Below are 72,089 nucleotides of genomic sequence, written 5' to 3' on the forward strand. Positions count from 1 at the left end.
GCTGAAACTCCAATACTTTGGCTACCTCATGCGACGAGTTGACTCACTGGAAAAGACTCTGATGCTGGGAGGGATTGGGGGCAGGAGGAGAAGGGGATGACAGAGAATGAGATGGCTGGATGGCATCACCGACTCGATGGACATGAGTTTGAGTGAACTCCGGGAGTTGGTGATGGACAGGGAGGTCTGGCATGCTGTGATTCATGCGGTCACAAAGAGTCGGACACGACTGCGTGACTGAACTGAACTGAACTGAACAGCAAGAAAGCCAAAGAATGTTGAGAAACACTTCCATTAATGGAAGACGCAAGTTGGGATGATGAGAGAATGGAGCCTCTGGAATCAGACTGACCTGTGTTCGAGTTATTACTTCAGCACATACTAATTATGTGACCTCAGACTTGTAACTAGTCAGCTTCATTCAGTCATTTATAAATTGGGGATAATATTATTTCCTCATTGGGAGTCTTTCTGCCATTTGTGTGTGTGTGTTCAGAGAGAGAGAGGGGAAACATTTTTATTAAAATGCAATTTGGGTTGAAAAACTGATGTATGGATGGAACAAAAAATAGAGCATGAAAGTGAAGTCACTCAGTTGTGTCTGACTCTTTGTGACCCCATGGATTGTAGCCTGCCTCTGTCCATAGAATTCTCCAGGCAAGAATACTGGAGTGGGCTTCCATTCCCTTCTCCAGGGTATCTTCCAAACCCAGGGTTTGAATCTAGGTCTTCAGCATAGCAAACTCTTTACCGTCACACCAAATGGTTTGCCAATAAAAAGAAGGCTTTCTCTGACTACACACACCAGATTTCTCCTCAGCAGCAACGGCTCTTGGTTTCCTATATTAACTTTTCACATTTTTGCATACATGTACAACTGGATATGGTTATTATGTTTTTATTAATAAACAGAGAATGTGTCTACACACATACCTCCCTTATTCTCTCCCTCCCTTTATTTCTCCACAGTTGGTGGGGATCATTCCCTTCGATTTTTTCTTGTTTTTTTCCCTCCTTTTCCAGTCCTCTTCTTTCTTCAAATTGCCTAACACCATGCCAAAATGCATTTGCTTAGTTTCTTATTGATGGACACTTGGGTCCATCTGTTAAACCTCTGTGAAATGTATTGAGTCTCATAATTAACAGAAAGCTTTCATATGGTAACTGGAACTGTAAGATAAAATTGCATTTTTTCCCCCTTGGCTGTGCCCACAAGCTGAAGGCTAAACAGATTCTAGATCTATCTGTGCATTTGTGGGTTTTCACTCTGGTGAACTTTAATTCAAAAAGTGAAGAGGACGAGTATGGGAGAGGATAAATTAGGAGTTTGGGATTAAAACATCTATATATAAAATAGATAACCAAGGACCTACTGTATACAGCACAGGGAACTATATTAAATATTTTATAATAACCTATAAGGGAAAAGAATCTGAAAAAGAATATATATAGATAAAACTGAATCACTATGCTGTATTCCTGAAACTAACACAACATTGTAAATCAACGATGGACTGTGTCCTTAGTTGCTCAGTCCTGTCCCACTCTTTGTGAATCCATGGACTGTAGCCTGCCAAGCTCCTCTGTCCATGGGGATTCTCCAGGCAAGAATACTGGAGTGGGTTGCCATGTCTTCCTCCAGGGGATCTTCCCAGACCAAGGATCAAACCCAGGCCTCCCACACTGCAAGCAGATTCTTTACTATCTGAGCCACCAGGGAAGCCCAAGAATACTGGAGTGGGTAGTCTATCCCTTACCCAGGGGATCCTACCAACCCAGAAATTGAACCAGGGTCTCCCGAATTGCAGATTCTTTACCAGCTGAGCTACCAGGGAATTCATAAATCAGCTATACTTCAGGAAAAATAAAGATAAGCAGACATTGATTGGCAATAATTTTATCATATCATACTGTAGTGTAACTGATTGATAACATGATTGATTGATAACATTGATATAATTTAGAAAAAGGAAATCCAGAGAAAAAGGAAAACAGTTTTGAAGTTAGTACACATTGAAACTTCCAAATTCAGTATAAAAACACAGAAGTTGCATTGGAAGACATTAGAATTTTCAGGATAGGATGGGTAGGGAATAAACCTGATATATGGGACCCATATGGGTGAGTAAATTCCACTTATGTCTTTGACTCAGCAAGACATTTTGATTGACCAATGCTGTGTGTTCAAGGGATATATTTATCTAGTCTCACATGAAGGCACATGTGTAGCCCATACGTTAAAGCAGATGAAGAAAACTGCATGAAGTAGGTGGGCTGGTCTAAGTGTAGTTCCTGCTCAACAAAACATAACTTCCTCATTTCTGTTTCCAAATTTTAGGGATCTCAAATATGATAAAAAAAAAAAATAATGCGTAATTCTTTGTCTTTTGTGATTTGAGACCAAAGGAACATAGAATTGGCAGAAGATTATTTGGATGTGTATAATTTATAGATATGGCCTCCAAAATGATGATAGCTTATCATAGGTTCATTTTTCCACCTTCAGAAGAATTAGCTATTATTATTTTTATGAAAAGGGGTGATTACAAATTAGAATTAAACTGAATGAAGAGAAAAGAGAAATCACAGCATCAAATTCTCTGCCAGGGAAGAATTATATTTGCACAAGTAGAAAGTTTTTTTGCAATTCTCACTAAGCTAACTTGTATTTTTAGTTGTGTCTATAGATTTGCATCATTCTGAAAATAGTCGTGTCCTAGATCTGCATTTTCCATACAAAAACAATGTTTACTGGGAGTAAGTTTCTTCCTGAGATTCAATTTCTGAATATTCACAAGGTGAAGCTTGTATTCACACTTATTCAAATGGGGATTCTCTGAACTGCAATTGTGTAGTTATTTCATACATTGAACTTCAGATAGAACATATCACATTTAAATGGTACATTTTAAAAGGACTCAAATTGTGCCTGTGTGTATGTGTAAAGGCTGTGTCAGCATTGCATAGAAGCTATGTGGATGGTTACATAAAAAATACAGAATCATATACCAAATGCATAGATAATGACTTTCCAACAACTAAAAATGAGATCATTTTGAAAATAATACACCAGAACATTTAAAAATCTTTGTTTTTTTAAAGTTCATATGTGTTCATTACTACCGTTATCTGTTTTCTTCACAAGAGCTTCTAAAAACTGTAAGTAAAGGAAAATATATTTGAATTTTTATTTGCATACTAATATTTGAATGTTGCCTAATTTATATATTTCTCAGTAGAACTTATATTAAAGCAATGATTTTGTTTTTTAACAAGGAAAATATTCTTAAAGATATCAAGGTGTTAAATTATCACTATTATTTGTAATATAAACACATTTTAAACAATCTAACTGTATATTGCAAAAAGAATAAATAGGGATATATCTGTGTTATGGAATGATATAATTATATAGATCAATTATATAGATCTATATCATATACAGATCTATATATGTTGACATGAAAAGGGTATTTGATATATTGATAAATTGTTTCTCTGAGTGAAAATTATTCTATTTGTATAAATATAAATTACACATCTGCAGGGCTGTATGTAGCATTGTGCAACCCTAGCAGGTATGTAATTCAGTAGCATCAGTATTATATATGCATGATAGGTGTTTATGCATACAAATGCATAGTTAAAATAAATTATTAGCACTTTAAAAATGTATTTATACTTATGTAGAAAAAGTTATAGTAGTAAACAGTGCAAATTATTAACAGTAGAAACCCTTAATAGGTAGGATGGTGGAAAGGATTGAGATGAGGGTAGTTTTGCTTTTCATTTTTGCTTTACACATCTTTGTACTGCTTGAATTTTCAACTGAGTTTGCATTAACTCCACAATATATTTTTAAATATAACTATAATTGGAATTCTCCTTTGTGAATTGAATGTATGTTTAATTCATGTTCTTTACCTTTAGTCATCAATTTCTACAAGGACTTCACAAAGATGCCATACTTCCACCAATTAAAGAAACCACAAAATTAAAAAGAAGCAAAATAAAGAAGCAAGCAAACTAAAACCAAACCTTCTCTTAGGGACATCACCTTTTGTGTCAAGCTTTGAGATTAGATGGTAAAAGCTATCTTTTGACTTCTTTCATTCCTGAAGTTGTCTGATTTGAATGATCAACTCCAAACTCTTACATGTCCTACAAAATTATCCTTTACTCTACATTCCTTCTAAAAAACTAGCCTGGTTCAGGCTAGTATCATCTTACTTACATTTAGTGGCTTCTTCACTTGTTTCCCTGGCTTCCATTTCTTACCTTGGCAATCACCCCTATACTAGTTTCCTGAATCATAGATTAAATCATGTTATTACACTTATCAATTCTTGACTCTATCATTCACAGAATAAGTTTCAAATTTCTAGGCATAACATCGAGGATATGTCCTGATGCCAAATTGCTTATTAGCATGACTGTTAAACTGCACCCATTCGATAATTTCCAAACTTCCATAAATATAACACATTCATGCTGCTAAGACTCTTTACTATGTAGTTAACTTCTCTTACTCTCTTCATTACCACTCTTTCTAGGAAGCAAATTATTTTAAATGACAATGGAATTAAACACAACAATTCTCCTACAGGACTTTGCTTGACGTATATTAAAGATCTTATTTCACCTGCACTTATCTTGGTTGGTTTTTTGTTTTGTTCTTCATTAAATAATCTGCTTCTTAGGTCCTACAATCAACTGGTCTACGAATTCTCAGGATTCCTAATAAAATTATGCTCTATGAATTTGTTTGCCTTGTATGTTTGCTCAGTTGCTCAGTTGTGTCTGACTCTTTGCAACCCCATGGATTGTTGCCCGCTAGGCTCCTCTGTCCATGGGATTCTCCAGGCAAGAATACTGGAGTGGTTGCCCTTTCCTCCTTCAGGGGATCGTCCCAATCCAGGGATCTACTTGTAACTCCTGGATCTCCTACATTGCCAGGCAGATTCTTTACCACTGAGCCACCTGGGAAGCCACCTGGGAAGTCTCGGGAAGCCCCCAGAATTCCTTTAGATACATACTTGCATAATCGCAGTTGGTAAGGTTGCTACATATGAACAAGGCTCTATTAAAAATCTGTCACCTTAGTTCTATTCCAAAATAGGTTTATATTCTATAAAATCTGTTTTAATAGATTTGATGTTTCCAACTATTTGCGGATTTACATTGTTGTCCTTTTGATCCTCTAAAGGAATGCTATCCAGTAGGTAGTAAATAGACACACATCTATTTACATTTATACTTAAATTAATCAAAATTAAATAAAGAATGCACACCACAGTTTTTCCAGGCACATTTAAAAGGCTGTTTCATTATTATATAAATTTCCATAATCACAGAATTTTCTATTTGACTGTGTTCCTCTAAAGTTTACTTAAATACAAATTATCCCCTCTACTCAGTTGGTGACATCCTGATGGATAAATGGCATGCTTTGCAATTGAATCTAAATATTGCTTTTACTTAGGTTGGATATATATATATATATGTATCTGTACAGCTAGCTTTCTAGGCAACTGATATAAAAACCAATATTTCTCTAATACTTCAAAACTAACTTTCAACAACACAGTTGATGGCATATATTCCTTTGCACACATATCACATACACTGGGAGGAGGGTGTGAGGAACTGACAATGCATATTTGTGAAATGCATGTTGTTAAATGAAAGTCCCTGCTCCCTGTGCCAAGATCTAACTATTCTGAATATTCTCTTGGCCGATTTAGCAGAAATGTCAAAGAAGGAACCAAGAGAGAATGGATGTTTAGAACTCAGAATAAAAAAATATCCACTTGTTTTCACCTCTTGTGTGGAAATGTCCTGTCCCGACAAAAAGTCACCCACAAGGTCATGACTTCAAGCTCTTATACTATAGAATTTACTTCGCTCACTCTCCTCATATTTCAAAGCTCATCTTCAACTCCCCCACCCCCATTTTTCTCCTTGCTGGTTAGGAAGTCTGAAAGTATGGAATGAAATTTTAAAAAAAGAAATACCTCTACTTGGGATGAAGACTGGCCTCTCTTTGATACAATATTTTGGATCCTATGATAACTGCATTTTTTATGTAGACTTAATGTATATTTGATTATCTAACAAAGAAGTTGAGACTTTGGCATCTGCTTGACAACCACCACTTTGCTGCCTCCATTTTTCATCTATAAAGAAACTTGCTGCCCTTTATGCTAACCAGATGAGCTATATTTTTCATTTTGAAAAAGATATACCCCTGATGCTTTGATGCTGAGAGACTGCCCTATGACATTTTTTCTCTGCTATTAAGGTACTGCAGTTTTGATTTCATAGTTTTCAGCTGAGGTTCATTTAACAATGGCGAGAACAAAAATATAACAAAGGAAACAAAGGATCAAATTGTTATTACTGGGGACATAATAACCTCTACCAACTGACCTTCAGTAATGGAAAGACTCCTTGGTGAGAAGAGGGTTTTCATGCTGACATTTTCCTGATAGAGAACTCTTTGCACATATAATTAGTGAAGTGTATCACTTTATATTTAATATGAAGAGTATAAAAACATCTTAGAAAGCTATACAACTAAGTAATACTGTTAGCTTCTTTCAAAAGCAGAAGCAAAAAAGATGTAGGGGAAGGTGATTCCCTCAAAATTTTAGTCTAACCAATTTCTGTAAGATTATTTGAAATCTATTTAACCCACAAAATTAATTTTCACTAATTGCATTTACCAATTCACCTCTGAAATGCTCTTTTTATGTGAATAACGTTTCTTTTAGCACATTACATAAAATATCAGGTATATATAAATTACAGTTGAATTGCCTTGAGAATAAGGCACACTTAAATATATGTATATTAACACTAACCACAGAAAAAAATAGGAAAAAAAACACCCTGTGTTTCTCTACTTAGGCAACTGATCTCTTATGACTAATATTTGCTTTTACATAACTACATAAATATAGTTATATTCTGCAGAATCACAGTACTTAATCAGGGACCCAAATGAACAAATATTTTTCATCATTTTAAACCTCTTTATTTTCTGATCAGTTTTTTCTGCATTCAGGCTTTTGTACCTTAACAATAATGTGAAACCTCGAAAGAGTTCTCTGGGCAAAGTCTAAAGATAATTTTGTTAGGATTGCTAAACAAGTATATTCAAATGCATTTTTATGACTGAATTTTTATTAAGCAAGTTCAGTGTTCATGTTTTCCTTGCCTACATGAAAAATGTTACAGGATTTTTCTGAAAATAACATCATCTAGATAAAAATGTTGAAAATACCCCAAAACACATAAGGCTCATAAAGAGTGAGGCAAGCAAGCGTGCCAGCTAATCTAGTTCACTATTCTCATAAAGGGCAATGGTGGCACTTTAGAGCCAGTACATCTATTCATTTTCATGGTAATAAAACGATTCCTGAAAGTGACTTTGTCCAGAGTGAGTAGCTCTGTGTTATAACATGATGTACTTCAGAGGTGAGTTGTCATAGATCACCAAATAATGTGACCATCTTATATCTTAATAAGTTATCTATTCATTTAAAAATTTTTTACAAACTGAGACTATATTACCATTTTTTCCAAAATTTAGCTACTCTTTCCATGGAAAATGGTCTTATATAAATGCCATAATAGAAAACAAATGGAAAGAAATGCAGAGGAAATAAGTATTTCTCTGTTTTCATAAATATTGCATTTAAATAGCAAAAGAAAGCTAACGTGCAATAAAAGATAGTATGATGTAAAGATTATTTGTTAAAAATGATGATTATGAAAGCAATAGTTATATGCATTCAGTGGATGTGACTTGCTCCTTTTAGGAGAAGTGTATAATTTAATACACTTTCAAAATATATTTATATTGTTAATTACATAACCCTCATTAAGGAGAGTCACTGAAGTACAAAAAAATTTGAATTAATTTTTAACATGTTTACAAATGAATTCCTCATATGGATCACAAATGTTATATATAGACTTATATTTACCCTAAATTTATCAAGTATTTGCATTTTCTGATTATAATTATATAGGATAGTTATACATTTTCATTCTCAAGGATATTTTATTATAAATCATAATCATCCATTCTACCAAAAATAAATGAGAAATAGCAAATAACTACAAAGATAAAAGATTAGAGAGATATTAAACGAAAAAGAATAAAAATGTTCCTAGATTTGTATTAAAACTTTAATTTTGCTCTTACTGCTGATTTAAAACAATGGGAGTCAGTACACCTGCAGTGTGAGTTCAGGGTTACTATGTGTTAACTTGGATTATAAAAGAGGCCAGGATAGGAAAATCATAAACTGGCAACACAATGCTTCTGATTGGGTCATAGTTTTACCACACTGTTTGTGAAATATAATTTTAATGGTTCATTGCAACACAATGCTATTTGAGCTCAGTCTTGATGGGTGGTTCAGAGACTAGACTAGTATAGTTCAGAGAATATTAAGACCAGTCACTCCTCTTCTTCCACCATCAGGCATAGCAAAGCCTAGCGGAAGGCAATTACTATATTTCCCATCGCATTTCTCTTGGTGCATACATTACCTGGCACAAAGACTAGTGGCTCCTATTGACTCACTTTGATAGTCTGTCTAAAAGTGGTTTATATTAAAGAGTTAGAAATGACTTCCATGTTGATCTGGTTTAAATATGCTCCTACATTTCAAAAGTTTATAATACAAAGAATTCTTCACAAATTGACAACCTTGTACCAAGTACATTCTTTAGGGTGGTACTAAAGAATGTGCTAACCATCGGACAATTTCACTGATCTCCCATGTTAGTAAGGTAAAGCGTAAAATCTTGCATAGTAGGCTTTGGAATTATGCAAGCCAAGAACTTTCAGATGTCCAAGCTGGGTTTAGAAAAGGAAGAGGACCCAGAGATCAAATTGCCAACATTTGCAGGATCATTAAGAAAGCTAGGGAATTCCAGAAAAATATGTACCTCTGTTTCACTGACTACATCAAAGCCTTTGACTGTGTGGATCATAACAAACTATGGAAAGCTCTTAAAGAAATGGAAATTCCAGACCATCTTACCTATCTCCTGAGAAATTTGTATGTGGGTCAAGAAGCAACAGGATCGTGTATGGAATGACTGATTGGTTCAAGATGGAGAAAGGAGTATGACATCGCTATCTGCTGTCACCCTGTTTGTTTAACCTATAAGCTGAGCACATCATGAGAATGCCGGGCTGGATGAGTTACAAGCTGGAATCAAGATAGGCAGGAGAAGCACCAACAATCTCAGATATGCAGATAATACCACTCTAATGGCAGAAAGTGAAGAGGAACTAAGGAGCCTCTTGATGAGGGTGAAGGAGGAGAGAGAAAGAACTGGCTTAAAACTAAATATATAGAAAAACTAAGATCATGGCATCCAGCCCCATTACTTTATGGCAAATAGAAGGGGGAAAGGTAGAAATAGTAACAGATTTCCTCTTCCTGGGCTCTGAAACCACTGCAGATGGTGACTGCAGCCAGGAAATCAAAAGAAAATTGCTTCTTGACAGGAAAGCTGTGACAAACCCAGATAGTGTGCTGAAAAGCAGAGATATTACTCTGCTGACAAAGGTCTGTATAGTTAAGGCTATGGGCTTCCCAGTGTTCATATATGGTTGTAAGAGCTGGACTGTAAAGAAGGCAGAGCACCGAAGAATTGATGCCTTGGAACTGTAGTGCTGGAGAAGATTCCTGAGAGTCTCCTAGACAAACTAGTCAATCTCAAGGGAAATCAATTCTGAATATTTGGAAGGATTGATGATGAATCTGAAACTCCAGTATTTTGGTTATCTGATGCAAACAGCTGACTCATTGGAAAATTCCTGATGCTGGGAAAGATTGAGGGCAGAAGGAGAAAAGGGTATCAGAGGATGAGACGACTGGATGGCATCACTGATACAATGAACATGAATGGGAAAATTCTGGGAGATGATGAGGGACATGAAGCCTGGAAGGCTGAAGCCCATGGGGTTGCAAGAATCGGACACAACTGGACAACTGAACAAGAACAACTGAGTACATTCAGTTCTGTAAAGATGCCTAATGTTTTGCTGTTGGAAAGTTCAAATGATTGTAGAATCTTAATATATGCATCATTACAAAATTCAAACATTGTTTCATGCTTGCCTTCTAAAGAAATACGGGGAATTTGCTTCTATAATTGACAAGTCACACAATATTTCAGATTATTTGAAAACAAGTTCTGTGAGTGGGCTTCCCTTGTGGCTCAGCTGGTAAAGAACCCATCTGCAATGTGGGAGACCTGGTTTGGATTCCTGGGTTGAGAAGATGCCCTGACAAAGGGAACATCTACCCACTCCAGTATTGTGGCCTGAAGAGTCCATGGACGGTGTAGTCCATGGAGTCACAAAGAGTTGGACACGACTGAGCAACTTGCACACATGGTAGCTATAGTTTTGCTTCTCCACTTACATCTTCATCTTACATTTCTTTTAACATTTTCCTTGGAGATCATATCTTGATGCTAGGTAGTATAGACCAGGCTTTGTTAAGCTCAGCACTATTGACATTTCAGGCCAGAAATTGCACATTGTTGGACAATGTCCTGTCTATTACAGAATGTTCAGTAGCATCCATGGCCTCTAACCACTAGATTCCAGTACCCCATGCTCCCCTTTGATGACAACCAAACACTTCTCCAGATATTGGCAAATGTCCCCTGACAAGGTAATCACAGAGCATGCTTCCCCACAACCACGCAAAAAGAATCCCTTGTCATCAGGAGAATTCATGGAGAAGTCTATTTGGGTTGATAATGTCTGTGCCTGACATCATCAGCTTTGTCCCCCAAATTATCGTTTTCTATTTATTAAGAGAAGCCTGATTGGTAGGAATATGTTGAAAAAAAATTCCCAATTTCCTAAGCAGATAGGAGAAACAGTTGTGGCAAATGTAAAGCAAATAGGAAGTACTAGGTGATGCTTCTAGGAAAGCCCTTTGAAAGGAAATTGTCCAGCATCATTTGTCCTGTTCCCTGTGTACTTCCTACCTAGGCGATAGGTAGAGTGTTAAGTTTTAGAAGCCATGAAGACTAAGCAAGACTCTAAAATATTGGAGAAAAAAGATTTTAAAAATCTAGGCCCTTGATCGCGTCCTAGGCTTATTCTTGCATCAGCCCAGGACTAGCTATTCCAGATATCTTGCTGGCAGGATGAATACTGGAAGGGAATGTTTGTTTGTTTGTTTTCAATCCACTAGCTTTGTTTTGCCTTCTATAAAGGAATTTAATTTAATACGATCTCAGACTAATAGTGATAGCTTGGCTTAAGGAAAAAGTAAAACACATGTCCATATTATAACTATCCCAAAGCTCTTCTCATGTTTAAATTGTTTTTATATATACTTATTTACAGTCAACTGGAGAGGGGAATGCAAGTCACTTCAGTGTTCTTGCCTTGAGAACCCCATGAACAGTATGAAAAGGCAAAAAAGAAAAGACACTGGAAGATGAACTCCCCAGGTCAGTAGCTGCCCTATAATATTCTACTGGAGATCAGTGGAGAAATAATTCCAGAAAGAATGAAGGGATGGAGACAAAGCAAAAACAACACCCAGTTGTGGATGGGACTGGTGATAAAAGCAACGTTTGATGCTATAAAGAGCAATATAAATATGCATAGGAACCTGGAATGTTAGGTCCATGAATCAAGGCAAATTGGAAGTGGTCAAACAGGAGATGGCAAGAGTGAACATTGACATTCTAGGAATCAGCGAACTCAGATGGACTGGAATGGGTGAAAATAACTCAGATGACCATTATATCTACTACTGTGGACAGGAATCCCTTAGAAGAGATAGAGTAGCCATCATAGTCAACAAGAGTTAGAAATGCAGTACTTAGATGCAGTCTCAAAAACGACAAAATGATATCTGTTCGTTTCCAAGGCAAACTATTCATTATCACAGTAATCCAAGCCTATGCCCCAATCAGTAATGCTGAAGAAGCTGAAGTTGAACGGTTCTATGAAGACCTACAAGACCTTTTAGAACTAACACCCAAAAAAGATGTCCTTTTCATTATAGGGGACTGGAATGCAAAAGTAGGAAGTCAAGAAACACCTGGAGTAACAGGCAAATTTGGCCATGGAGTACAGAATGAAGCAGGTAAAGGCTAACAGAGTTCTCCCAAGAGAACACACTGGTCATAGCAAACACCCTCTTCCAAAAACTCAAGAGAAGACTTTACAAATGGACATCACCAGATGGTCAACACTGAAATCAGATTGATTATATCTTTTGCAGCCAAAGATACAGTCAGCAAAAACAAGACTGGGAGCTGATTGTTGTCAGATCATGAAGTTCTTATTGACAAATTCAGACATAAATTGAAGAAAGAGGGGCAAACCACTAGACCATTCAGATATGACCTAAATCAAATCCCTTATGACTATACAGTGGAAGTGAGAAATAGATTTAAGGGACTAGATCTGATAGATAGAGTTCCTGATGAACTATGGACAGAGGTTTGTGACTTTGTACAGGGGACAGGGACCAAGACCATCCGCATGGACAAGACATGCAAAAAAGCAAAATGGCTGTCTGAAGAGGCCTTACAAATACCTGTGAAAAGAAGAGAGGTGAAAGGCAAACAGAAAAGGAAAGATAAAGCCATTTGAATGCAGAGTTCCAAAGAATAGCAAGGAGAGATAAGAAAGCCTTCCTCAGCGATCAATGCAAAGAAATAGAGGAAAACAGTAGAATGGGAAAGACTACAGATCTCTTCAAGAAAATCAGAGATATCTAGGGAACATTTCATGTAAAGATGGGCTCAATAAAAGACAGAAATGGTATGGACCTAACAGAAACAGAAGATATTAAGAAGAGCTGTCAAGAATACACAGAGGAGCTGTACAAAAAAGATTTTCATGACCCAGATAATCATAAAGGTGTGATCACTCACACTTACCTAGAGCCAAACATCCTGGAAAGTGAACTCAAGTAGGCCTTAGGAGCAATTCCTACAAAAAAACTAGTAGAGGTGATAGAATTCCAGTTGAGCTATTTCAAATCCTAAAAGATGATGCTGTGAAAGTGCTGCACTCAGTATGCAAGCAAATTTGGAAAACTCACAGTGGCCACAGGACTGGAACAGGTCAGTCTTCATTCCAATCCCAAAGAAAGGCAATGCCAAAGGATGCTCAAATATCACACAGTTGCACTCATCTCACACTCTAGTAATGTCATGCTCAAAATTTTCCAAACCAGGCTTAAGCAATATGTGAACCCTGAACTTCCAGATGTTCAAGCTGGTTTTAGAAAAGGCAGAGAAACCAGAGATCAAATCGCCAACATCCACTGGATCACTGAAAAAGCAAGAGAGTTCCAGAAAATATCTATTTCTGCTTTATTGACTATGCCAAAGCCTTTGACTGTGTGGATCACAATAAACTGTGGAAAACTCTGAAAGAGATGGGAATACCAGACCACCTGACCTGCCTCGTGAGAAACCTATATGCAGGTCAGGAACAAACACTTAGAACTGGACATGGAACAACAGACTGGGTCCAAATAGGAAAAGGAGTACGTCAAGGTTGTATATTGTCACCCTGCTTATTTAACTTATATGCATAGTACATCATGAGAAATACCAGGCTGGATGAGGCACAAGCTGGAATCAAGATTGCTGGAGAAATATCAATAACCTTAGACATTCATGACACCACCATTATGGCAGAAAGCAAAGAAGAACTAAAGAGCCTCTTGATGAAAGTGAAAGAGGAGAGTGAAAAAGTGGACTTAGAATTCAACATTCAAAATACTAAGATCATGGCATCTGGTCCCATCACTTCATGGCAAATAGATGGGGAAGGGTGGAAACAGTGGCTGACTTTACTTTTCTGGGCTCCAAAATCACTGCAGATGGTGACTACAGCCATGAAGTTAAAAGATGCTTACTTCTTGGAAAGAAAGTTATGACCAACCTAGCTGCTGCTGCTGCTGCTGCTAAGTCACTTCAGTCGTGTCCGACTCTGTGTGACCCCATAGACGGAAGCCCACCAGGCTCCCCCGTCCCTGGGATTCTCCAGGCAAGAACACTGGAGTGGGTTGCCATTTTCTTCTCCAATGTGTGAAAGTGAAAAGTGAAAGTGAAGTCGCTCAGTCGTGTCCGACTCTTAGCGACCCCACGGACTGCAGCCTACCAGGCTCCTCCACCCATGGGATTTTCTAGGTGAGTAGACAGCATATTAAAAAGCAGAGACATTGCTTTGCTATCGAAGGTCAAGTCTATGGTTTTTCCAGTGGTCATGTATGGATGTGAGAGTTGGACTTTGAAGAAAGTTAGGGCCGAAGAATTGATGCTTTTGAACTGTGGTGTTGGAGAAGAATCTTGAGAGTCCCTTGGACTGCAAGGAGATCCAACCGGTCCATTCTAAAGGAGATCAATCCTGGGTGTTCATTGGAAGGACTGATACTAAAGCTGAAATTCCAATACTTTGGCCACCTCATGCAAAGAGTTGACTCATTTGAAAAAACCCTGATGCTGGGAAAGATTGAGGGCAGGAGGAGAAGGGGACAACAGATGGTGAGATGGTTGGATCGCATCACCAACACAATGGACATGGGTTTGGGTGGACTCCGGGAGTTGTTGATGGACTGGGAGGCCTGGCATGCTGCACTTCATGGGGTCAGAAAGAGTCAGACACAACTGAGCTACTGAACTGAACTGAGCTGAACTGATTTTCAGTCATTTCACATTTATCCAGTATCACTTACAAGGAAGGTATTCTACTCAGTCCAAAATAGAAAGATATAAACGAACAATATACTCCTTCAGGGAATTCTAGGTTAAGGAAAACAATTTTATTGGACTGCTTATTGGTATCATTCAGTCACTAAGTCATGTCCAACTGTTTTGCTACCCCATGGACAGCAGCCCTCCAGGCTCCTGTGTCCATGGGATTTCCCAGACAAGAATATTGGAGTGGGTTGTCATTTGCTTCACCAGGGGATCTTCTCAACCCAGGAGTCAAACCCATGTTTCCTGCATTGGCAGAAGGAGTCTTACCATTGAGCCACGAAGAATTGCTAGTGTCTTATTATAATCATGTGCAAATTATCAGGAGAAGAAAAGTATTAGACAGGATAGGTGATGAACTGCAGTAAGAAAGATGAAAAACAGTAATAATAAAACAATAATAAAATGTCAACACTGAATCATTCAAAATGTATGATAAAAACAAGAGTGGCTGTTACCAGAAAATTCATAATTTTTAATCTGTGACCTCACCGTCATATATAAAAGGAAATAAAACAAAATCTAAGTTTAAGTGTTCCCATATTGACTGTTGGCTATACATTTGATTGGTCTTTAACTGTACAGGCATGTATGTCAAAGACCAAAGTATTTTCAAGTGCCATTAAGTTCAATTTGTTGTTGTTGTTTCATGATATTTTATATCTTCACCCCCAAAGACCTTTGCTGAGAAACCCACAAATGCCGAGAAACCAACAGATATGCTATTTGGAAAAAGCTTTCTACTAAAGAATCCCTGACACGTGTGGATGCGCTCCTGACTTCCCTGTGCATATCTTACAGATTGCATTCCACTCACTCCCATCAGCAGATTTGCTTCACGAACACTAACTGTGTCATTAGTTATGACTCATCAGTTGTGGCATAATCATATCAATTCGTGCCCAATGTCTTCTGTCCTCATTTAAATACAAATTTTTCTTCTATTGCCAAGCTATCAAATATGTTTTATTCACTGAGTCTTGTAATAAAATGTGAAACAGCACAGTCTGCACTCAGCAGCAAGATTAAAAAAAAAAAAAAAAGCAACATCCAAATTACTGAATGTAGTTTTCTGACATATTTCACATATTTCTTGTTTGAAAACCTAACAACTATGCCATCATATATGCATATATATATGCACATATATACATATGTATCTGATTATAGTTAGTAACATGAGTAAAAACTTATGAAAAAAATCAGGAAGTTGTCAATCATATCATTTTTTATTTTTGGCCAGATACTCTGGAAGTGATACAGAATGTAATAGGTCCTGATGATTTTCTCAATTAGTAATGCTTTAATTCCCCCCTACTGAGGGAAAAGAAACTCCACTCTTAAAGTCCAATATACTCTAGTAAGTGGAATTTCTTTATTTGTAATGCTGACAAAGGTCCATCTAGTCAAAGCTATGGTTTTACCAGTAGTCATGTAAGGATGTGAAAGCTGGACTATAAAGAAAGCTGAACGCTGAAGAATTGATGCTTTTAGTCTTCTGTGGAAATTAATCTTCTATGGAAAAAGGTAATGTAAACCAGATTTTTTTCACCTTCTTATAAGAATCTTCAGCAGCAATGAGCAGCATTTAAATGTGCATATGTGTATGACCTAAATCAAATCCCTTATGATTATACAGTGGAGTGAGAAATAGATTTAAGGGATTAGATCTGATAGATAGAGTGCCTGATGAACTCTGGACGGAGGTTCGGGACATTGTACAGGAGACAAGGACCAAGACCATCCCCATGGAAAAGAAATGCAAAAAAGCAAAATGGCTGTCTGAAGAGGCCTTACAAATAGCTGTGAAAAGAAGAGGAGCAAAAAGTAAAGGAGAAAAGGAAAGCTATAAGCATCTGAATGCAGAGTTCCAAAGAATAGCAAGGAGAGATAAGAAAGCCTTCCTCAGTGATCAATGCAAAGAAATAGAGGAAAACAACAGAATAGGAAAAACAAGAGATCTTTTCAAGAAAATTAAAGATATCAAGGGAATATTTCATGCAAAGATGGGCTTGATAAAGGACAGAAATGGTATGGACCTAACAGAAGCAGAAGACATTAAGAAGAGGTGGTAAGAATACACAGAAGAACTGTACAAAAAAGATCTTCAAGATGAAGATAATCACAATGGTGTGATCACTCACCTGGAGCCAGACATCTTGGAATGTGAAGTCAGGAGGGCCTGAGAGAGCATCACTACTAACAAAGCTAGTGGAGGTGATGGAATTCCAGTTGAGCTATTTCAAATCTTGAAAGATGATGCTGTGAAAGTGCTGCACTCAATATGCCAGCAAATTTGGAAAACTCAGCAGTGGCCACAGGACTGGAAAAGGTCAGTCTTCATTCAAATCCCAAAGAAAGGCAATGCCAAAGAATGCTCAAACTACCGCACAATTGCACTCATCTCACACACGAGTAAAGTGATGCTCAAAATTCTCCAAGCCAGGCTTCAACAATATGTGAACCGTGAACTCCCAGATGTTCAAGCAGGTTTTAGAAAAGGCAGAGGCACCAGAGATCAAATTGCCAACATCGGCTGGATCATGGAGAAAGCAAGAGAGTTCCAGAAGAGCATCTATTTCTGCTTCATTGACTATGCCAAAGCCTTTGACTGTGTGGATCACAATAGACTGTGGAACATTCTGAATGAGATGGGAATACCAGACCACCTGACCTGCCTCTTCAGAAACCTGTATGCAGGTCAGGAAGCAACAGTTACAACTGGACATGGAACAACAGACTGGTTCCAAATAGGAAAAGGAGTACGTCAAAGTTGTATATTGTCACTTTGCTTATTTAACTTATATACAGAGTACATAATGAGGAACGCTGGGCTGGAAGAAGCACAAGCTGGAATCAAGATTGCTGGGAGAAATATCAATAACTTCAGATATGCAGATGACACTACCCTTATGGCAGAAAGTGAAAAGGAACTAAAAAGCCTCTTGATGAAAGTGAAAGAGGAGAGTGAAAAGGTTGGCTTGAAGCTCAACATTCAGAGAACAAAGATCATGGCATCTGGTCCCATCATTTCATGGGAAATAGACAGGGAAACAGTGGAAACAGTGTCAGACTTTATTTTTGGGGGCTCCAAAATCACTGCAGATGGTGATTGCAGCCATGAAATTAAAAGACGCTTGCTCCTTGGAAGGAAAGTTATGACCAACCTAGATAGCATATTAAAAAGCAGAGACATTACTTTGCCAACCAAGGTCCGTCTAGTCAAGGTTATGGTTTTTCCCGTGGTCATGTATGGATGTGAGAGTCGGGCTGTGAAGAAAGCTGATCGCCAAAGAATTGATGCTTTTGGATTGTGGTGCTGGAGAAGACTCTTGAGAGTCACTTGGACTGCAAGGAGATCCAACCTGGATCTCCTAAACTCTCCTGAACTCTCTAAAGGAGCTCAATCCTGGGTGTTCATTGGAAGGACTGATGCTAAAGCTGAAACTCCAATACTTTGGCCACCTCATGCGACGAGTTGACTCACTGGAAAAGAGTCTGATGCTAGGAGGGATTGGGGGTGGGAGCAGACAGGGACGACAGAGAATGAGATGGCTGGATGGCATCACTGACTCGATGGACATGAGTTTGGGTGAACTCCGGGAGTTGGGGATAGACAGGGAGGCCTGGCGTGCTATGATTCATGGGGTCGCAAAGAGTCGGACACGACTGAGCGACTGAACTGAACTGAATGTGTATGTTTATATGTCTATACAATAAAATACTACAACCTAAAAAATAATTACTGATGATAGGAACAAGCCCAGATCCAAATATGAGGGTTTTCACACTTTAAGTGCTTGTGATTCAATAAAGAAACTTAAGGAAACTCTAAGCATAAAATTGTAATCAAAACTAGGGAATAAATAGGCCAAATAGCACTTATAAGCAGTAACATATGTTTAGAATTAACTAGTAAATGGGCTTCCCTGATAGCTCAGCTGATAAAGAATCCACCTGCAATGCGGGAGATCTGGGTTCGATCCCTGGGTTGGGAAGATCCCCTGGAGAAGGGAAAGGCTTGGAGAACTCCATGGATTGTATAGTCTACGGGGTCACAAAAAGTCAAACGTACTGAGCGACTTTCACTCACTTCACTCACTCACTCAACTAGTAAATAGAGTTCCAGAAGAAAGTAAGAGATATAATGGGTAATAGTCACTTTTAAACAGATAAAGACTTGGAAACTTTAAGTGATGAAAAATTTTAAGTCGTATATTCAGGAAATAATGCAACGAATCAAGACAAATACAGAGATAACCAGATAGCTCCTAATTTAAAACTAAGGAAAACTAATGAAAAAGATTCTATAATAAAAGTAGTTCTAGGACACATTACTTACAAAGGAGTGACAATATGATAGAGATGACTTTTCAAAACTTTGTCACACACATGCAAAAACTGTAGGTCCCGTTGTTTCAATAGAGAATTCTTCAAAACTTTTAAGAAAGAAATAAAACCAAACTTTCACATATTTCCAGAGATAAAAAGAAAAAACTTCTTAATGTGTTTTATGAATCTCTCATAACATTAATTTATAAACTTGAGAAAGATGTTACAAGAAAAGACAGTTAAAGACCAATCCTTGTTATGAACATAGATGCCAAAATTCTAAATTAAATATTGTACAATAAATCCAGCAATATATAAACGATCAACATTGTTGCATTTGCTAAAGAAATGAATATGTTTCCATATCCAAAATTTGACATAATTTATCCCCTTAGTAGTATAAAGTAGAAAAATTATATGTAATTCTCCATAATTAAAAACCAACAAATTCTATTAACAAAACTATGAATGAGGAAACAATCTCTAATTTATTAAAGAAATCCCCAATTTATTATTTAGGGAAAGAATTCCTAATTTATTAAATGTTATTATTGCAAAATGGTCATAAAAATCATGTTTGTAAAATGACATACTGGTCATTTCCCTCTTGAAACTGGGAACAAGAAAATTGTAGCCTCCATTACCAATTTTGTTCAACATTTTACCTGATTATATGAACAGCAGAAAAGGCAAGGAGGAAAAAAATGTAAGAACTTTAAAGGAAGAAATGAAACTATTTTTAATAAAAATCTTAAATAATCACAAATAAACTATATTAGTATATATATATATATACTAATATACAAGTAGTTAGCTATAAGATAGAGCTATCAACTGTATTTCTATGTGCCAAAAAATAAAATGATTGTACTAATATAAGACTCAATTATCTATAAACTAATCTATTATATAGAGCTCAGTTCAGTTCAGTTCAGTTCATTTCAGTTGCTCAGTCGTGTCTGACTCTCCGCGACCCCATGAATCACAGCACGCCAGGCCTCCCTGTCTATCACCAACTCCCGGAGTACACTCAAACTCATGTCCACAGAGTCGGTGATGCCATCCAGCCATCTCACTCTCTGTCGTCCCCTTGTCCTCCCACCCCCAACCTTTCCTAACATCAGAGTCTTTTCCAGTGAGTTATAGAGTATAACACCTCAAAACAGAAACCTTGAAAACATTATGCAGAAATTTTTGTAAATCAAGATATCAGTTACCTAGAACAGGATAGGAAGAACTTATCCTAGGAAGAAGTTGAGAGGGATTCTGGATTGTAGTCACATTTAATTTTGTAATATATGTGATTATTACTTATGTTTACTGTAAAATTCTAGTCTACTTTTCTTTTTAGTTTGTAATAGCTATTGAAATGCTTATGTTCTATTCACCAATATACATAGTTGTTATTTGTGAATATTTTTATATTCATGTGAAATATCAATAGAACATTTATTTTAAAAATAAAATAACAAATTTTATTAAACATTCTAGGATTTGTACATTCTATATCTTTTGACATGCCATCTATATTGATTTTCTTATTTGAATGCTTTCTTCAAAAATATTTTCTGTATGTTTTATATACCAAGCCAGTTCAGGCTGAATGTGTCTGGGAATATTTTTTTAATATTCTCAGTGTTCTATAGCATTTTACTTGGATATAAACTTCTGCATCAGAGTTGTTTTCCCTCAATACTTTAATAATATCCCATTATCTTCTTGCAACCAGGTTGCAGGTATCAAAACTTGATAGAAAGCTAATTTTCAGTCCATTGTAGGTGATCGAATCTTGTTCTTTTGTTGTTAGAATTTTGTTTTGATTTAACTTAATTGAAATAACTATAGAAGGCACATCCTTTTAAGAATACACAGGATGCTTTACAAAATAAAATAACCATATGTTGGCCGTAAAGCAAGTCTAAATAGATTTCAAGGTATTTAAATCACTCAGATATGTCCTCTGGCCAAAACACCTGGAAACAAGCATCATATTTTATTCCTTTGTTTCAAATTCTACAGAGTAGAGATGACTAATTTCTCTTATTTCTGAAAAACGTCATGTAGTGTTAAATCGGTTTAACTCCTTCTGGCCTCTTTGGTCATAGCCTTACAGTTTTTGTTTTTGTTTGCTTTTATTGTTCTTGTTTATTCTTTTGGTAAAAGCCCATTTTTTCCCCCTCAGATATTAATGTTTACTTGTTTCTATTTCTAAAGTACTATTGACATTGATCAAGCTACTATATTTAATGATTACAACCATCTCTCATCATTCCCTCAACCTTAGGTTAAATTTTTTCACAGTTGACACTGATGGTTAGTTTCTTCCAGTGCTTACATTCACTATGCCTTAGAGAATAGTGAGGAAAAAATAAAAAAACACCAAAAGTAGACTAGAATTTTGCAATTCAGAAATCAAACAGTGAGGTTTGGAAAAGACAGTGGCTATAAACGTGGGCTTCCCAGGGGGTGCTAGTGGTAAAGAAGACACCGGCCAATGCAGGAGACATGAGACATGGGTTTGAACACCGGGTCGGAAAGATCCCCTGGAGGAGGGCACAGCACTCCAGTATTCTTGCCTGGAGAATCCTCACAGACAGAGGAGCCTGGCAGGCTACAGTCCATGGGGCCGCAAGAGTCAGACATGAGCAGCTCTTGCAGCTAAACAACAACAAACTTTTCATTGACTTCTACCAATATTATCTAATTATCACTGAGGGGTATTCATATATTTTGATATAATCATCCTCCAGTTTGTGGGTCATCTGCTTGGTGGCTCTAAGTTGGGGCTAATGGTGACTTCTTCCAAGAGGGTTTATGTCACACGCAGCACCTCCTAGGTCTATCGCAGCCAGAGCCTCTGTCCCTGCAGTGGCCACTGCTGATCCGTGCCTCCTCAGGAGACACTCAAACACTCAAAGGCAGGTGTGGCTCAGTCTCTTGTGGGGTCTGGGGCACACAGGGTTTTATCTGAGCCCTCTGAGAGTCTTTGGAGGATATGGGGTTTGATTCTAAAAGTCATTTTACCACTCCTACCATCTTGGTGGGGCTTCTCCTTTGCCCTTGGATGTGGGATATCTTCTTGGTGGGATCCAACATTCTCCTGCCAATGGTTGTTTAGCAGCAGGTTGCAATTTTGGAATTCTCACAGGAGAAGATGAGTGTACTTCTACTCTGCCATCTTGACAATCCACTTCTGCAGAACAATTATATCAAGCCACTAGAATTTGATTACAGAACTTAAACAGGATTGGGGAAAGAGACTCTTGGAGGACATGAACAAAACCTTGTGTGCACCAGGACCCAAGAGAAAGAAGCAGTGACCCCAAAAGAGAATGAACCAGACTTGCCCGTGAATGTCCAGGAGTCTCTGGTGGAGGCATGGGTCACCATGGCCTGCTGCAGGGTCAGGGGAACTGAATACAGTAGTCCTAGGAACCTCGGGGTGTGCTGGCAAAAGTCCTTTTGAGGGAGGTCTCCATTACTGCCATTACCCCACTCCTCACCATAGTATGGCCTCAGGCCAAACTACAGGAAGGGAACACAAACCCACCCATCAACAGAAAATTGGATTAAAGATTTACTGAGCATGGCCCCACCCATCAGAGCAAGACCTAGATTCCCACACAGCAAGTTCCTCCCATCAGGAAGCTTCCACAAGCCTTTTATCGTTATCCATCAGGAGGCATGGATCACAGCCTTGTCTAAAATGAAACTATGAGACATGCCTTGTAGGGCCAACCAAGATGGGTGGGTCACGGTGGAGAGTTCTGACAAAGCATGGTCCACTGGAAAAAGGAATGGCAAACCACTTCAGTATGCTTGCCTTGAGAACCCCATGAACAGTATGAAAAGGCAAAAAATACAGGACACTGAAAGATGAATTCCCAAGTTCAATAGGTGCCCAATATGCTACTGGAGAAGAGTGAATAATTAGCTCAGGAAAGAATGAAAAAGCTGAGCCAAAGCAAAAGCAACACTCAGTTGTGGATGTGACTGGTGATGGAGGTAAAGTCCAATGCTGTAAAGAACAATATTGCATAGGAACCTGGAATGGTATATCCACGAATCAAGGTATATTGGAAGTGGTCAAAAAGGAGATGGCAAGAATGAACATCGACATTTTAGGAATCAGTGAACTAAAATGGACTGGAATGGGTGAATTTAATTCAGATGACCTTACATTTACTACTGTGGACAAGAATCCCTTCCCTTAGAATAAACTGAGTAACCCTCATAGTGAACAAAAGAGTCCTAAATGCAGTACTTGGGTACAATCTCAAAAATGACAGAATGATCTCTGTTCATTTCCAAGGCAAACCATTCAGTATCACTGTAATTCAACTCTATGCCAGAACCACTAATGCTGAAGAAGTTGAAGTTGAATGACTCTATGAAGTCCAACAAGACTTTCTATAGTTAACACCAAAAAAGATGTCCTTTTCATCATAGGTGACTTGATGCAAAAGAAGGAAGTCAAGAGACACCCGGAGTAACAGGCCTTGGATTACAAAATGAAGCAGGGCAAAGGCTAACAGAGTTTTGCTAAGAGAATGCACGGGTCATAGCAAACACCCTCTTCAAACAACACAAGAGAAGATTCTACACATGGCTATCACCAGATGGTCAATACCGAAATCAGACTGATTATATTCTTTGCAGCTGAAGATCGAGAAGCTCTATACAGTCAGCAAAAAAAAAAAAAAAAAAGACTGGGAACTAACTGTGGCTTCAATCATGAACTCCTTATTGCCAAATTCAGACTTAAACTGAAGAAAGTAAGGAAAAACACTAGACCATTCAGGTATGACCTAAATCGAATCCCTTATGATTATATGGTGGAAATGAGAAATAGATTCAAGGGGTTAGATATGACAGACTGCATGAAGAACTATGGGCAGAGGTTCATAACATTGTAAAGGAGGCTGTGATCAAAATAATCCCCAAGAAAAAGAAATGCAAAAAGGCAAAATGGTTGTCTGAGGAAGCCTTACAAACAGCTGAGAAAAGAAGAGAAGCTAAAGGCAAAGGAGAAAAGGAAACATATACCCATCTGAATGCAGAGTTCCAAAGAATAGCAAGGAGAGATAAGAAAGCCTTCTTCAGTGATAAATTCAAAGAAATAGAGAAAAAACTATTAATAGAGTGGGAAAGACTAGAGATCTCTTCAAGAAAATTAGAGATACCAAGGGGATATTTATGCAAAAATAGGCACAATAAAATAAATTGTATGGGCCTAACAGAAACAGAAGATATTAAGAAGAGGTGGCAACAATACACTGAAGAATTATACAGAAAAGATCTTCATGACCCAGATAACCATGATGACATTATCACTCACCTAAAGCTAGACATCTTGGAATGTGAAGTCAAGTGGGTGTTAGGAAGCATCACTACAAACAAAGCTAGTGGAGGTGATGGAATTCCAGTTGAGCTATTTCAAATCCTAAGAGATGATGCTGTCTGTGAAAGTGCTGCACTCAATATGCCAGCAAATTTAGAATACTCAGCAGTGGCCACAGGACTGGAAAACGTCAGTTTTCATTCTAATCCCAAAGAAAGGCAATGGCAAAGAATGTTCAATTACTGCACAATTGTACTCATTTCACATGCTAGAAAAGTAATGCTGAAAATTTTCCAAGCTAGGCTTCAAGAGTATGGGAACTAAGAACTTCCAGATGTTCATGTTGGATATAGAAAAGGAAAAGGAACCAGAGATCAAATTGCCAACATCCGCTGGATATTAGAAAAAGCAAGGGAATTCCAGAAAAACATTTACTTCTGCTTCACAGACTATGCTAAAGCCTTTGACTCTGTGTGTCACAACAAACTGTCAAAAATTCTTAAAGATATGGGACTACCTGACCACCTCACCTGCCTCCTGAGAATTCTGTATGCAGGTCAAGAAGCAATCAGAACCGGACATGGAACAATGCACTGGTTCCTAATTGGGAAAGAGTTCATCAAAGCTGAATATTTTTACCCTGCTTATTTAACTTATGTGCAGAGTACATAATGCCTTAAAACTCTACATTCAAAACACAAAGATAAAGACATCTGGTCCCAGCACTTCATGCCAAATAGATGGGGAAACAATGGGAACAGTGACAAACTTTATTTTCTTGGGCTCCAAAATCACTGCAGATGGTGACCACAGCCATTAAACTAAAAGATGCTTGTTCCTTGGAAGAAAAGCTATGACCAACCTAGACAGCATATTAAAAAGCAGAGACATTACATTGCCGACAAAGGTCTGTCTAGTTAAAGTTATGGTTTTTCCAATAGTCATGTATGAATGTGAGAGTTGGACTATAAAGAAAATTGAGTGCCAAAGAATTGACACTTTTGAGTTGTGGTGTTGGAGAAGATTCTTGAGAGTCCCTTGGACTGCAAGGAGATCTTACCAGTCAAATCTAAAGAAAATAAGTCCTGAACATTCATAGGAAGGACTGATGGTGAAGCTGAAGCTCCAAAACTTTGGCCATCTGACTTGAAGAACTGACTCATTGGAAAAGATCCTGATGCTGGGAAAGACTGAAGGTGGGAAGAGAAGGTGACGACAGAGGATGTGATGGTTAGATGGCATCACAGTCTTGATAGACATGAGTGAGCAAGTTTCAGGAGTTGGTGATGGACAGGGAAGCCTGGTGTGCTGTGGTCCAGGAGGTGGCAAAGTGTTGGACATGACTGAGCAGGTGAACTGAACTGATTCTTATAATATTGATGACCTTATTATAGCTTACCTCTTTTGAAAGTTTGTAAGAATATACTGATGGATGTTTTTTCTTTTTGTTACTGGATCACATCTCTGAAATTATGATTTGTGTACTTGTAAATAACAAAGAAATAGATTAGTAATATTATTAGAAATAAATTTAAGAGTAAATAAGTGTATCTTATATTAATCTGATTGCAGCCATGAAATTAAAAGATGCTTGCTCCTTGGAAGGAAAGTTATGACCAACCTTGATAGTATATTAAAAAGCAGAGACATTACTTTGCCAACAAAGGTCCGTCTAGTCAAGGCAATGGTTTTTCCGGTGGTCAAGTATGGATGTGAGAGTTGGACTGTGAAGAAGGCTGATCGCCGAAGAATCGATGCTTTTGAACTGTGGTGTTGGAGAAGACTCTTGAGAGTCCCTTATACTGCAAGGAGATCCAACCAGTCAATTCTAGAGGAGATCAATCCTGGATGTTCATTGGAGGGACTGATGCTAAAGCTGAAGCTGCAATACTTTGGCCACCTCATGCGACGAGTTGACTCACTGGAAAAGACTCTGATGCTGGGAAAGGTTGGGGGCGGGAGGAGAAGGGGACGACGGAGAATGAGATGGCTGGATGGCATCACCAACTCTGTGGACATGAGTTTGAGTGTACTCCGGGAGTTGGTGATGGACAGGGAGGCCTGGCGTGCTGTGATTCATGGGGTCGCGGAGAGTCGGACACGACTGAGCGACTGATCTGATCTGATCTGATATTAATCTTTACTGAAAGATTATACATGAGATTGATACATGAGTATCAATATAAAAGATCTGATTAGGAGAAGACTGGAATGAAAAAATATTTAAATCTAAAACATAATTTTGAACTAGTTTGTATCACTTTTGAGCTTATATCATTAAAATATAAATTCGAGCTAGTTTATATCACTTTGGCCACCTGATGCAAAAACTGATTCACTGGAAAAGACCCTGATACTGGGAATGATGGAAGGCAGGAGGAGAAGGGGATGACAGAATATGAGATGGTTGGATGGCATTACCGTCCCATGGAGATGAGTTTGAGCAAGCTCTGGGAATTGATGACGGACAGGGAAGCCTGGCATGCTGTAGTCCATGGGGTCACAAAGAGTCGGACATGAATGAACTGATATCAATTTTGGGGGAAGAAAGTTTATTACCAATATTAAACTAAGTGAAGTTTTAATAATTGAATGATGTATCAGAAGAAAAATGTCAATAAAGTGACAGTGAAAATACAGGTGATGAAATATTTATATGATTTAAAGTTAAATAAAACTTGTATATTTATTCAATGTAAGTAGGACAGAATTATATGATTTTGAGAATAGTATACAAGAAAGAAGGGCTTCCCAGGTGGCGTCAGTGATAAAGAACCCGTCTGCCAATGCAAGAGCCATAAGAGATGTGCGTTCAATCCCTGGGTTACGAAGATCTCCTGGAGGAGACCACTGCAACCCATTCCAATATTGTTGCCTGGAGAATCCCAAGGACAGAGGAGACTGATGGGCTATAGTACATTGGGTCGCAAAAAGTCAGACATGACTGAAGTGACTTAGCACAGCACAGCACAGCATACAAGAAAGAACAGATCAAATAGGCACAAATGACTAACTGTTACACCATAATATCAAATAGAATGGATAGTGAAATGAAAGTTGTTCAGTTGTGCCCGACACTTTGCGACCCCGTATACTAAACAGTCCATGGAATTCTCCAGACCAGAATATTGGAGTGGGTAGCCTTTCCCTTCTCCAGGGGATCTTCCCAACCCAGGGATCGAATCCAGGTCTCCTGCATTGCAGGCAGATTCTTTACTAACTGAGCCACCAGGGAAGACCAAGAATACTGGAGTGGATAGCCTATCCTTCCTCCAACAGATCTTCCCAACCCAGAAATCGAACCATGGTCTCCTGCACTGCAGGCGGATTCTTTACCAACTGATCTATGAGGGAAGCCCAGCATGGATAGAGTAGAGGTTAAAAGAAAAGGAGAAATATTCTTATGTGACCTCTTTACAGGCCATATATGGACTAAATATATCATAGAAACATTTGTCCTATGGTTGCTTTAATGTCCCAATCTCAACAAGAACTGTAAAAGAATATTTGCAGCAGTAATGATAATAAGCCACTTAAAATAAAAATTCAATTTATATCTACTGATAGGTTTTAAGTCCATGGTGCTTGCATTTGGCAGGGGCTGACTCCAAGTTCCTATAAAATGTCTGGACGATGTGAAGCTGGAAAGATATGCAACTAAAAAGAAAGGAAAAAAAAGCAAAGCAAAGCAAAATAACTAAAGTGATTTTAATCATTAAAGACAGGTTACGAAAGCAGAAGTGTTTCAACCAGCTGTTCTGCTATCTATTGCACTTCAAGAAAAGCTCAAGAATTTCTGTTAACCATCAGCTTCTCTTAACTCTGGGAGGTGGGGGTCATGGTTTCAATAGTTATACATGGTGTGTAAGTTCTAGAGATCTGCTGTACATAATGTTGCCGATAATGCCAATACTGTACTGTGAACTCAAAATCATGTTTGTTAAAATATTGGATCTTGTCTTAAATGTTCTTACCACACACATACACAAAATTAAACAAAATGATGTAAAGGAAACTATCGAAGGTGATGGCTATGCTCATTACATTTTGATTGTGGCGGTGCTATCTTGGGTATATGCATGCATCCAAAACTCATTAAATTGTATTCAATAAATATGTGCTTTTTATACCAATTATACCTCAAAACTGTTTTGTTAAAAGTGAAGATAAAATAAAGACATTTTCAGACCACAAAAAATAAATAAATAAATTAGACACTTGGGGGTAACTGACATATATGAAAAAGAGTAAAAGAAGTTGACTAAGCTCAGGGGTAATCTGACTTTAAGTAAAGGTGATTTCAGGGTCCAAATGAAAAATATTAGAATTCAACTTATTTCCATCTGTTATCTCTCTTTTCACTGGGTTGGACCTATTTTCACAGAAACCCTCCTCTCATGTACAAGACCCTACAGTATCTAACTTTGAAATTTGTGCTGAGAAAAAGTTTTCCACCTATAACAGTCAAGATAAAAATTCTGCAACAGGTTCTCTTTAGCCCAAAGAGGGTTCTGACACTGGATTCTCCAACTCAGTGAGCACAGGCAAATGAGATAAACAGTAATTGGTGACCCACTTATCAGTGATTTAGAATGCCTCAATTTGGGGGAAGCCCGGGTGCAGATTTGAAGGATTCTGATTGCAAAGTGGAAGAATTTGATATATATAAATAATTATTTCTTTGAGATCACATGCTCTAGAACCTTCCTGAGCAATAACAGCTCATTACTTCTTGGATTAACTCTGACTGAATCAAGATAATTAATAAAACATACTGCTGCTGCTAAGTCACTTCAGTCGTGTCTGACTCTGTGTGACCCCATAGACGGAAGCCCACCAGGCTCCCCTGTCCCTGGGATTCTCCAGGCAAGAACACTGGAGTGGGTTGCCATTTCCTTCTCCAATGTGTGAAAGTGAAAAGTGAAAGTGAAGTCGCCCAGTCGTGTCCGACCCATAGCGACCCCACGGACTGCAGCCTACCAGGCTCCTCCATCCATGGGATTTTCTAGGCAAGAGTACTGGAGTGGCTTGCCAATAAAACATACTACAGTCTATATTATTTTAATTGCTCAACTTTCGTACACTGTTCTCTGCAAGTACCATGATCTAACCTGGAGGAGGAAATGGCAACCCACTCCAGTATTCTTGCCTGGAGAATTCCATGGACAGAGGAGCCTGGCAGGCTGCCCTATATTTATTGTATAGGTTAAAGAATGCAATGGACAAATATAAGTAATTTTTCATTTCCCATTTATGAGAAACCTGACCCATCAGTTACCCAATGTTTTATCATCCTAATGATACTGGAAATATCCCTTCTCTGTAACTCAGAATATGAGATTATATACCCAAAGTACCTTAAGCCCATCTGAACAAAGATACTGTATATATTCACGTATTATTTTATTCCAGGTGGCGTTTAGAAATGTGTTTGTATTTTTGCGTAAAATAAACCAATTTCTATTTACATGGTTGGAAGGAATATATACTCTAGAAGAAAGGAAATATACATTCAAAAATTCCTTCTAGCAAATTTAATTCATCTTTTGCACAGGAGATGTGCAGTATTTTATTATATAGAGAGATGAAGATGCAATTTAAGTCAGATTGCTAATATTTGGGTAGTGTGCCTACAGCAGAAGTGCAGTTTAGAATTTTTTGTTTATTTTTGTTTTTTAAGTCAAAATACTGAGTGAATTGTGCTTAAATTATTTTTTTTCCAAAATACATAAAACTCAAGACACAAAGTTTTCAAAGGTGGGAAATAATTTGTTTCTCTTGTACTGATAATTAAAGGTTGTTGCAATCATTGAGAAAAATGACAGATTAAAAAAAATAATTAGCTATCCTTTATAGCAATGAAAACTTTATTCTGCAACTTGAAAGCAACAGAACAGCAAAGGTCAAGATCGTACCAGTGAGGTTTTATTTAGAATCTAACATTCCAAGTCACTATATGCTTTGTTTTTGTCTGAATTCTAACTCAGTCTTTAGAAACTATGAAGATGGTAAAAAAATCAAATAAGATTTTATTCTATCTTTTTCAAGTGATTTTAAGTATATTTAGCAAAATGTAACATAGCACAGACTTCATAAGCAAAAATCATTTTCATATGTAAAAAGTATTTCATGAAAATGATTCTTCTTTTGTATAAAATCACTACAAAAATGAGAAAGTTCATTTTAATATTCCCCGTTGAATGATACCTCAGTCTCTGATTCCAGTTACAAGTTGAATGAAATTCAGAGAATTATATGACTAAGATTCAACTGAAGGAAAGGAGTTTCTTTTTCCAACATGATCGACACTTAACTCTCAGTCAGTCATACGGGTCAATCTAAGATTTTAACCTGATTGTCATGTCATTTTATATGTGATTTCTTTGGTGATATATTTGGCTTTTATCTCTGAACAGGTTAACTAAATGAAAGCTTTTAAAAACACACTGACAAATAATTTTCGTTTCTCAAATTTTCAATTATCTATTTTTCTAGATGTCATAGATAATGTAACAACTTTTACAAAACTTTCCCTAAAGAGAGGATAAAATAATTCTTTTGCCACTTTATCTCCTTTTTATTTTGGGTTAATTTTCTATCTAGGTACTGTATTGATATGAATACTATGAAAGAACAATAACTTCTATAAACCATAGATTGCTCCATGTATCTGCAATGAAACCACATTTCTTTTCCAGGAAAAACCTCAATGCTTAAAAGATCAGTAAAGAAACTTACATGGATTTGGCATGCAATAAAGCATGCTTTTCTTAAACAAGTGTTTGTCTAGTATATAAACTCACTAACGTTCTTCATAGGAACATCAGCAAAAGTAAATCACAAACTGGGAGCTTTGAGCATAACAGACCTTAGGGCCATGTTCTACTCAATCACTTATGAGTTTCGACTTCTTGTTAATGACACTGAGTAGTGCATTGGAGAAGGAAATGGCAACCCACTCCAGTAGTCTTGCCTGGAGAATCCCAGGGACAGAGGAGCCTGGTGGGTTGCTGTCTATGGGGTCGCACAGTCGGACACGACTGAAGTGACAGCAGCAGCAGCAGCAGCAGTGCATATTCAATTTGTAGCCATTTCATCAATAGATTTGACTTGTGGTTAAAGGTTCCATTTCCTGTTCTTACCCCATGATATTCCATTGGCTCGATAGTAATCATTTCTAAGAGACAATGTAAATACCTTATAAAAGTGAATTAGACACATTTAAGTGCCTAAAGATTTAGGGTGTCATTGTTTGTTTGTTTTAACCCATAAATCCATCAGTTTATTACTTAGAAATACAAAGCAATTCTGTTATTTCTATAATATTATTTATGTTACAAAAGAAGATTTCATCCTGATGAAATGCACATAATGATTTAGGACAGAATAGCAAGTAGGTTTCAAAACTGCTGCATTTGCATTAACTTCTTTCATATTTTAAAACATATCTCTCTTATTTCAACTATCCCTCATCTTCTCTCACATAAATTTCTCATTCCTCATTTAAGCATTTACTTAATAATAAAAAAAAAGAGCAGAAAGGAACCAATTGTCCAGTTTTATTAGCATTATAGTCTCTCAAACCTTGCTCAATAAGTAAATCTCTTGTTAAGTAAATAAATTAGGTCTCACTTGATCGAGAAACCATGGATTGATATAGAACTTTGGGAAAATGTAAAAAGAATATTCAGTTCTTCTAGGAGACAGAAAGTATAAGCATACATTATAGAATCTCATTTTAAACAATTAAAGTTCCTTAAAATTTATGCTATTTACTAATTTTCTCTAGAATTTCATGTAAAATAACAGACAAAATTGGGTATGTAGTAATTTGGGGGATAAAGTTTACTTTTACCTCAAAATTAATATTTTTACATTTTCTTCAATTCCATGTATGTCATGGAATCTCAGTAGGGAAGTGACTGTTCAAAGTAAGCTCTGGGCAGGTAGCAACAAGGGAGACTATAGTAGCACAGATAATGAAAGTGAAAGTGTTACTCGCTCAGTCATGACCCATGCACTGTAGCCCACCAGGCTCCTCTGTCCATGGAGTTCTCCAGGCAAGATACTGGAGTGGGTTGCCATCCTCTTATCTAGGGGACCATCCTGACCCAGGGATCAAACCCAGGTCTCCCACATTGCAGATGGATTCTCCATTGTTTGAGCCACCAGGGAAGCATAATGCTGTGCTTCTAAATGTGGAAGATCAGTTCTATGGTACTGTGGGATGTTTGATTCAAATGTCAACAGACTATGTAAGACAACACATGTTCGTCAATATGAGTTTTTATTCTAACTTTGGGAATTAGATGTGAAATAATGTTCAGGTTTATTAAATAAATAAAAGGAAAGCTATCAACTAGATATTGGGCTTCTTTAATCTTTACTCATTCTGACAATATCTGTCTTTTAGTTGATGTATTAAGACACAGTTCAGTTCAGTTTAGTTCAGTCACTCAGTCGTGTCTGACTCTTTACAATCCCATGGACTGCAGCACGCGAGGCCTCCCTGTCCATCACCAACTCCTGTAGTTTACTCAAACTCATGTCCATTGATCGGTGATGCCATTCAACCATCTCATCCTCTGTCGTCCCCTTCTCCTTCTGCCTTCATCTTTCCCAGCATCAGGGTATTTTACAATGTGTCAGTTCTTCGCATCAGGTGGCCAAAGTATTGGAGTTTCAGCTTCAGCATCAGTCCTTCCAATGAATGTTCAAGATGGACATTCCTTATTTCCTTTAAGATGGACTTTAAAATGGACTGGAATGGGTGAATTTAACTCAGATGACCATTATATCTACTACTGTCTGCAAGAATGCTTTAGAAGAAATAGAGTAGCCCTCAAAGTCAACAAAAGGGTCCAAAATGCAGTACTTGGATGCAATCTCAAAAATGACAAAATGATCTCTGTTCATTTCCAAGGCAAACCATTCAATATCACAGTAATCCAAGTCCATGCCCCAACGAGTAATGCTGGAGAAGCTGAAGTTGAATGGTTCTATGAAGACCTACAAGACCTCCTAGAACTATCATCCAAAAAAGATGTCCTTTTCATTATAGGGGATTAGAATGCAAACATAAGAAGATAAGAAATAGTTGCAGTAACAGGTAAATTTGGCCTTGGAGGACAGAATGAAGCAGGGCAAAGGCTAATAGAGTTTTGCCAAGAGAACACATTGGTCATAGCAAACACCCTCTTCCAACAACACAAGAGAAAACTCTACAAATGGACATCACTAGATGGTCAATACTGAAATCAGAGATTGATTATATTCTTTGTAGCCAAATGAAAGGTTGTTGCTGAACCATGAAAGATGCCAGAATACTTGGCCTCCGGAGGAGAAGAATTCAATCCAGGGCCAGAAATGAGGTTTGATCGTTGAGCTTTTGTGCTATAGAGTATTAAAGAATAGGAGATAGAGAAAGCTTCTGACATAGACATCAGAAGGAGGCAGAAAGAGTACCCCCTCTCTAGTGTTATCAATGGAGTTATATATTTCTTAATTATTTATTACAGTGAATCAAGAGAATGTCTGGAGGTTGTAAAGACCTTACTGGACCCACTACAATAATTTACATTTTAAGATTACAGGATTAGCCAGAAGGTCTTAAGGAAGGAGAAACTGTCCTCAATCAGGATACATTGTTCTTATATAATCCTAAAGAATGTAGAGGGAAAAAAAAAGTTTGTCCTTTCCTCCTACTTGAGAATTCCAGACTCCTGTCTCCACTTCAAGAGCCCCAGACCCCTTTCTCCTCCTTTGGGACCCTGGACTTCTTATCTATCTGCCTAGGAATTGACTTTCTCACAAAGATGGAAAAGTTCTATACAGTCAGCAAAACAAGACCAGGAGCTGACTGTGGCATAGACAATAAACTCCTTATTGCCAAATTCAGACTAAATCACTAGACCATTCAGTCAGTTCAGTCGCTCAGTTGTGTCCGACTCTTTGCGACCCCATGAATCACAACATGCCAGGCCTCCCTGTCCATCACCAACTCCCAGAGTTCACTCAAGCTCATGTCCATCGAGTCGGATATGCCATCCAGCCATCTCATTCTCTGTCGTCCCCGTCTCCTCCCACCCCCAATCCTTCCCAGCATCAGACTCTTTTCCAGTGAGTCAACTCGTTGCATGAGGTGGCCAAAGTATTGGAGTTTCGGCCTTAGCATCAGTCCTTCCAATGAACACCCAGGATTGATCTCCTTTAGAATGGACCGGTATGACCTAAAAAAATCCCTTACGATTATACAGTGGAAGTGAGAAATAGATTCAAGGGATTAGATCTGATAGACAGTGACTGAAGAACTATGGATGGAGCTTCGTGACATTGTACATGAGGCAGGGATCAAGACCATCCCCAAGAAAAAGAAATGCAAAAAGGCAAAATGGTTGTATGAGGAGGCCTTACAAATAGCTACGAATAGAAGAGAAATGAAAAGCAAAGGAGAAAACGAGAGATATTTCCATTTGAATGCAGAGTTCCAAAGAATAGCTAGGAGAGCTAGGAAAGCCTTCCTCAGTGATCAATGCAAAGAATAGAGGAAAACAATAGAATGGGAAAGTCTAGAGATCTCTTCAAGAAAATTAGAGATACCAAGGGAACATTTCATTTAAGATAGGCACAAAAAGGGACAGAAATGGTATGGATCTAACAGAGGCAGAAGATATTAAGAACAGGTGGTAAGAATACACAGAAGAACTGTACAAAAAAGATCTTCATGACCCAGATAATCATGATGGTGCAATCACTCACCTAGAGCCAGACATCCTGGAATGTGAAGTCAAGTGGACTTTAGGTAGCATCACTACGAACAAAGCTAGTGGAGGTGATGGAATTCCAGTTGAGCTATTTCAAATCCTAAAAGGTGATGCTGTGAAAGTGCTGCACTCAATATGTCAGCAAATTTGGAAAACTTAGCAGTGGTCACAGGGCTGGAAAAGGTCAGTTTTCATGCCAATTCCACAGAAGGGCAATGCCAAAGAATGTTCAAACTATCACACAATTGCACTCATCTCACATGCTAGTAAAGTAATGCTCAAAATTCTCCAAGCCAGGCTTGAATAGTACTTGAACCATGGATTTCCACATGTTCAAGCCAGATTTAGAAAAGGCAGAGGAACCAGAGATCAAATTGCCAACATCCATTGGATCATCAAAAAATCAAGAGAGTTCCAGAAAAACATCTATTTCTGCTTTATTGACTATGCCAAAGCCTTTGACTGTGTGGACCACAACAAACTCCAGAAGATTCTTAAAGTGATGGGAATACCAGACCACCTGACCTACCTCTTGAGAAATCTGTATGAAGGTCAGGAAGCAACGGAACTGTAAATGGAACAACAGACTGGTTCTGAATAGGGAAAAGATCATGCCAAGGCTGTATATTGTCATCCTGCTTATTTAACTTATATGCAGAGTATGTCATGAAAAATGCTGGACTGAATGAACCACAAGCTGGAATCAAGATTGCCAGGAGAAATATCAATAACCTCAGAGATGCAGATGACACCCATCTTATGGCAGAAAGTGAAGAAGAACTAAAGAGCCTCTTGATGAAAGTGAAAGAAGAGAGTGAAAAAGTTGGCTTAAAACTCAACATTCAGAAAACTAAGATCATGACATCTGGTCCCACCACTTCATAGCAAATAGGTGGGGAAACAGTGGAAACTGTGGCAGATTTCATTTTTGAGGACTCCAAAATCACTGCAGATGATGACCACAGCCATGAAATTAAGAGACACTTGCTCCTTGGAAGAAAAGTTATGACCAACCTAGAAAGCATATATACAGCAGAGATATTACTTTGCCAACAAAGGTCCGTCTAGTCAAGGCTATGGTTTTTCCAGTAGTCATATATGGGTGTGAGAGTTGGATTATAAAGAAAGCTGAGCGCTAAAGAATTGATGCTTTTGAACTGTGGTATAAGACTATGTACATTTAAAGTGATTATTGAGATAGATGAACTGATATATACCATTTGTAACTGATTTCTATGCATATTATTTGTTCTTTGCCCCTACTCTCTTTTTTTTTGCTTTCTTGATTTTGACATTTTATAAGATTTCTCTGTATCTCCTCTCTTAGAATGATAATTACACTTAAAAAAAGTTAAGTGGTGCCCTGGGGTTTGTAATGTACATTTTCAACTAATCTCAATCGACATTTGAATAACACTTAAAAAAATCAAGTAATACAAATATTACTTCATGTTTGGTATGAGTACCTTGTAACAGATTATTTTTAATTCCTCCTTCCCTTCCTTTCATGGACATGGTTTCTATTCATATCACTTATTTACATGCTATAATCACCCAAAGCATTATTACTATTTTAAACAAAGTGTTATTTCTTAGATAAATTCAGCATAACAAAATAAAATATTTTACTTTACCTTTTATTATTCCTTCTATAATATTCTTCCTTTGTTTTATGCAGATCCAGTGTTTGACCCATATAATACTCCTCTCCATGAAGAACTTCTACCACTTCTTGCAAGGCAGGTTTACTGGCCACAGAGGCACAGTTTCCATTTGTTTTAGAAGGTCTTTTTTCCTCCTTCACTATTGGATAATTTCACTGAGTGTAGAAATGTAGATTATGATTTTTGTATAAAAACTTAAAAAAAATTTCACCCCATTGTCTTCTTGCTTGTATGCTAACTTTGGCTCCTTTCAAGATATCACTTCATCTTTGCTTTTTTGTTGTTTAAGTATGATATGCCTAAGTGCAGAATTTGATATTTATCCTACTTGCTATTCTCTTAACTTCTTGGGTGGTATGTGTTGTTTGGTATTTGGTATGTGTTAATACTGGAAAATTCTCAACCAGTATTATTTTAAAGATTTTTTTGCTCTGTCTTCTCTTTTTTCATGTTCTGATATTCCACTTGGCCAATGACTATTCTATGAAAAAATAAAATAGAATATAAAATTAAGTAAAATAAAAAGCATCCTTGAAATGGTTTGAATATGATTTGATCTTAAAGAAAATAATCAATATGCAAAAATATTCACATGGCTTAAGGTTAGTAAGTAATTTAGAATATTTTCAATTAACTAAAGAGTCTTTTTTGTTTGTTTATTGTTTTTCAGTAAAAGTAAATCAAGTTTGAATATAGAGTGTTCCCTAAATATTTTCAAATAATTAGCACTGCTTCATTACAGTCCTTCCCTTAATTTTATTGCCATATCTATGTGTATGAAGATTTTTAGGTCTATAATACTTAATCTAATTCCTGATATGATGTACGTATTCAGTGAACATTAGTTCTCCATTGCCTTTTTGTAATCTGGATGCTGGAACAAGGATACAGTTGCTGACTAGTTTCTCAGTCATATCAAGGAATGGAGAGTAAACTGTAGTACATTAGTATATCAAGGCCAGCAAAGTACATCATTTTACAAAACTGACAGTAAAAGTCTTTTATTTAAGAATTAAAAAGTTTTTTTAAGATTTGAAACCAAAATCAGCAATGCAATGTCAGCTTCTGATTGGTTTATATAGTAGAATTTAAGAACAAAGAAAAGGCATTCAGATCAGTCGCTCAGTCATGTCCGACTCTCCGCGACCCCATGAAATCACAGCACGCCAGGCCTCCCTGTCCAACACCAACTCCCGTAGTTCACTCAAACTCATGTCCACAGAGTCGGTGACGCCATCCAGCCATCTCATTCTCGGTCGTCCTCTTCTCCTCCCGCCCCCAACATTTCCCAGCATCAGAGTACTTTCCAGTGAGTCAACTCATCGCGTGAGGTGGCCAAAGTATTGCAGTTTCAGCTTTAGCATCAGTCCTTCCAGTGAACACCCAGGATTGATCTCCTTTAGAATGGACTGGTTGGATCTCCTTGCAGTACAAGGGACTCTCAAGAGTCTTCTCCAACACCACAGTGCAAAAGCATCAATTCTTCAGCAATCAGCTTTCTTCACAGTCCAACTCTCACATCCATACATGACCACGGGAAAAGCCATAGCCTTGACTAGACGGACCTTTGTTGGCAAAGTAATGTCTCTGCTTTTTAATATACTATCAAGGTTGGTCATAACTTTCCTTTCAAGGAGTAAGTGTCTTTTAATTTCATGGCTGAAATCAGCATCTGCTGTAATTTTGGAGCCCAAAAAATAAAGTCTGACAGTGTTTCCACTGTTTTTCCATCTATTTCTCAAAAGGCAGGTCAGGTGGTCTGGTATTCCCATCTCTTTCAGAATTTTCCACAGTTTATTGTGATCCACACAGTTAAGGCTTTGGCATAGTCAATGAAGCAGAATAGATGGTTTCCTGGAACTCTCTTGCTTTCTCCATGATCCAGCGGATGTTGGCAATTTGATCTCTGGTTCCTCTGACTTTTCTAAAACCTGCTTGAACATCTGGAAGTTCACGGTTCACATATTGCTGAAGCCTGGCTTGGAGAATTTTGAGCATGACTTTACTAGCATGTGAGATGAGTGCAATTGTGTGGTAGTTTGAGCATTCTTTGGCATTGCCTTTCTTTGGGATTGGAATGAAGACTGACCTTTTCCAGCCCTGAGGCCACTGCTGAGTTTTCCAAATTTTGCTGGCATATTGAGTGCAGCACTTTCACAGCATCATCTTTCAAGATTTGAAACAGCTAAACTGGAATTCCATCACCTCCACTAGCTTTGTTCGTCATGATGCTCTCTAAGGCCCATTTGACTTCACATTTCAAGATGTCTGGCTCTAGGTCAGTGATCACATTATCGTGACTATCTTGGTCATGAAGATCTTTTTTGTACAGTTCTTCTGTGTATTCTTGCCACCTCTTCTTAATATCTTCTGTTTCTGTTAGGTCCATACCATTTCTGTCCTTTATCGAGCCCATCTTTGCTTGAAATGTTCCCTTGGAATCTTTAATTTTCTTGAAGAGATCTCTTGTCTTTCTTATTCTGTTGTTTTCCTCTATTTCTTTGCATTGATTGCTGAGGAAGGCTTTCTTATCTCTCCTTGCTATTCTTTGGAACTCTGCATTCAGATGCTTATATCTTTCCTTTTCTCCTTTGCTTTTCGCTTCTCTTCTTTTCACAGCTATTTGTAAGGCCTCCTCAGACAGCCATTTTGCTTTTTTGCATTTCTTTTCCATGGGGATGGTCTGGGTCCCTGTCTCCTGTACAATGTCCCGAACCTCCGTCCAGAGTTCATCAGGCACTCTATCTATCAGATCTAGTCCCTTAAATCTATTTCTCACTTCTACTGTATAATCATAAGGGATTTGATTTAGGTTATATCTGAATGGTCTGAAAGTAGGTTTTCCCTACTTTCTTCAATTTCAGTCTGAATTTGGCAATAAGGAGTTCATGATCTGAGCCACAGTCAGCTCCTGGTCTTGTTTTTGCTAACTGTATACAGTTTCTCCATCTTTGGCTGCAAAGAATATAATCAATCTGATTTCAGTGTTGACCATCTGGTGATGTCCATGTGTAGAGTTCTCTTGTGTTGTTGGAAGAGGGTGTTTGCTATGACCAGTGCGTTCTCTTGACAAAACTCTATTAGCCTTTGCCCTGCTTCACTCCGTGCTCCAAGGCCAAATTTGCCTGTCACTCCAGGTGTTTCTTGACTTCCTACTTCTGCATTCCAGTCCCCTATAATGAAAAGGACATCTTTTTTGGGTGTTAGTTCTAAAAGGTCTTGGAGGTCTTCATAGAACCTTTCAACTTCGGCTTCTTCAGCATTACTGGTTGGGGCATAGGCCTGGATTATTGTAATATTGAATGGTTTGCCTTGGAAATGAACAGAAATCATTCTGTTGTTTTTAAGATTGCATCCAAGTACTGCATTTCAGACTCTTTTGTTGACCATGATGGCTACTCCATTTCCTCTAAGGGATTCCTGCCCACACTAGTAGATATAATGGTCATCTGAGTTAAATTCACCCATTCCAGTCCATTTTAATTCACTGATTCCTAGAATGTCTATGTTCACTCTTGCCATCTCCTGTTTGACCACTTCCAATTTGCCTTGATTCATGGACCTAACATTCCAGGTTCCTATGCAATATTGCTCTTTACAGCACCGGACCTTGCTTCTATCACCGGTCACATCCACAACTGGGTATTGGTTTTGCTTTTGCTCCATCCCTTCATTCCTTCTAGAGTTACTTCTCCACTGATCTCCAGTAGCATACTGGGCACCTACCGACCTGGGGAATTCCTCATTCAGTATCCTGTCATTTTGCCCTTTGTTACTGTTCATGGGGTTCTCAAGGCAAGTATACTGAAGTGGTTTGCCATTCCCTTCTCCAGTGGACCATTTCGGCTGTGGTCCATGTGATCAGATCGACTAGTTTCCTGTGATTATGATTTCAGTGTGTCTGCCCTCTGATGCCCCCTCCCAATACCTACCGTCTTATTTGGGTTTCTCTTACCTTTGGTGTGGGATATCTCTTCACAGCTGCTCCAAGAAAGCGCAGCTGCTGCACCTTACCTTGGACGAGGGGTATGTCCTCAAGGCCGCCCCCCTGACCTTGAACGTAGAGTAGCTCCTCTCGGCCCTCCTGCGCCCGCGCAGCCACCATTGGACGTGGGGTAGCTCCTCTCGGCCGCTGGCCCTGGCCTCAGGCGTGGGGTAGCTCCTCACGGCCGCGCCTCTTTGCGTGGTCGGTTGTGCCGGGGCCGGAGTCTCTCACATATGTGAGAGGCATACTGTACCACAAAAAAATTGCACATGAAAGTTTACTGCAGCTTGATTCATAACTGAAGCAACTGAGTTGTCCTTCAAAAGGTGAATGGAATACAAAGAACAAACCCTGGTATATCCATACAATGGAATATTTTTCAGGAATAAAAAGAAATAAACTACCCAGCCGTAATAAGGCATGAAGGAACCCTGAATAAATATTGCTGAGTGAAAGAAGCCAGTCTGAAAACTCTGCATGTTTTCTGATTCCTACTATTAATATATGAGCTCATGGAAAGAGAAAACTTATAGGGACAAGAAAAAAAAAATCCGTAGTTTCTGGGGATTGGTGTGCAGGAGATTTTCAGGGCAGTGAAACTATTGTGTATGATACTCTCATGGTGGTTACCTACATTATATTAATACATTTTGAAAAACCCATAGAGCTGTATAATACAAAGTGAATTCTAAACTATGGGCTCCAGGTAACAATAATGTATCAATATTGGTTCATCAATTGTAATAAAAGTACCAGATCAATGCAAAATGTTAATTATAGGGAAACTAGCTAGGGGAAAAGGTAAGGGAGAAAGTTATGGGAGCTCTGCACTTTCTGTTCAGTTTTTCTGTAAGATACAGATGCTCTAATATATCAAGTCTAATAATTAATTTAAAACAGCAAAAATACTGTAAGCCAAGCATATTGTCATGGTAACATGCAATTTAGTTTTTAAAGAAAATATATAAATTTCCTAAATTTTTTCTTGCACGTTATTTCTTTTTCAGGATGTATTTTTAATAACCTCTAATTTAGTTTGGCTTTTTTCTACTGGGTAAAGCTGGCAATTAAATATGATTTTATTATTCAGAAGATTTGTTATAATAACAGGGAGTTATTAATCTTTAAGACTATATTACCATATTTATATATTGTAATAGTAAATGAACTTTTGTTTCCAAATGAAACATAACTGACAAGATAAAAGCAAAATTACCCAATCATGAGCATCAAAATGAGAAATATGGATCTATCTCAAACATTTTATCCTCTCAACAATAGACATACTTTGTCTAAAGAAATAAGAACAAAACTTTCTCAAGGCAACTTGAATTACTTACTATGGTTTCAGCTTGTGTAAAGTACTGTGTTAATAAATTATCTCAGAACATTTCTCTATATTAAAAGTTTGGTGGGACATTGTAACAAAAGAATATAGAATTGTAGAGAACAGAAAAATAGTTTATTGTGGTTTATGATAACAGTGAGTTCTTTAGAAGTTATAAATTATTTTATTATTATATTTCAAATATAGAATACACTTTATTTGAATAGTAAGGGTTACTATCACATTATTTCACTTAGAGATACTGACTCTAATAGTGTTATGGGTTGAACTGTATCCTTCATAAATAGATGTTAAAATGTTAACCCTCAGGACTACAGAATGTGACCTTATTTGGGATTTTGATCATTACAGATACAATAAGGATGAGTTCATACAGGAACAGAGTGCTCTCTTAGTCAAGTATGCCTGATTCATATATAAGAAGATGCAACTGGAATGCCAAAGGTTGATTGTTGCCACTAGAATCTAGGAAGAAGTGAGAAAGAATTCTCCCCTGTAAGTTTCAGGGGCAGCATGGTGCTGTAAACAATTTGACTAACAGCCTCCAGAACTGTGATTGTATACATTTCTGTTGTTTAAGAAAGTAAGTCTGTGGTACTTTGCATGACAGGCCTAGGAAACTTAATACAAATAATTACCTACAAAAAATACAACTGCTTTCTTTTTTTTTTTATGATAATATTCCTCATCAATCAAAAACTGAGGTTACATTCTCTATTTCTAAATTATCTTTATTATCTACTAGAATGTAAACTTCTCGATGGCAGGAACTTTGTTCTTTATTTTATTCACAAAACTTACAACATTGCCTGACACTTCAACATTTATTACTAATGATAGGTTTGGTTATTATACAATAATAAGAAATGGCCGCCCAAATATCAGTAATTTATGCAGGTTTATTTTAGTGTATGCTTCATACCGTATACAGAGGCTCTTCCCCTCAAGGTAGTTAGTCAGGGATCCAGGCATCTAGAGAATCCATTTGACACCTGTTTCAATGGTCACAGAAACAGATAAAAGGGAACATGGGAAAGTGTGACCTGATTTAAAGTTTTAATATTTTGTCTTAGTTGGGGTCTGTTCCAAATTATTGGACTTTCAGGTTCAGCATCAGTCCTTCCAATGAATATCCAGGATTGATTTCCTTTAGCATGGACTGATTGGATCTCCTTGCAGTCCAAGTGACTCTCAAGAGTCTTCTACAACACCACAGTTCAAAACCATCAATTCTTCAGTGCTCAGTTTTCTTTATAGTCCAACACTCACATCCATACATGACTCCTGGAAAAACCATAGCCTTGACTAGACGGATCTTTGTTAGCAAAGTAATGTCTCCTCTTTTTAATATGCTGTCTAGGTTGGGTATAACTTTTCTCCCAAAGAGTAAGCATCTTTTAATTTCATGGCTGCAGTCACCATCTGCAGTGATTTTGGAGCCCCCCAAAATAAAGTCTGTCACTGTTTTCACTATTTCCCCATCTATTTCCCATGAAATGATGGGACCAGATGCCATGATCTTAGTTTTCTGAATGTTGAGTTTTAAGCCAACTTTTTCACTTTCCTCTTTCACTTTCAGCAAGAGGCTCTTTAGTTCTTCTTTACTTTATGCTATAAGGGTGGTATCATCTACCTATTTGAGCTTATTGATATTTCTCCTGGCAATCTGGATTCCAGCTTGTGCTTCATCCAGCCAAGCATTCCTCATGATGTACTCTGCATATAAGTTAAATAAGCAGGGTGACAATATACAGCCTTGACGTACTCCTTTCCCTATTTGGAACCAGTCTGCTGTTCCATGTCCAGTTCTAACTGTTGCTTCCTGACCTGCATACAGACTTCTCAATTAAAACCTTCCAGGAAGGTTTTAATGTGCAAATTTCCTTGCTTCTAACTTCACTGTGTGATTCACGCCATGTCTCATTTAGTTTTTAAAAGAAATCACAGAAAATCATACTACACTCCAAATCTTCTGATGGAGATTTGGTGAGAAGGGATCACTACGGAGAAGAGACAACTAAGAGTCTGTGTAAAGATAATTAATATTACTGAAGGAAAAAGGAGAGAACTGGTAAAGGAAAAAAACTTTCAAAAATTTAGTAAAATGTTCTTGAAACACCAGAACACCTGAACATGCAGATATCAGTTACTCAATATATAAGAAAAATGACAGAGCATAATGATTAAGAAGTATCCTGATGAATGTACTATCCTATGTTAATCAGCAAAAGAATTTTATAGGGAGTTATCATGTCCATGGAATTAAAGAAGGAAAACAAAAAATATTACCTATCTAGTTTTGATAGAAAATAACATTACTCATATTATATGACTAAAACATAAGAAATATATTCTCTAATACTCAGGAATTATGAAAATATAGCAAGCATATATTTTTCTGGAAAAAAAACCCACAACACTGTTTTGAACATATAATCCACCCAATGACTTGTTGAATCAAAATTAAGGAATTACAATAAGGTAGTTGCATCATAAAAAACCTGATGGCACTTGTTAAATTTTTTTAACCTCTTATAATTGTGTATGAAGTAAAGTGAAGTGAAGTGGTAGTCACACGGTCGTGTCCAAACCTTTGTGACTCCATGAACTGTAGCCTGCCAGGCTCCTCTGTTCATGGGATTTCCCCGGGAAGAATATTGGAGTGGGTTGACATTTCCTTCTCCAGAGTCCTCCCAACCCAGGGATTGAACCTGGGTCTCCTGCACTGCAGGCAGATTCTTTACTATTTGATCCACCAGGGAAGTCAATTGTATATCAGTCTGTTCATAATATGACCTTTGTGTTTTTTCCATTATATGTGATGAAGCTACAGTAGTCTGCAGAATTTTTCATAAGGATATGTTTTTATTAATTGAACCATATGAAGCTGTCATTTTTATAGGCCAAAAATGGTTGATATAAGCAATTTCATAAGATTCAATTTCCCAGAAAGAATTTTTAGTTACAATGATGGTAAAATAATTTTAAGCATCTTTTTCTTTGATGACTCAGGTCAAAAATTTTTAAAGTTTATGTTTGTAAGTCTATTCATATGCTATCATCTTTCTCTTAAATCCATGAATTTTTATTAATTAGATTTCCTAGTAAGCTCCTTTTTTCAGATTAAAAACTAAATCTTGCCAGAACAGACTAATTAGTTTAATCTTTCTTTGATCAAAAGTTCACTTGTAAAAGTCATTGTGACAATGATATCAGTGTACCTTCTCAATGTTTAACAATAAGTTTATTTTTCCTCATATCGTTACTTTAAAATTTAAACATTTTCATTATTCCAAGAAAAGACTATTGTATGGAATAAATTATCTCCATAGCTAATAATTCAGTCACTTGAAAGTAAACATTTTCAATATAAATGCTTTAAAATTTTGTTTTATTTATAAATTTTTATGAAGAGATAAAAGCCATAGCTCATTTAATCTCAACCTCCTGCTATAACAAAAGATCCTTTCTCAATAAGGCATCTGTAAATATGGCAACCTGAGTATATCATCCTTATTCTCCAATTCCAACTACAATTTACTTGGGTATAGTTAACCACAATCCTGCTAAAATTGGGAAACACTTGGAGTGACAATAACTCTGTTTAATTTTCAAAGGGCTCCCTCAGCAGTCTTGGCAGTGGGTGAGGGAAATCAGTAAAAAGCAGGGCAGAGCCCAGGCAATAGACCTTAGCTAAGGAAGAGCTTAGCTGTCAAAGGTATCAATACTACACTCTAAAGAGAACTTCAACAAGAATGAGTATGTTGATGCCCTTGACATTGAAAAAAACATCAAAAGAAAGTCATTTGCTTTTGTGTTTCACCAAATGTGAGATTCCACTCTTACTGATATTCAAAACACAGGCCTCAAATTCAAGGAGCCATAAAAAACTAGAAAGCTACCATTGAACTTATTTGCAAAGACAGAAAGTAGAAAACAATTAAGAAATGAAATAATGAGAGAGAAAAGGACTTCAACAATATCAGACCTGTCACAGGAGAAAGAAAAAAGAGATTTAAGCTATTTAAAGGTGAGAAATCTTCTTACTGAAGTATTAATATTTAAAGAAAGCTTTACCCCAAATAATAAACTGATACAGAGTACTTAATGTGGGAAAAAATAAACAGCAAAGGAAAGAGTAGTAAGTGATCCTTGATATTTAGGTATTTAATGGCTAAAGATAGCCTCTTTAGGTGGAGAAGGAAATGGCAACCCACTCCAGTGTTCTTGCCTGGAGAATCCCAGGGACGGGGGAGCCTGGGGGGCTTCCGTCTGTGGGGTCACACAGAGTCGGACACGACTGAAGTGACTTACAGCAGCAACCTCTTTAGAATTATGTAAAACCAATATTAAAGAAAGTTTCCCAAATCAGAAAAGTCACAGAGAATTTATATTAGAAACTAATGATCTGAAAAGAAAAGAAAAAAAAAAGCTAGGAAATGAAGGTTGAGAAAGAGGAAGTTATGTACGTGTATTTTGAAAGTATAATGGAAAAATGAGAGGAAAACTCACTGGGAGTTTTCCCATAGTTATTCTCATAGTCAATGATAGAAGAGAAAGTAAAATTATTGTAAAGGTTATATCCTTTTTTTTAGAGGGAAGTAAAATGCCATGGTTTAGGAAAATACATCTCAGTTATGAAAAACAGCTATATATTTAAAAACAAATATTGGCCATTCATATCTAATTAGGAGAATAGGTACCAAAAAAGTAATTATTTAAAGATACGGGAAATTGGAGTAGACAGAAACTAACTGTTAGGTAGTTAGAATAGAAAAAGGAACCCAAAATGGCGGTGATTAAAAGACAAAGAAAGGGAAAAGCCTAGGAAAATGGAGCAAAAGAAAATCTGAGGACCAGAGTGAGAACCTCATGTGAAACAGTCTTCCTGGGTAGCCCAGTTTACACAGGGGAGGCTCAGGAGGAGAATACAAAAACATATAAAAAGAGGAGCCAAGACTAAGCCTCTCATTTGGGGTTGGCCTGCCCTCACACCTCGAGGGTATACTATCCTTTTCTTGCCAAATAAAACTGAGCCGTAACAGAGATGTAACACTGTTCCACCTTTCAAATCTTTGCTGTGGTGAGACAGAACAGAGGAAATTACACACTCCCACGACATACCGATAAACAAAACAAAGTCCCTGCTCTCATGGAGTTTACATTCAGTAGGAGGAGATAAAATGAATTTAGTTTTAGGAGGTGCTATTTCTATATAGAAAAATGAAACAGCATGAATGATAGACAATGATGGATGATCAAGGAAAGTGTTTCTCATGGTATGGAAAATATCAAATCTGGAAGTACATTTTGCTGATTTGGAAAATAAAATGTCCTGATATTAAAACAACAATAATAATAAATAATAAACAGGGGATTCAGAAATAAGAGGTCAGAGAAATAGTACGGGCCAACACGTTATCCATAGTGAAGAATGAATTTTAAGTGACATGGGAGCCACTAGAATTTTATGCACAGGGAAATGAGATGCGATATGTATGCTTTTAATGACTCACCTTTGTTGAAAATAAGAGTAGAAGCAAAAGGGTAAAGACAGGGTGAACATCTCTATAGATTTTTTTTTCTTAATTTGGTAAGTTTCCCATGTATAGAAAAAAGGTGATGACAAACTCTATGCCTAACAATGACCTCTGCAAGAGAATATTTGCTCTCCAATATCAGCTGATCAAATTCCTTAGAAATGCAGCCCGATGCTTTTTGGTAGGATGCATTCCATTTAGCGTAAAAATTGCATTTCCTCCTATACTTAGCAGCCATACATAGAAGGGTGACTATGCTTATAACAGTATGAGGGAAACATAAACTTTATACCTCTTCTTCATGAAATTCATGTGATGCCAGTGCTGGAACTACTACTGTGGACCATGAAATGACCTTGGAAATTAAATACATGCACAGCAAAGCATAGATAAAAGTACCTTAAATAACTACAACAGAAAACTACACCAGCCCTGGACTACTTACAGCTGGCCTTTTATTTAACTGATACAATTTAGCAAACAAATTAAAGCATCTACTGAAACCTTAGCCAGTGAAAATTTCTCCTAGTACACATGAGCTAAGTACATGGATCTACTATTACAAATATTTTGGTCAAAAATATTGTGAGCAATTATAGCAGCAAAACTGCATTAATAACTACAAATGCACATTTTGAAAAGGAGAATTTCCATTTGTTAATAATCTTTGAGTAAGAGAGATTTACTACCAAGGTTCCAATTAGGACCTCAGGAAAGGATTTATAATCTTCCACCTACCAATCAATTTTGGCCACTAGCTAAATAGATTTTCTTCTCAGGGACACTAAAATAAAGGGAAATTAATTTTTTTTTTAACTATAATTAGCATATAATTGATATCCAGTAATGTTTTAAGCATCAGGTTATTGATTCGTTTATTTTTTAAGCATTCAGATAGTTTGAAACTTTTATTTCCATGGAAACATTACAAAAAAGGAATTAGAAAGCACTAACTTATTTTATTTTGACTAACTGCCTAATTTTTATGACTTAGGTATAGGGTTTGCGAGCCAGTGCTTAATTTCATGGCTGTCACAAAACTTAGAGTTTAAAAAAAAAAAGTGTTGTGAAAAATTACAAATAACAAAATTTTCTCAATGACAGTCAATCTTGTGATATTCTTGAACAGGAATTTCATATTTTCTAATTATAGATAAAATGCATAGTTATTAACATATATTTGGAAAATACAAGATATTATAAAAAAAATTGCAGCCATGAAATTAAAAGACACCTACTCCTTGGAAGGAAAGTTATGACCAACCTAGATAGTATATTAAAAAGCAGAGACATTACTTTGCGAACCAAGGTCCGTCTAGTCAAGGCTATGGTTTTTCCCGTGGTCATGTATGGATGTGAGAGTTGGACTGTGAAGAAGGCTGATCGCCGAGGACTTGATGCTTTTGAACTGTGGTGCTGGAGAAGACTCTTGAGAGTCCCTTGCACTGCAAGGAGATCCAACCAGTCCATTCTAAAGGAGATCAATCCTGGGTGTTCATTGGAAGGACTGATGCTAAAGCTGAAACTGCAATACTTTGGCCACCTCATGCAACGAGTTGACTCACTGGAAAAGAGTCTGATGCTGGGAAGGATTGGGAGCGGGAGGAGAAGGGGACGACGGAGAATGAGATGGCTGGATGGCATCACCGACTCTATGGACAAGAGTTTGAGTGAACTCCGGGAGTTGGTGATGGACAGGGAGGCCTGGCGTGCTGTGATTCATGGGGTCTCTAAGAGTTGGACACAACTGAGAGACTGAACTGAACTGATCCTCAAAAAAAAACCTTTGGACATATATACAAAATACTTGCATCTTTTCAGATAAATAGTAATTTTTCATTTGCCATTGTATGAATTTCCTTTACCCATTTGAAATAATTTACTAATAGAATAATTAGAAGATTGCTATTGTTTACTTTTGAAAGATTGTAAGATATTTAGTTTATATTTATAAATGTACATTTTGAAATTAGAAAAGTGTAAAATTGAAAGTGTTACTTGACCCTAGTAAAAATGTCCAGGATGCCTACAAAACACTGGAAAATTTGTTTATAAAGCTACCACTCCTTAGGACAGTCAAATTTGAACTAGAGCACAGCTCTTCTCTTGCTTAAAAAAATGTTAGAAAAGCCCATTGTTCCTACCTTGCCAAAAGAACAGCTCATTGAACTGTGAAGCTTTAAATATAAGACTTTTCCTCATAAACTTACTAACTTTAAGGAAAAATAAAAAGAAAACCTACAAAGGTCTAGAAAAAAAAGACTGCTCACAAAAGGCAAACCAACAAATAACTGGAATTATTTTCAACATACACTCAACAAAACTAGAAGCCAGAAGCCAATAGGTCAACTTTGACAAGTAAGTGTGTGGTAAAAGACATGCTGATGAGCTTTACCCAATTAAGTTTATTTTTATATGCAAAAGAAATAGAAGATATGTTTAAATGATCTAATGATTCAACAATGTAATCATACACCCCTACAGAAAAATTTATTTGAAGATATAATTTTGCAAAATGAAAGAAAAATTAACTCACAAAGAAGGAAGCCATTTCAAGAAAACTATGATATTATCTGCAAAATATAGAATTTATCTAAAAGTATTTTTAAAAGATAGATGTTCATTGATACATGCAATTGCCAATATGATTTCCAATAATGTCAAATTCAGTTCAGTTCAATCATTCAGTCATGTCTGACTCTTTGCAACCCCACAGACTGCAGCATGCCAGGCCTCCCTGTCCATCACCAACTCCCAGAACCTAATCAAACTCATGTCCATGGTGTCGGTGATGTGATCTAACCATCTCATCCTCTGTCATTCCCTTCTTCACCTGCCTTCAATCTTTCCAAGCATCAGGGTCTTTTCTAATGAGTCGGTTCTTTGCATCAGGTGGCCAAAGTATTGGAGTTTCAGCTTCAACATCAGTCCTTCCAATGAATATTCAGGACTGATTTCCTTTAGGATGGACTGGTTGGATCTCCTTGCAGTCCAAGGGACTCTCAAGGTCTTCTCCAACACCACAATTCAAGAGCATCAAGTCTTTGGCGCTCAGATTTCTTTATAGCCCAACTCTCATGTCCATACAGGACTATTGGAAAAACCATAGCTTTGAGTAGATGGATTTTATTGGTTAAATAATGTCTCTGCTTTTTAATATGCTGTCTAGTTTGGTCATAACTTTTCTTCCAAGGAGCAAGCATCTTTTAATTTCATGGCTGCAGTCACCATCTGCAGTGATTTTGGAGCCCAAAAATAAAGTCATTGTTTCCATTGTTCCCCCATCTATTTCCCAAGAAGTGATGGGACTGGATGCCATGATCTTAGTTGTTTGAATGTTGAGTTTTAAACCAACTTATTCTCTCTCCTCTTTCACTTTCATCAAGAGGTTCTTTAGTTCTTCTTCGCTTTCTGCCATAAGGGTGATGTCCTCTGCGTATCTGAGGTTATTGATATTTCTCCCAGAAATCTTGGTTCCAGCTTGTGCTTCATCCAGCCTGGCATTTCGCATGATGCACTCTGCATATAAGTTAAATAAGCAGGGTGACAATATACAACCTTGAAATACTCCTTTCCCAATTTTAAACCAGTCTGTTGTTCCATTTCCAGTTCTAATTGTTGCTTCTTGACCTGCATACAGATTTCTCAACAGGCAGGTCAGGCGGCCTATTATTCCCACCTTTAAGAACTTTCTACAGTTTGTTGTGATCCACACATCAAAGACTTTGGAGTAGTCAATAAAGCAGAAGTAGATGTTTTTCTGGAACTCTCTTGCTTTTTTGATGATCCAGCGGATGTTGGTAATTTGACCTCTGGTTTCTCTGCCTTTTCCAAATCCAGCTTGAACATCTGGAAGTTCATGGTTCACATACTATTGAAGCCTGACTTGGAGAATTTTCAGCATTACTTTGCTAGTGTGTGATATGAGTGCTATTGTGTGGCAGATTGAACATTCTTTGGCATTGCTTTTCTGTGGGATTAGAATGAAAACTGACCTTTACCAGTCCTGTGGCCACTGCTGAGTTTTCCAAATTTGCTGGCATATGAGTGTAGCACTTTCACAGCATCATGTTTAGGATTTGAAATAGCTCGACTGGAATTCCATCACCTCCACTAGCTTTGTTCATAGTGATGCTTCCTAAGGCCCACTTGACTTCGCACTCCAGGATGTTTGGCTCTAGGTGAGTGATCACACCATCGTGGTTAACTGGGTCATGAAGATCGTTTTTGTATAGTTCTTCTGTGTATTGTTGCCACCTCTTCTTCATATCTTCTGCTTCTGTTAGGTCCATGCCATTTTTGTCCTTTATTGAGCCTATCTTTGAAAAGTTCCTTTGGTATCTCTAATTTTCTTGAAGAGATCTCTAGACTTTCCCATTCTATTGTTTTCCTCTATTTCTTTGCATTGATCACTGAGGAAGGCTTTCTTATCTCCCTTGGTATTCTTTGGAACTCTGCATTCAAATGGATATGTCCTTTTCTCTTTTGCTTTTCATTTCTCTTCTATTCATAGCTATTTGTAAGGCCTCCTCATCCAACCATTTTGCCTTTTTGCATTTCTTTTTCTTGGGGATGGTCTTGATCCCTGCCTCCTGTACAATGTCACGAACCTCTGTCCATAGCTCTTCAGGCATTCTGTCTATCAGATCTAATTCCCTGAATCTACTTATCACTTCCACTGTATAATTGTAAGGGGTTTGATTTAGGTCATACCTGAATGGTCTAGTGATTTTCCGAAAATGTTTAATTAATAAACATAAAAATATACTGATTGTATCACAAATAATTTAAATATATGATAAAGTTTAAATCTCTTGCCTGGAATGTCTGATTGACTCATTCAAGTCCCACAGTCTCTGTGCTTCCAATTTTTTTTACTCCAGTTTATTGGATACATCCTCTGTGTAAATTTCAGGTATACAAGAGAGAATGATTTGATACACATTGATATTGTTAAACTATTATCAAAATAAGTTTTGTTAACATACCATCACCTCACACAATCACCATACTTTTCCTGTGGTGATAGCATTTAATATCTCTCTTAGTAACTTTTGAGCATATAATACAGTATTGCTAACTATAATGTTCAGTATCTAATCTTGGATATCCAACCCCAGCTGCTCCTCTCCTTAGTCTGGTAACAGGCAGCAGTTGGATTAAGACTTTGAAAATCTAGATTCCATAATGGAAGCCTTAGATTAAAATCATCCAAGGGCTTCTAATTTCACAGAGAATAAAATTCAAATTTGTAACCAGAGATTATGAATCTCTGTGATCATACATCCATTCATCTCACCAGCCTCGATTCACATTGCTTTCTCTTTTGTTTAGTGAGCTCTAGTCACATTTTGTGCACTGCATTTTCCCCCTCAAGGCTCTGAACTTAAACATCCATTGGTTTAGAAGTACCTTCTCATAGACTGATTGTTTGACTGGTTTCCTCTCATCCTTTAACTCAGCTAGAGTTTCACCTGCTCAGAAAGGCTTTTCCTCATCACAAAATGTTAAATATGTTCTCAGCATTTAATTCTGTGAAATTACCCTGCACACTTTAATCACAGCTGTGATGTTTGTAGTCTTTTAGTTTTTTTTCATAAAATTACATTTAATGTTTTATTACTATTTAGGCTTTTAGATTAAATTGGAAACACACATATATGTCAGTCACATATATAGTTTTAAGATATATCAGATATATCACTCCCTTCAATATAGAAAGTGATTTAGGTAGAAATAATATAAAAGATAGATTTGTATGACAAATAAATGTTGCTCAAGATGATGAATGCTATATTAAAAATAAATTAATATTGCTATGGCAGCATTGAAGAATTTCATTTGAATAGTTTACTGATCTGGACATTTAGAGTTTTTTTAGCAAATCCCATGGACAGGGGAGCCTGGTGGGCTGCCGTCTATGGGGTCGCACAGTCAGACATGACTGAAGCGACTTAGCAGCAGCAGAAGCAATAGTATCATTTCTATATTTATCTTCCCTGCCTCATCTCACTGAAAGCTTTTACTTTGAAATAACATTTGGAATTATAAACCTTTGAATAATATTATTAAACATTGCTTTCATCTTAAATGCAAGAATCTTACTGATCATCATACCTTTAATTGTATTTTGCATTCAAAAATCAAAGACATAAAATTGTAAGATACATTGAAATTATGAAAAACAAAAGTCATGTTGACCTTTGAATAACGAAAATGCACATTAATAAACGTTTCTTCCAACTGAAAATCCTCAAAAATAATTTTGATAACAGGAAGCTATTTTTAGTATCTAATGGTTTTGAAAAGGCAAAGGATTGGAATTAATTTTTAGTAATAAAAATATATTAATGCATAAAGGTATAATAATGTTAATATTTATCATTGGTGAGGTTATGATTATTTTTTATGTTTTTATTATTCTTTTTATGTTTTCCTATTTTTTTAGAATTAGTATTAGTTATTTGCATAATAAAGTGTTAGTAATATAGTCATTCACTCAAAAATATTTATGAGCAACTATATGTTTTTTAACTTCTAGGTTCTTGGGTACATGATTGAATAAAACAGAAAATATCCATTGCCCTTGTGAGTTTATATTTTATAAAGAGGTGAGGGACAATGAGGAATAAACACAGTAACTAAAGTATAGAACATATTAAAAAGTTAAAAGTGCTATGGAAAAACAGGAAGAATCAAGAGAGACTGTGATGCAAAGTGACATTTGAGTAAAGTATGCTAAGAGATGGAGAAAAAACCACATGTACATCCAGGAAGAGAGATTGAGTGCATCTCAGGCAGCGTGAATAACCCTTAGAGTGACCCTAATTGCCTGCCATATTTGGGGAGGAACAGGAGGTCTCAGGGGAGAGTGGGAGAAGAGGAGATACGAGTTCGAGCTACCACAAATGAAATGATTGAATGACATTTTGTCTCTTCCCATTCTAATATTTATCTAAGCTGTAACTATCTATGTGATAAATATATAACAAACTAACCCTCTTAAAGAATATTCTTTGTCCTAACTATTTCTTCAGGCCCTGTGCCTTAAGTTGGGGCTCTGATGGTGCAGGGAACCCCCATTGAATGAAAAGGCTTTACCATCAAAGAGATCTGCATTTAATCCCTGGCTTCACCACTAAGGAAATATGTTCTTATACAAGTATTTACTTTTTCTAAGCCTCCATCTCCTTATATGTAAGATCTATAAAATCATACTACCTGCTTTATAGTTTTGTTCTAAGAAATAATGTAGATGGTATTTCGCACAAAGACATCATATAGCACTTATTTCATGGTGTGTACACATGTGTTCAGTTACTTCCAACTCTTTGCAACCCTATGAACTGTAGCCTGCCAGGCTCCTCTCTCCATGGGGTTTTCCAGGCAGAAATACTGGAGTGGAGTTACCACTTCCTCCTCCCATAATTATTATTGCTATTATAATTTTTGCTACCCTGTCTTCACAACTGCTTCATTATTTTCTCCATATTAGCTCCCACTGTCCTCAGGCCATCTGCTAGAAATAAGCTGAAATAAATGCCAGTTCTATACTATGTTTATATCTATTTTATTTTATCTAAATTCTAACTATCTTTGTGCCTTACAAAGTCCATGGTGTTCATTTATGTGAATTTTCTCTATATTTTCCCTCACCTTGAAAATCTTCCAGCCCTTGATCTCTATACCATTAATTTGGCACTAGTCAATTGCTAGACTCTATTGTTAGTTTTATTTCATAGTTTATAGCCTGCTTCCCCAAATGTCTTTAAGCTCCTTAAAGACAGGAAAACTACTTCTAAATAGTTATTATAAAAATGTCTTATATATGGTAGGCACTCCATCAATTTTGTTGATTTAGTGTTTGAGGAAAAGATAATGCATCCCTTTTATTACAAACGGAGAAGAGTTTACAGTTATGGCTGGGGTCACTTTGTTAATAAAAGAACTACTGGCAGGATGTTTAAATTATAGTTATGCTTCTAATGTACACTGCAAAATGAAGTACTACAGTTGTGTGCCTTACTTCTTCATCTGGCCTAGAGAGAGAGGTGGTAGTAAAGCTGTTGGGGGTGATATAAAACTTTTAAAAACCTGCTGGAAAACCGCAGAAAACAAAGTGGGAACCGGGACTAGAATGGCAGGAACATAGGTCTAGTTGCCAGAACTATTGTAAAGTAATAAAAGTCTTTCCACCAACCTCATTTAGATCACTATCACCTGCCCCAGCTGCCTAGGATGGTATAAGTTAACTATTGGCACACCCCAAACCCGGCTGCTGCTGTGATTACACCATTCACCTCTGTTTGCTTCCCAGTAGGTTTGTCAATGCATGTCAATCCATATGCTAAGTCTAAATTGAAATACTGATGGAAAGGTCATACTTTCCCCCATATACATTATCTGGACGTGAAGAGTGAAAACATAAATTCCAGTGCCAAGACTGCTTTAGTTAGGTCTTAGATCTGGAACGGAAAGTAGAGGAATATAAACTTTAAACAAATAAAGGTTGAAAGTTTGGTGACTCATATAGTATTAGAATATTCTCAGGAGTTCTTAATTATAAAATGGTTTATTAAGAATATTCAGCATAAGAGATTTCATTTTAAAGTTTCTGATAAATATCTAAAATCATAACATATCATGGGCATTTAATTATTTTAAAAACTCCACATTTTAAAATATTATTTTGTAAAATGATACTAATTTAGAAACACGATGTGTCAATTAGTCTTATTTTTAAATGAAGGTCAAACCTTTCTAATGCATCATTATTATGGTACCAATTAAAAATAAATGTAAACACTAAATGTGGCCATATTTTGTAAACTAATGATATAATAAATTGTTTCAACAACTGACAGATAATTGTAGCAGAAAAACAGTGATAAACACTTTGACTTATTTTCTCCCCAAAAAGAATTAGCAAGCAATGTACTGAATGGCTGATTTTGGATCAGTTAGGTAGGCCTCCTGAGAGCAAGTGACATCTTAAACATCAACTGTGCCCTTCTGGGTGATTTAGTTAGAAGAACATGGGCTCTGGTGTTTCAGAACCTGAGACGACATTCCTGCTTTACCATTTGTCACCTTTATAAACAATCAAGAAATGGGACCACTTCATGTCTCATTAAAAGAGATAATGATAGCAGTAACAAATTGTGACTTTTGTGAGTGTACACGAGGTAATCTATTTAAACATTATATGCTTTTGAACTGTGGTGCTGGAGAAGACTCTTGAGAGTCCCTTGACTGCAAGGAGATCCAACCAGTCCATTCTAAAGGAGATCAGTCCTGGGTGTTCATTGGAAGGACTTATGCTAAAGCTGAAACTCCAATACTTTGGCCACCTCATGTGACGAGTTGACTCACTGGAAAAGAGTCTGATGCTGGGAGGGATTGGGGGTGGGAGGAGATGGGGATGACAGAGAATGAGATGGCTGGATGGCATCACTGACTCGATGGACATGAGTTTGATGAACTCCGGGAGTTGGTGATGGACAGGGAGGCCTGGCGTGCTGTGATTCATGGGGTTGCAAATAGTCGGACATGACTGAGCTTCTGAACTGAACTGAACTGAATTTATGGGTCTAATATCAACAATTACAGTGATGAATAAACATGTGAATCATGGCACCTAGAATTCAGTTTCATCCTTTAATATTGATGTTTAGGTCTTAAGGATTCAATACCTTATAGAGTCTTGGAAATGAAGTTAAGGTGAGACACCATAAACTATAGGCACTTAAGATGGGGTCAATTATCTCACAAAGCAAGAATTGTAAGATTCAGCAAAATTGGAAAGAGATTCACAGGAGTCTTAAGTTCACATAAATTCCAAAATGTTTGTACTGTTCATCATAAGTAAAAATGTAATAATAATAATAAATAACTATAAAGCCTTTACTTGATCTTTTTTTCTTCAGGAAAACAGGAACTTAGCTTAAGGAAGCAGACTCTCAAGTAGATTTTTGTTCATGACAAGAAGAGAATCATACTTCATCATTTTAACACCTCTGTTTTTACAAAGTGATAACTTTTCTTTCCTCCAAGCACATAGGTTTTAAACTTGTACCAGAATTAGGTAGTTTTAGGTAGAAAATTAGGTAGAAAAATTTAACAATATACAAATCACTTTTAAATGATACATTTCATTAAGGAGATGTGTTTATAAAAATGCATGGATGGTCTAGCTAACTTTTAAAGTAATTATTGGTTCAATGCATGTACATTTTATTACAGCATATGAAATTAACTGAAATGTGGAAAGTCAGTCATGGTAAAAAAAAATACCCACAAAATCTTAAAAGAAATCATATGAGATGGAAATGAAAAAAATGTCTCCTATTACTCTTGTGTAGAAAATTTAAAAAGAAGAAAGAAAGAAAGATTGGAATCCATGTGCTAAGTACTCTAAGCATGAATAGGAGTTAAATATGCTCCAGTGCAGGAATGGAGAAAGTTTGAAATACAACTAAGACATTTGTGAAAAATAATTTTGTGGAAAGTGGCAATGATGAAATTGGAAGTAAATAATGTTTGGGTTTCCCTGATAGCTCAGATGGTAAAGAATCTGCCTGCAATGTGGGAGACCTGGGTTTGATCTCGGGATTGGGAAGATCCCCTGGAAGAGGGAAAAGCTACCCACTCCAGTATCCTGGCCTGGAGATTTCCATGGACTGAATAGTCCATGGCATCGCAAAGAGTCAGACACAACTGAGCGACTTTCACCACCAATGTTTGGGTGAGTACAGCTATGTAAGAAATAACATGCCTGTGTTTTAACTTTTATTTGATTTCAGAATGAATCACACATAAAATCTGAATGACACATGAAACGGAAAGTTTCCAAATTAAGAAACATTTTTAACGTGACACATGCCTTTTTTGATATAAAATTACATGTGTAGTTTTAACTCTCAAATACATATTATAAATTGAATAAAATACAGATACTAAGTTAGCTGAGGTGTTCAGGGTGACCCCATGTGAACAAAAAAAGTAAAATTAAAATATTTCTGCAACTAGGAAGATTCAAGATTAAACAAACACAGAAGCGGTAGTGTACTTATAAGCAAACTCTTGGATCATTACATGTGAGAGGCTGGATTTGGTGGGAGTAAGGCAACAATAGCTACAACAGTCTAAGAGTCACATTTCAAAGGTGAATTAGCAATTCGAACTCCCAGGACACAGAAGCAGAAGAACAATGCGTACAACAGTGAAAAGTAATTCTCCTAGCATAATCACAGTGCTCTGTACAGGCCTGCACTCACTAAGTTAAAAAGACCTTGGAAAACTTGAAGAAGGTTTAAGGACAAGCAATAAACATGATTAATAGCTTGGAAAATAGAATCTCAGAGGAAAGGTTAAGGGAACTAATATTATTTAAGTTGGAAAATAGGCTGGGGAAACAAGTTGGTTTTCAATTACATGAAGGATTATTACATAGAAGGTGCTGATCGTACTCTGATGCCACAGAGGGCAGAACAAGAATAAGTGAGCTTGAAATGTTGTATAAAGTGATTTAGGTTGGCTAAAAGAAAGAACTTCCATCAGGACTGCAAGCCATTAAAATGGAAAGTACTACATTTCTTCCTGTATAGACCTTTCAAAATGCACTTGAAACTTATTTGTCTAGGAAAGTTTACATGAGGCCCAGCCCAGTGCGGGGGGGTTGGGGGGGAGTAAAGAGAACACAGGAAGTCTTCACAAGGACTGTTTTTTCCCAAGCTTCCTGCCACTCTAAATTGTGAATGTTTGCATTATGGATTTGTTATGGTACATACAGCTTGAGTGCCCATACCCTTGTTTAATATAGCAAACTTAAGAATTGCAACTCTAAAACTTCTTGGTGTAGCTATTCAAGTAATTTTAGCTTGTTTACTAATTTAAGTTCTCGAGATTACTGGCAACTAATTGCATTTTTGTTTCTGGGTTTCTCAACCCCTTCCTTGCAATACATTTTTTGCTTGTTCTTTTAGAAATGAATCAAACCAATTAAATATTCTTTCATAAGGTAATAAAAATAATGTATTTTCTTCCAAAAGATTTTATTTACTTAGAAAAATAGGCTATTCTCTGAACACCTGCACACTTAATTCTCTTAGAGTTAAATTATACAAGAATTCCATTCCACTGATTTCTGAAGCTTGTGCTAACAAAGATAAATGAAAGGAGGAATTGCAATAAAATTTTGCAAACAGTTCTGTTAGAGCTTGTCAAATACACACAAGATATGAGTTCTAACTCCTTTCATTTATGTGTCAATGTTGTGAACATCACTAAATGAAAGTATGGACTACTGCATACAGTCTGTACACAACAGGATAAAAATGAAAATTCAAGCAGGAAGCTTTTAACTATTTCATCGATGCTGATGTTTATTTTTTCTGCTTGTAAAATATTTCATTTTCTTTAAAATACATCATAACTAAATGAACATTTTTACCAAATACAAATAGGCAGTATAAACTTTATTTTGAAAAAATACTTTTTTATTTTAAAATACATCTGTTACTTAAGTTTAGGAAGTGCTTTGTAGTCACTAAATTTAACTCTTTACAATGTCAGTAGGAATGGAGGCAAGTGATAGGTATCATTTCTTCTTCTAAGATGAGAAAATAGAGCCATAAAAGTGTGAATTACCATATTTATATAACAAGTCATTGAAAAGATGGAATTGTAATTTTAAGTTCTTGACTCAAAGTTTTTGTGCTGTGATTCTATAAAATGACTCAGAAAAGTCGTTGTTGTTCAGTCTTTTGAACAACAAAACAACTTTTGTTGTTGTTGTTCATCATTAACTTGTGTCTGACTCATTGAGACCATATGGACGATAGCACGCAGTGTTCCCTGTCCTTCACTGTTTCCTGGAGTTTGTTCAGATTCATGTCCATTGAGTTGGTGATGCTATCCAACCATCTCATCCTCTGCAGCACTCTTCTTCTGCTTTTAATCTTTCCCAGCATCAGGATCTTTTCCAACAAGTTGGCTCTTTGCATCTGGTGGTTACAATGTTGGAGCTTCAGCATTAGCTCCTCCAATGAGTATTCAGGGATGACTTTCTTTAGAGTTGATTGGTTTGATCTCTGCTGTCCAAGGGACTTTCAAGAGTCTTCTCCATGAAGAAGTGAAGTGAAGTGGCTCAGTCGTATCCGACTCTTTGCAACGCCATGGACTGTAGCCTACCAGGCTCCTCTGTCCGTGGGATTCACCAGGCCAGAGTACTGGAGTGGGTTGCCATTTCCTTCTCCAAATCATCAATTGATGAATTAAAAAAGTATGTGTGGCATATTACCATCATCAGGTCATTACTTAAAAAGTATCAGACTTGGTTTTTATTTCAAAGTATCATATGATATCTTCTAACTGTGGTGTTGGAGAAGACTTGGTTTTTATTCAAAGTATCATGATACCTTTCGAAGTATCAGTTTGATGCCTTTGAACTGTGGTGCTGGAGAAGACTCTTGAGATTCCTTTGGACAGCAATGAGACTGAAGCAGTCAATCCTAAAGGAAATCAGCCCTGAACATTCATCAGAAGAACTGATACTGAATCTGAAGCTCCAGTACTTTGGCCACTGTATGCAAAGAACTGACTCACTGGAAAAGACCTTGATGCTGGGAAAGATTGAAGGCAGGAGCAAAAGGGGACAATGGAGGATGAGATGGTTGGATGGCAACACCAGCTCAATGGACATGAGTTTGAGCAAACTCCGGGAGATGGTGAAGGACAGGGAAGGCTGGCATGCTAAAGTCCATGGGGTCGCAAAGAGTCAGACACAACTGACCAAGTGAACAACATCATACGAGAAGATGCTCACATCCCTTACTCAAAGGAATTCACTTTCATCACCAAGGGATAGGACTAAAACGAATCATCCTTCTTAATGTTCCGATTCTAGGTTCTGAAGAGTTCTTTGCCATTTGGACATAATATAAAAGACAGTGAATTGAACTTATTCACATCAAATTTGTCAGCAGCAAAATTATTTTAGCTATTTCTGAACAAAATCATTATAAGCACATACCCAAATCTTTTCAGAATTATAGGTGAAAAGCCAGCAAGTAAAGTACTTCCTACCATTAACCAAAATTCCCATTGCATGATAAGAATCCTTACACAGGGCCTTAGAGTTGCAGATAAGAAACAAGTGGAAAAGACCAGAGGCCAACGAGAAATACTGCGGAACTGAGCAGCCCTATGTCATACTCTTCTGAGGAGAGGAAGTCCACACTCAAATGCATGAAATTTGAAGTTGTTGCTGTTGTTCAGTCATTCAGTCATGTTCGACTGTTTCTGATCCTATGGGCTGCAGCACTCCAGGCTTCCCTGTCCTTCACCATTTCCCGGAGCTTGCTCAAACGCATGTCCATTGAGTCAGTGATGCCAGCTGACCATCTCATCTTCTATCATCCCCTTCTCCTCCTGCCTTCAATTTTTCCCAGCATCAGGGTCTTATCTAATGGGTCGGCTCGTCTTATCTAATGGGTCGGCTCTTCTCATCAATACTTTGGTGGCCAAAGTATTGCAACTTCAGCTTCAGCATCAGTCCTTCTAATTAATATTCAGGACTAATTTTTGTAGGAATTTGAAAATGCCGAAAAGCTGCCATGCTTTCTCTTTGTGTTTCTTTAGTTATAAAATGGTGGCATCTGCATACAGATTTTCTAACCCTATTAGAAAAGAAGCTCATTCAATACTGATCCGGGAAGTACTTATGATTTTTTTATAAGAAGACATGCCAAAATTGTAGCAAATTGTTAGAAAAATAATCTGGGAAATGCCAATCCTCTCCTTTCAGAGCCACCCTAATTTCATTCTTTTTGCTTTTAGTTTTTGACAGTGACAAGCTTTTCTTCTTTGTTACTTGTCCAAACTTGGGCATAATGTCATATTCTTGTTTTTTTCCCCATTTCTCCTTACATGGCTTAGTGAGCCAGTCCACACAGCAAAATGCATATTCTTACAGCACTCTCATTCTTTATCAAGTTCTGCTTTTGAAGAGTTTGCCAAGAACATGATCTTTTATACACTGACATTAACTCATTTCTATATTAAGTGCCACATTTTATTGAACATGTTAAAATATATTAAAAGCCAGAATAGCTAGTATGCAAATAACACCAACATTTTCACATGAACATTTTACATTCCAACAAGTGATGCTGATAGCTTTCAAACTTCTGAATTGGAGCTCTTTATGAGTTCCCATTGCTTTGCTAAAATGTGTTTTAAGGCAAAAGTATTTGGGAGGAAGACCTTTAGCAGCTAGCATATAAAAAAAGGTTTAAATATTATCATTTTCTATCAGTGACATAATTTTCCCTAAGATATGCCTCTAATTTCTTTGTTTTCAGTTTATATGAGCAGATCTAGATTTAAGTCATAAAAGACAGAAATCATATGCTTTAATCTTTATGTCCCCTCTTCCTATAGTATCATCTAACAACAGTGTTTGAAGGCTTCCTTTACGTATTATTTCATGAAATGTTTATGAAAACACTATTATTTTCTTCATTATCAATATGAAGAAAATGGAATAGAGAGATACAAAACAATTTCCTCACATTATAAATTTTATAAGCAGTGGAACAAATAAGAAATACAGGGAGTCTGATATGAGAGAGCAGAACTACTCTCTCTGAACTACTAAGTAATACTGAAGTAGTTTTATGCACATGTACCTTCCATAGAGTAAAAGTATATATATGTATGAATGGGCTTCCCTGGTGGCTCAGATGGTAAAGAATCTGCCTACAATTGGGAAACCTGGCTTCGAGCCCTGGATTGGGGAGATTCCCTGGAAAGGGCATGTTTACCCATTCCAGTGTTCTTGCCTGGAGAATGCCAAGGACAGAGGAGCCTAGGGGGACTGCAGTCCATGGGGCCACAAAGAGCTGGACATGACTGAGTGACTAACATTATCACATACACATATATACACACAAAGGCACACATTCATGCAGATAGATTTGAAACTGGCAAATACATAGGTCAACTTGCTACTTAGTGGAAGATATGTTTACTTTTTGGAGAGTCTTAAAAATACAGCCCCACCTCAATAACCCACTGAGGCCTAAGATAAATATTTTAGCCCTCTTGTGATTGTGATTACACAGAACTTCATGTGGTGATATATGCAAAACAGAGTGAAATTCATTTCACAATAATTTCTAAACAAGGAAAGACCTCTAGTTAGAACCGCCACAGTGTTTTGGGGAATAAGAAAAAATGTATAACATCTTTTTGGGGGTAAAATCAATTAACAATGAGCAGCAAGAATTTTCCTAAATTATGAACTATAATCCATAATTTTCTCTTAAGCTTCACTTTTCAAATGTTGGTCAGTGTTTCTATAAGAACAGTAACACCAGAGATGAAAAAATATATATATTGGTGGGAGTCATTCCAGCCTTCTTCCAGGAGAGTCTCTCGGGCTACAATCATGCAGCATGAAAAATTGTCAAGTATCTATACTGACCTGGATTCATATCAAATTTGAAAATCATCTCCCTAAGATACAAATGAAGAGCGTTGACAAACAAGGGAGATTCGTTTTGTTAAGTTCTCCTACAAGTCAATAACAATGTTTGAGCTTGTCTTGTCCATGTTCTACTACATTTTTCCTCATCAGATTATTATATTACATCACCACAGAATTATGGTGAGGAAGACTAATAAGATGCATTTGAATGTATCATAATAAAATGGATTGAACTATTATATATAGGGATAAAGAGCTTAGAAGAAACAAATTATGATATTTAAGCAATGCAAAATTTAGAAATGAGTAGACTGTAAGAGGATTAAAATTCAAAGAGAAACATAATGAATGGCTATAAAGTCACAAAAATAAGGCACTGACGAAAAAGTAAAAGATGAGGCAGCTTGTTGAATGTTTATCCAAACTTTGAGATATAAAGACATATATATGACTTAATAGTTCATTTTTCATAGGATTAAAAATTCAGGACATACTTTCTAAAGTGGAAGGATCTTGATCAAATATTATTTAGTTGATTATGAAACAGAGACCACTATCCTCAATTATTAACAAATAAATAATTTTTTCAAGTTTGGTCAAATTGCTATACCAAAGTTAGATGACTTGTGTGTAGTATTTTTATTTGTAAATATTACATTTGCTAAAATAGTGCAATCATGTTTAAGTGAATGATGGTTTTGAATAACTTATGATAGTATTCATTTTATAAATATGTTTTATATCTACCTTATGACAAGAAATATACTAGGACAAATATACAGGGTATAGAGAAATACCCATTCATGGATCACAGCCTTGTCATGGCGAAGAGGCTTGTATAACTCAATGAAGCTATGAGCCATGTTGTGCAGGGCCACTCAAGGCAGACATGTCATAGTAAAGAGTTTTGACAAAATGTGGTCCACTGGAGAAGGAAGTGGGAACTGACTCTAGCATTCTTGCTTGGAGAAACCCAACCACAGTATGAAAAGGAAAAAAAGATATGACAGTGGAATATGAGCTCCCAAAGTCAGAAGGTGTCCAATACGCTCCTAGGGAAGAGTAGAAGGCAATTACTAATAGCTCCAAAAATAATTAAGTTGACTGGGTCAAAGCAAAAACAAAGCTCAGTTGTGGATGTTTCTATAGGTGAAAATAAAGTCTGATGCTCTAAAGAAAAATATTGCATATGAACTGGGAATGTTAGGTCCACGAATCAGGGTAAATCGGGTGTGGTCAAACAGGAACTGGCAAGACTGAACATCAGCATCTCAGGAATCAGTGAACTAAAACGGATGAAAACAGACAAATTTAATCCAAATGACCATTATATCTACTACTGTGGGCAAGAATCCCTTAGAAGAAATGAAGTAGACATGATAGTCAATGAATGACTCTGAAATTCAGAACTTAAGTGTAATCTCAAAAATGACAGAATGATCTCAGTTTGTTTCTAAGGCAAACCATTTAACGACACAATAATCCAAGTCTATGCCCCAACCACTGATGTCAAAGAAGCGGAAGTTGACTGGTTCTATGAAGACCTACAAGACCTTCTAGAACTAACACCAAAAAAGATATCCTTTTCATCATAGGGGACTGGAATGCCGAGGTAATAAGTCCAGGGATACTCAGAAATAACAGGCAAGTTTGGCCTTGGAGTACAAAATGAAGCAGGGCAGAGATGAAGAGAATGTTTTCAAGAGAATATGTTGGTCATAACAAGCTCCCTTTTCAAACAATCCAAGAGATGACTCTCCACATAGACATCACCAGATGATAAATATTGAAATCAGATTGATTATGTTCTTCGCAGCCAAAGATTGAGAAGCTCTTCAGAGTCAGCCAAAAAAAGACCAGGAGCTGACTGTGGCTCAGATTATCTGCTCCTTCTTGCACAACTCAGGCTTAAATTGAAGAACACAGGGAAAACCACTAGGCCATTCAGGAATGACCTAAATAAAATCCCTATCATTACACAGTAGAGATGACAGACAGACTCTAGGGATGGGATCTGGTGGACACAGTGCCTGCAGAACTATGGATGGAGGTTTGCAACATTATACAGGACACAGTGATCAAAACCATCCCAAGGAAAAAGAAATGCAAGAAGGCAAAGTGGTTGCCTGAGTAGGATTTACAAATAGTTGAGGAGAAAACAGAAGTAAAAGACAAGGGAGAAAGGAGAAGATACAAGTGAATGCAGAGTTCCAGAGAATAGCAAGTAGAGATAAGAAATCTTTCTTAAATGAACAATACAAAGAAACAGAGGAAAACAACAAAAAGAGAAAGACTAGAGATCTCTTCAAGAAAATTAGAGATTGCAAGGGAACATTTCATGAAAGGATGAGCAAAATAAAAGACAGAAATGGTAAGGACCTAACAGAAGCAGAAGAGATTTGAAGAGGTGACAAGAATACACAGAAGAACTATATAAAAAGGTCTTAATGACCTTGATAATCACAATGGTATGGTCACTCACCTAGACCCATACATTCTGGAGTATGAAACCAAGTGGGTCTTAAGAAGCATTAACTACAAACAAAGCTAGTGGATGTGATGGAATTCCAACTTGAGCTATTACAAATCCTAAAAGTGATGCTGTTAAAGTGCTGCATTCAATATGCCAGCAAATTTGGAAAATGCAACAGTGGCCACAGGACTGGAAATGGTCAGTTTTCATTCCAGTTCCAAAGAATGCAATGCCAAAGAATGTTTCAACTACCATACAACTGCGATCATTCCACATGCTAGAAAATACTCAAAATCCTTCAAGTTAGGTTTCAGCAGTATATGAACTAAGAACTCCCAGATGTATAACCTGGGCTTTGAAGAGTCAGAGAAAGCAGAGATCAAACTGCTAACATCTGTTGGATCACAGAGAAAGCAAGGGAATTCCAGAAAAACATCTACTTCTGCCTCACTGATTAGGCTAAAATCTTTGACCATGTGGATCACAAGTTGTGGAAAGTTCTTAAGGTGAAGGGAATACCAGACCACCTTACCTGCCTCTTGAGAAATCTACAGATGAGTCAAGAAGCAACAGTTAGAACAGCCTTGCGTGGAACAACTGACCGGTTCAAAATTTGGAAAGGAGTACGAGAAGGCTAATTACTGTCACCCTGGTTATTTAACTTCCATGCAGAATACATTGGCAAAATCCTGGGCTGGATGAATGCGAAGCCAGAATTAAGATTGCTGGAAGAAATATCAACAACCTCAACTATGCACATGATACCATTCTAATGGCACAAAGTGAAGAGGAAAAAAAGAGACTCCTTGATGAATGTGAAAGAGGAGAGTGAAAAGCTGTAATTCAACATTCAAAAAACTAAGATCATGGTATCTGGCCCCATCACTTCATGACAAATAGAAGGGAAAAATGTGGAAGCAATAACAGATTTTATTTTTCTTGGGCTCCAAAATCACTACAGATGCTGACTGTAGCTATGAAATTAAAAATACACTTGGTTCTTGAGAGCTGTGACAAACCTAGACAGCATATTGACAAGCAGAGACATCACTTTACTGACAAAAGTGTATATAGTCAATGCTTTTTTTTCCAGTAGTCATGTATGAATGTGAGGTTTGCACCATAAAGAAGGCTGAGTGCTGAAGAACTGATGCTTTTGAACTGTGGTTCTGGAGAGGACTCTTGAGATTCCCTTGGGCAGCAAGGAGATACTAAAGGAAATAAATGCAAACTATTCATTGGAAGGACTGTTGCTGAAGCTGACACTCCAATACGTTGGTCACCTGATGGGAAGAGCTGACTTATTAAAGACTCTAATGCTGGGAAAGACTGAAAGCAAAAGGAGAAGGGAATAGCAAAGGATGACATGGTTTGACAGCATCACCAACTCAATGGACATGGATATGAGCAAACTCCAAGAGATAGCAGATAACAGAGGAGTCTGGCATGGAGTTGCAAACAGTCAGACATGACTTAGCCAGTAAATAACAACAACAGAGAAACAATGTGATGTAATACTCTCTTCTCCTTAGTATACAGTTAAAAAACAGAAGACAAGTGACAGATAAATTATTAAACAGAAGTATAGAAGAAATTAAAAATATTTGCTAAGTAGCTTAGTATTTGAGACTTTAACAAAAGAGAAGGAGTTTCATCGACCCACAAATGAGGAAAGCTACTAATATTAAGGAAATAACTGGGAGGCTTCAGGGAGATGTGAAATACAGTTCATTTTCAGAAAGAAAAGATTAAGTTGCATGCTTTGTTCAATTTAATTTTTATCATGAGAAAACTTAAGATCAGTGACCACATGAGACTTGTACACAATTTTAGTTGAAAAACCAGTGCAGAGTTACTTAAAGAGAGATTTTTTTTTCATGTTAACTTCTCAAGTGTTTAAGAAACTCTAGATTGCCCAAATTACTAGTCAATAGATACCAATATCACAAGTATTGAACACAGTTAATTGACTGAAAAGCTAAGCTGATGCCAGTATTGTATTTAAATGCAATAGATATAGACAAAGAGACGCAGACACACATATATACATTCGTATACAATACCTTAATATTTGTAGAATAAATATTTAGAGCAATACAGGTTGATCTTATTTTCTCTAACATGCTGCCACACTGTATTTGAGGGGATTACCTAACTTCTTTTGGACCTCCAATCCCTCTTCCACTCTTGGAGATAATAATACCTGACTCATTACGTACCTAGAAGATGAAATGAGGCCACCTATGTAAACTTCTCAGCATATTATAAAACACGCCGTATGTCTGATATGTGAAGGTAAGTACAATGTTCAGAGGGAGACCCTCTATTTTCTAGGTTTCCTTGTGAAGGGAATTCAGTCAGAAAATCTGAATTTTCTTCTTATCCCTCACCCTACTTGTTAATAGTGAAGAAACCCAACTTCTCTCTGCCTTTTCTAGGCATTCTTTCTTTTGAATCGATCTGCTTATACTCCCCTGCAACCCCCAAAACATTCTGTCCTACATTCCTATGTGGGAAGAGTAATGGTGACCCCTATGTCTCATTTCTCAGCTGATTCTTCATCTTTGATGAAGAAAACAGGAGCATTATGTCTCCTTAAATCTAACATGTGATTGCTATTATTTTATTAAAACAAATGACCATTATGAATTACCTCTTACAAGTTAAAATTCAGAAATACTCTCTATAATGCCTTTTAAGCAGTCTTTTTTATAAATTTTCATTTATAATTATACTTAATAACGATATCTTTACAAAGTTTAACATGATTTCAGGACAATACAAAGTACACTGTAATACATGAGAAAAAAAGGTAACATCAGAAATATCCTAGAAACAGTATTATTTGAATAGTAAAACTTAGAGATTTACAACATTAGCAGGTATCATGGGGTGATAATGACAAGAGTATTGCTTATTTATATGACATTGTGTGACAGAGATGGTTAACTCAATTAGATCCTGGTGGTATTAAAGTCAAGGTCACATATTTAATTTCCATATGGGCCAGTATACTTCTAATTGGGAAAACTCTGTTCTCTACTCACAGACTGCACCCCTAACCCCAATCTGTTATTTCTCAATTATGTGCCATTAATTGATGCAATATCCTACTGATAGTGGGTCATCTGTGCCGTCTGCTTAAATGAAGGACAGCATGTCTATGAAGCAGCCGACAGAGAACAACTCGAGGCCAATAGTACCAGAAAATTCACTAATACCCTGTAGTTTTTCTTCAGGGGAAAAAAATAGCTTCAAATATTCCAAGGGAGAATTAACTGCAAACATTATTCAAAAGAGGGTTAGCCAACTCACAGTCAATTTCTCTAAAAATGAATCAAATAGCAGCTCAATAACCCTAGTATACTTTTTAAAAATTTTCTGTACTTATATCCAGCACATATTTATCTGAAAGGAGATGTCTCATGTAGCACATTTCCTAACAAAGGAGACTTTCTTTTTAGTTTGCTATGACTGTTTATTTACTAACTCTGTGATCCCTTCTATTATTCTAAATACTAATTGGAAATTTTAATGTTTTCCAGTGCCAGCCATTAATAAATGTAATGTAGCACCACACTGAAACTGCAATACTTTGGCCACCTCATGTGACGAGTTGACTCACTGGAAAAGACTCTGATGCTGGGAAAGGTTGGGGGCGGGAGGAGAAGGGGACGACAGAGAATGAGATGGCTGGATGGCATCACCGACTCCGTGGACATGAGTTTGAGTGAAGTCCGGGAGTTGGTGATGGACAGGGAGGCCTGGCGTGCTGTGATTCATGGGGTGGCAGAGAGTCGGACACGACTGAGTGACTGAACTGAACTGAACTGAACTGAGCACCACACAAGTGATTAACAGGCACACTGTACATACACAGGGAACAGTTAGATATTTCTTCTTCCTTACTCACTAATGAGAGATCTAAGTTCTATACTCTGGCAGAGAACTGAGTCAATGTAATACCATAACACAAAGTCTATAAATCAAGACTTATACTTTGAATAGAAGTATGGAGACTTCTAAGCTCTAATTTCCATGTTTTCCTCCTCATTCACTAATTCTCCAAAAAAACTTCTTATCAAAATCTTCTTTAAGGAAGAGACTGATTTAAACTATTCTTAATTTATGCTAGAAATGTTTTATCTATGAGAATAGGATTTGAGGTACCATCTAAGAGATATAAACATCTGTCTTCTATTAATAATTTCAAGTAGCAGTCACCAGATGGAACACAATTTTCTGTGTTATGTGTTGGGAGACATCAGAACACTGTGGACAAATATTTCTTGAAAACATCTATGCTAGCAGTAGATTTGGAGAAGGCAATGGCAAGCCACTCCAGTACTATTGCCTGGAAAATCCCATGGATGGAGGAGACTGTAGGCTGCAGTCCGTGGGGTCGCTAAGGGTCGGACAGACTGAGCGACTTCACTTTCACTTTTCACTTTCACACATTGGAGAAGGAAATGGCAACCCACTCCAGTGTTCTTGCCTGGAGAATCCCAGGGACGGGGGAGCCTGGTGGGCTTCCGTCTATGGGGTCACACAGAGTCAGACACGACTGAAGTGACTTAGCAGCAGCAGCAGCAGTAGATTTAACAGAGTCGGACATGACTGAGCGACTGAACTGAACTTAACTGAAAACCATGAAAGTCCCTATGCTCAAGGATTTGGCTTTCTAATTGAACAGAAAAGTAGTAGTAACAATTTAAAAAAAACTAACAGGGAAGCTATTACTGAGATGAGAATCAGTATCTGTAAGAATCACATTTTTAATTTTCAAATTTAATTTTAAACATTATGAAATTGCCCTGAGCAGGTCCCATATGGGAAAACAATATGATTTTGATTCCACCATAACTAACACATTTCAAAAGTTCAGATTCCCTACCTTATATCTTTCTTTCTGTGAGTACTTTTCCCCTTCTGTTTTCTTTTTTTTTAATTCCCCTTCTGTTTTCAATCAAACAAAATTCTGCCTCATTATCAGACTTAGCTTCTGCATCATCTATGGACCATTTTCCAACTACAAAATGGAGAAATCTCTAACTGTTTTGGTGTCACAAGACATCCAAATTCTATTACTAGATTCATGAGAATCTATGCTTGCACTTTTTTGCTTTATCTCTCTACCTAAGATAGCAATGCCTGAGTTGCCTGTGGACCCCACTCGTATTGCAACATTGCAGCCTCTGTCAACTGAGTCATTAAATTAATGTGTGGAACTGAACCCAATCCCCATCCTGTAATCAACTTGAACAATTAGAAGAGGTATGGATAAACTGTTATGTGGAAAGAGTTACATAGTTTTGGATATATCAATATTATAAGGAATTTGCTCATGTTGTTCTGAGAAGTCCCAAAACTTAGAGT

The sequence above is a fragment of the Moschus berezovskii genome, chromosome 21 (assembly GCF_049115385.1).
Source record: "Moschus berezovskii isolate FMDL1 chromosome 21, NW_MosBer_1.0, whole genome shotgun sequence".
Lineage (NCBI taxonomy): Eukaryota > Metazoa > Chordata > Mammalia > Artiodactyla > Moschidae > Moschus > Moschus berezovskii.